The 71888-nt window shown below is 48.2% G+C and overlaps 2 protein-coding genes and 1 pseudogene across 5 annotated transcripts; 2 read left to right on the top strand and 1 right to left on the bottom strand.

Annotated features, from left to right (window-relative positions):
- Positions 1–23362: 23362 nt before the first annotated feature.
- On the top strand, positions 23363–27162 carry LOC147965121 (uncharacterized). Of its 4 annotated transcripts, none has more exons than XR_015608142.1 (3): positions 23594–24318; positions 24928–24995; positions 26703–26768. XR_015608142.1 is itself a non-coding variant. In XM_087527905.1 (3 exons), the coding sequence occupies exons 1-3, from the start codon at positions 24068–24070 to the stop codon at positions 26966–26968; spliced, it is 405 nt and encodes a 134-aa protein (XP_087384031.1). In that variant the 5' UTR covers positions 23598–24067; the 3' UTR covers positions 26969–27162. The 4 variants fall into 4 exon arrangements, 1 of the variants encoding a protein (XP_087384031.1); XM_087527905.1 differs by having other exon boundaries at positions 23598–24138; positions 26703–27162; XR_015608140.1 differs by having other exon boundaries at positions 23363–25463; positions 26703–26844.
- A 463-nt stretch (positions 27163–27625) lies between these two features.
- On the bottom strand, positions 27626–32374 carry LOC125513259 (glycine-rich protein). The gene is made up of 2 exons (XM_048678327.2): positions 31051–32374; positions 27626–27880 (listed from the first exon to the last, which is right to left on the bottom strand). The coding sequence occupies exons 1-2, from the start codon at positions 32271–32273 to the stop codon at positions 27847–27849; spliced, it is 1257 nt and encodes a 418-aa protein (XP_048534284.1). The 5' UTR covers positions 32274–32374; the 3' UTR covers positions 27626–27846.
- Positions 32375–33278: 904 nt separating this feature from the next.
- Positions 33279–34574, top strand: LOC147965120 (cyclin-B1-2 pseudogene; annotated as a pseudogene).
- Positions 34575–71888: the final 37314 nt, after the last annotated feature.

Raw genomic sequence — 71888 nt, 5'->3', positions numbered from 1 at the left:
GCTGTACTACTCGCTTCCGGGCACCAGTTCCATCAGCTCTTAATACCACCGCATCTACTGGCCGGCCATGGACGAACAAAGTCGCAGCAATACATGGAGCTCAAGAGCTAGGGGTCGTTGACACATGCACGGACAACCGAGTGGGTCGAGGAGGGTACCTTGGCATGGTTCCAGGTGTTGCCGACGGTGAGGGGCCCGTGGTCGGCGAGGATCTGGAGGAGGCGGCCGGAGATGGCCAAATTGGATGGAGAAGGATCTCCATCTCCTTAGTGGCGACCCGTCCCATGGAGGTTCGCCCCTCCTGCCATCGTCGTCGTCCCATCCACAACCATGTTGACCTGCCGAAAGGGAACACAAGACGAGGTGAGGTGAGGAGGAGATAGTGCTCGAATAAGGAGGGGAGGGGCTTACCGATGCCAGATCCGGCCACCTCTGGCCTCGCCGTCGCCGGATTTGGCAGATCCCGACGAAGTTAGGGGTGGCGGACGAAACCCTAGCCACGGGTGAGGGTTGCGGGCGAGTACTAGAGGGCATGGGTGGGGGCGTGGGCTCGATGGTGAGGGTCGTCGACGGCGGGGGTGGGCGGCGGAGGGGGTGGGCGACAGTGGGCGGCGGTGGGGGTGGGCGACGGTGGGCGGCGGTGGATTCAGATCAGATCGGAGTGAGGGAGAGGAGAGAGGGGCGTCAGTGCGAGGGAGAGAAGGGTGCGAGAGGAGGAGTGCGGGACGTGGGTGAGACGGGCGACATGCGGGCCGTTAGATCCAGGAGCATACGACGGTGATTATCCACGATCCGCGTGAGAGGCCTCTGGACCAATCAAAACGCATTATACATGTATGATATTTTGACCATTTAAATTGGTCGTAATCGACTAAAAGTAAGGTGCTAAATCATGTTAGCTATTTTATTATGACCTAAAAAATTAAAAAAAACTTCACATTGTGTCAGTAAATTTGAATTTAGTTTTCAGGAATAATCACAAATTGAAATAAGACAAATATTTTTATAAAGAGTTATGAGAAATGACTTCTTTTAATTCATTTTTTCATTTATCATGTGTCCAAAATGAGTTCTTTTGTGAAGGACCTATCATATATTTATTACAAATTTTTACCAAATTAATTTTCTAAAATACTAGAACGAATTTAATTCACAATTGACCAAATGGTTGGGTGTAAAAAGTTTTGATCTACCTCTCGTGAAAAAGACAATTTTTCGCCGATTCAGCTGGAAGCGGGTCAAATTTGAACTGTAGCTACCTCGTAGTTTGCTCTTTATTTTTTCCAAAAATTATTTCTAGGTACATAAGTATCTATTTAATCAGAGAAACGCCAAAAAAATTCCAAGATTCAACCACTAGCTAGGAACGGTCATTCCCGCTGTTTTGACCGCATTTTGAAACGGGCATAAAAAATTCAAAAAAATCAAAAAATTGGGAAACCTTCGCATTGTGTCATTATATGTGACCAAGTTCCCATGAAAAATAACAAACTTGTAATACGGCAATTATTTTAAAAAAAGTGTTCTCAGAAATGAGCTATCATCTCTGAAGATTCATGGCTTTCAAGCCAAATGATCAATCTTATGGCCACATTTGTGGCATAGTTTGTTCAAATGATCTCATATTATGCACAAGGGTGCATATTGGAATGGCAAACAATGTTGCCTAAGGAAGTTTTCATTTTCTTTGGACGAAAAAACCATTTTTCATTTTCCGAGTGCCCAAAAGGAGGTTTTTTTGAGAAGGACCTCCCAAATAATTGTTGCAAAATTGGACCAAATCATTTTTCTAAAATGCTATGACATATTTAATTCACAATTGACCAAATGGTTGGGTGCAAAAAGTTTTGATCCACCTCTCGTGAAAAAGACAAATTTCCGCTGATTCAGTTGGAAGCGGGTCAAATTTGAATTGCAGCTGCCTCATAGTTTGCTATTTATTTTTTCCAAAAATCATTTCTAGGTACATAAGTATCTATTTAATCAGATAAACACAAAAAAATCCAAGATTCAACCACTAGCTAGGAACGGCCATTCCCGCCGTTTTGTCCGCATTTTGAAACGGGCATAAAAATTCAAAAAAAATCAAAAAATTGGGAAACCTTCGCATTGTGTCATTATATGTGGCCAAGTTCCTAGGAAAAATAACAAACTTGTAATACGGCAATTATTTTAAAAAGCGTTCTCAGAAATGAGCTATGACGTATGGAGATCAATGGCTTTCAAGCCAAATGATCAATCTTATGGCCACATTCGTGGCATAGTTTGTTCAAATGATCTCATATTGTGCACAAGGGTGCATATTGGAATGGCAAACAATGTTGCCTAAGGAAGTTTTCATTTTCTTTGGACGAAAAAACCATTTTTCATTTTTCGAGTGCCCAAAAGGAGGTTTTTTTGTGAAGGACCTCCCAAATAATTGTTGCAAAATTGTACCAAATCATTTTTATAAAACACTAGGCCATATTTAATGCACAATTGACCAAATGGTTGGGTTCAAAAAGTTTTGATCCACCTCTCGTGAAAAAGACAAATTTCCGCCGATTCAGCTGGAAGCGGGTCAAATTTGAACTGCAGCTGCCTCATAGTTTGCTATTTATTTTTCCCAAAAATCATTTCTAGGTACATAAGTATCTATTTAATCATAAATACATGATTTGGTGGTGATACGTCGAGGTTTGGGCGGTGGCTGAGGCCCCCAACTCTAGAGCGTGTAAACTCGCATGCCCGCCGCGTGGTCACCGCGTGGCGGTGGCGTTGCCATGTGTTCTGGGCGGCCTAGGCATGTCTAGTGGGTTGGGCACTCCCTAGGTATGTGCTAGGAAGAAAATCACAACATAAGATTCTCACGAGGAGACCGATCGATGCTCAAACATGAATAAGAAGCCAAGTGTTTGATTAGCGGTACGGGAAATGCACATGGCCAATGGGCGTGAGTTTTGGACGAGGATGATAATCTACTAAGGAGAATGTATTCACAAATTTTCAGCTCAAAAGGAGGATCCTAGGTGGTACTTGCTTTGCAAAGTACCACACTGGACAAAAATATGAATGTTGAAGCTGGGCTCAAAATAATGAATGGATTGAGCTGAAATTTGGTGGAGGATGGTTATTTGGGCATAGGAAAGCATTGTAGAAAATTGATATCATTTTGACATGCCAAAGTAGTACTTCCTTCACAATGCTCTTCTATGGACAAAAACTTGGGAAAACTAGTGAGAGAGATTGGATGAATGAAATGAGCTAAAAATTGGTGTAGGTAAGTTACATAGGTATGGTCATGCGCTGGTAAATTTTCAGATCATTTGGGTAAGCCTAGCTGGTACTTACTTCACAAAGCTTCTCTCAAGGTAGAAACTTTGGAAATTTCCTGAGAAAGATTTACTAGGAAAATTGAGCTTAATATTATCATGTGGCAATGATTTGGGTATGGAAGAGTGCCCGAAAAGTTTGAGGGTAATAGGAGGGGTCTATATAACACTTGCTTTGCAATGTGCCAATTTGGCCATAAAATATAAATTGAACCTGGGCTCACATAGATGATTTGACTAAGCTTCAATTTGGAGGAGGGTGATAATTTGGGCATATGAAGGAACTGTATAAATTTCATGTCATTTAGAGATATAAAAAAGGTACTTCCTTCACAATGCTTCTAGGTGGACAAAAACTTTGGAAATTTGCCGAGGAAGATTTGCTAGGCAAATGGAGCTGAATTTTGTCATGCGGTAATGATTTGGATAGGAAAGAGTGCCCAAAAATTCCAAGGGCAATCAAGAATATATAAATAGCACTTCCTTCATAAAGTGTTATTGTGAACAGAATAGGAAAATGAATATTGTTGAATTAGTTTTGAACTAGGCAAGGAAGGATTTTTACATATTTGATGAAGATATGCCCCAAAGAATTTATGAGATTTTTTTGGGAATTTTGGGAATGATAGAAATATAGGTTGCTTCACAACCTAGGGCAAAAACTGCCACATGGACATGACACATAGGCAAAACTGATGAGATGGCGCCTAGTCATCACAACCCACCACAATCTACAAGGCTATGACCATCTATATTGGTCATTAACAACTAGAAATAAGGCAGCGGACTAGCACTGTTTGCTTTGTGACCATTTCGTGTAAGGAAATTACGACCTTTCTGACCAAAATGGTCGCAATGGTTTAGGGTTTGGAGCCCCCTGAACAGTTTTTGACCAATTGGTATAAAATGGTCATAAATTTATGACCAATTCTTTGAGGGTCACTGACAGAAGGTCATAAGTTGACATATTTCTTGTAGTGCTCACTCGGGCCCCTAGTCTATCTCCTTCGAGAAACAAGCGAATGCCATTGAGGTTTTCTCGGCGATAAACAACACCTGGTCACCTAGGTAAAACTGTAGTCTAGAATCTGTCGTGTTTTCGTCTAAGGAACAACGAGCCACGTCTCAGAAACATATTCTGAATGCTCCCGTAGCACTCAGACTCAATTGAAGGATCGACTTGTTTGTCCTACGAAACCCCAGCCGATTTGGGGGCTAATGATGAGGTCACCTATTACAGGTAGGGTCAAGGACCCATCATTCCGGACGCACATGGTTCCCATCACCACAATGGGTAGGTCCCTGGACCATGCCAGCATTTGGATGCATACATTAGGAAGTCCATTCGGACAGCTCGAAGGCACTCGGACGACCACACGCCACTAGGCTAATGAATTACCACTCGGAGCAAGGAGACAAGAAGGAGTCATGGGAGCTGCAATGGTCGAGGAATCCTAAGCCATCCTTTAACAAGAGTCAAGGCTGTCGTTACCTGTAACTTCTGTAGTAGAGGCTCATCACACCTATAACTAATGCATCCTATTAACTCCCCTGACGGCTCAGCCCCACCTGCCAACGAGGCGCGGGCTCGGCCCAGCCGCGCCCTGCGAAGCAACCCACGCTACTTCGGCCCAGAATGGCACAACCAACCCAGTCCAACTACTCCCACTACTTGAGCCACCGTTGCCTCGCTTTTCCCCTTATCTAGTGGATCAGGAACCCGGCGGCGGCACGAACCCTAGTTCGTCTTAGATCGATCCATTCTTGTAATCGAAGCTTGTACTAGACTATATTGCCAGTGAGAGATATTCGATCGACTTCTCCCTTTGCTTGATCCTAACATCTGGTATCAATCGCCAGAACACCACCACCCCTTCGCCCGATCTGGCTCACCTCATCGAAACTCGAGGGATCTGCCAAGGTCATTTCATTGTTGAAGCCATGGATCCAGCCGCAAAGGCCTACCTCGACAAGCTCACAGCGACGATGGAGGCCAACACCGCGGCCCTCACCGTGGTCACCGCCCGCCTCGACGATCTCGTAGCGTGGCGGCCGGATCTAGAGCGTCGTGTCTCTGATCTGGGCGGCGCAGTCACCGTCCTCCAACAGGCGCGCCCGCCTCCCACCACCGACACCAACGGGGGTGCGCCAACCCTTCACACTACGGCGCCACCGCCCGTGCTGCCCTCCGACAACTTGGGCCTGGCGGGAGGCGATGAGGACACCCCTCAATGGTCTAAGGACCACGACGACTTCAACCTGCATCGAGGGAGGCCGGAGGTGTCGTTCCAGACCCCGCCGCCCCTCCCGGCCAACGATCAGATCAAAATCTTATCTTCTCCTTTTGCGCATGCTAGTCAGATGCTTGCGGGCTTGGGACAAGCCCACCCTTCCGTTTCATTTCCCCAATTCATGGGTGAGAACCAGAACATGTGGAAAACGATGTGCGAGCAGTATTTTTCCATGTTTGGCATTTACATAACCTTTTGGGTTCCCATGGCCGCACTCAACTTCTCGGGGGCTGCGGCCATTTGGTTATAGTCAGTCCAAAAGAAGCTCAATAGCTTCGATTGGGAATCCTTCTCTGCCCTGTTAACTACACGATTTGGTCACGATCGACATCAGCTGCTCATTCGTCAATTTTACACCATTAAACAGACATCCCCCATAGCTAATTTTATTGAGCGCTTTGAATTGATCATTAATCATTTGAGCTCTTATTCAGACTCTATTCACCCATTTTATTTTCTCACACGTTTTTGTAACACCCTCGATGCGGCTATATCTCCCACGTGTCGAAGCACGACTTAGAGGCATAACCGCATTGAAAGCAATGTCGCAAGTGAGGTAATCTTCACACAACCTATGTAATACATAAGGGAAAGAGATACATAGTTGGCATACAATCGCCACTTCACACAATTACATGAATAAAGCATTACATCAACCAGATACAATCAAAGGTCCGACTACGGAACCAAAATAAAAGAAGAACCCCAACTGCGACAAGGTCCCCGATCAACCCCAACTGGGCTCCACTACTGATCAACTAGAATGAAGCAACACAAAGGACAAGATCTTCATCGAGCTCCTCCTTGAGCTTGGTTGCGTCATCTGCACGGACTCATCGACACCTGCAAGCTGGTTTTGGAAGTATCTGTGAGTCACAGCGACTCAGCAATCTCGCACCCTCGCGATCAAGATTATTTAAGCTTATGGGTAAGGTAAAGGTATGACGTGGAGCTGCAGCAAGCGACTAGCATATATGGTGGCTAACATACGCAAAAGAGAGCGAGAAGAGAAGGCAAAGCACGGTCGAGAAACTATGATCAAGAAGTGATCCTAGAACAACCTACGTCAAACATTACTCCAACACCGTGTTCACTTCCTGGACTCCGCCGGAAAGAGACCATCACGGTAACACACGCGGTTGATGCATTTTAATTAAGGTCAACTTTAGGTTTTCTACAACCCGACATTATCAAATTCCCATCTGCCCATAACCACGGGCACGGCTTTCGAAAGTTCAAATCCCTGCAGGGGTGTCCCAACTTAGCCCATCACAAGCTCTCACGGTCAACGAAGGATATTCCTTCTAGCGGGAAGACCCGATCAGACTCGGAATCCCGGTTACAAGACATTTCGACAAGGTAAAACTAAACCAGCAACACCGCTCGAATGTGCCGACAAATCCCGATAGGAGCTGCACATATCTCGTTCTCAGGGCACACTCAGATGAGCTCTCCATACAACTAAAACCAAACCTCAAGTTTCCCCGAGGGGGCGCTGCACAAGACTCTAGTTTGGGCCAACACTCAGAGGAGCACTGGCCCGGGGGGGGGGGGGGGTTAAAATAAAGATGACCCTTGAGTCTGCAGAACCCAAGGGAAGGTGGTAGGTTGTTAGTGCAAATGGTAAAACCAAGGTTGGGCATTGCTGGAGGAGTTTTATTCAAGGCGAACCGTCAAGGGGTTCTCATTATTACCCAACCGCGTAAGGAACGCAAAATCCGGGAACATAACACCGATATGACGGAAACTAGGGCGGCAAGAGTGGAACAAAACACCAGGCATAAGGCCGAGCCTTCCACCCTTTACCAAGTATATAGATGCATTAATTAAATAAGATATATTGTGATATCCCAACAAGTAACATGTTCCAACAAGGAACAAACTTCAATCTTCACCTGCAACTAACAACGCTATAAGAGGGGCTGAACAAAGCGGTAACATAGCCAAATAATGGTTTGCTAGGACAAGGTGGGTTAGAGGATTGGTTCAACAATATGGGAGGCACGATAAGAAAGTGGTAGGTATCGCAGCATAGGCATAGCCAAAGAGCGAGCAACTAGCAAGCAAAGATAGAAGTGATTTCGAGGGTATGGTCATCTTGCCTAAAATCCCGCAAGGAAGAAGAACGAGTCCATGAAGAAGACAAGCGGACGTAGACGAACGGTTCCTCACAAACGCGACGTTAACGGAACCAACCCGGAGAAGCAAACACCGGAAAGAAGCACACAACATAGTGAACAACCAACACATGGACACGGTATGATATGCGGGATGCGGTATGCGATGCATATGCATGATTTGCAAGGGAATGAATGAACCTGGCCTCAACTTGGAAATTCAAGAGTGCCACTGGAAAGGTGAGGTGATTCCGGTTGAAATCGATATAAAGATCATCGGAATTGGACGCACGGTTTGGAAATGGCAAGCAAAAACAAATATGGCACCGGTCTGCGATAAACAGCAAGTAGCCATCTAAATGCATCAAGATAATGATGCTACATCACTCAAACATGGCAACAAAATACATGGCAGGGATCCACTCATAATGCTTGACAAAATATGAACACTGAGCTACAGCCAATTCGTCCATTAACAGGTTTAAACAAGCATGGCAAAAGTGCAATTGGTAAACAGGTTTCAGACTTAGTGAAATTAACACAAGCCTGGAATTTCAGATCAGGTAGCACACTATGGAGCATGAAAACTATATGTTACAGGAACTTAACATGGCAAAGCAAGGCATGGCATGGAGCTACTCAAAGAGCTTAACAAAAGTTCCTTAGTGACCTTGAGCCAAAAGGGATCAGAAAATATCATTGCAAGCATGTGAACATGGCAAAAACATAAACAGATCTCAGACTTAGAGAAAAACTGGAACATGCAAATCAGATAGCGAGTAGGCATGTTTACGAGCTTGATGCACTCACTACAGAGCAATGCATGACAAACTAAGCATACACCCATCAAGAATACACATAATGCAAGCTAGACATGGCAAGAACAATAACATAGCATGCACGGATCAACTACAACATCCTCGGCAAAATCGCTAACAAGTAGATAATCTGCCCAGATTCACGAAATAGAAAAAGTAGAGCTTGATTGACTCAAGCTAGGGCGCTCCATAATTGCAAACAAAGACATGGATGGATAGAACACTACAAGATTAACAAATCATCCTTACTGATCATCCTCAGAAGAGGCACGGATCACTAGGAAACAACATGAACATATGGCATATTGATAAAAACAGATCAAGGTCTTATTGAAATTCTAAGTCCCTGAAATCAGCATTAACGAATGCACTACTTTGCACGCTTGTGCTAGTCACCACACACATCACAAAAATACATGGATGGCACTGCTGGAAAGATGGCAAAGCATATAATAAAACTCATGTAGAGCTCAGGAGTATATCATGCACACCTCAATCATGGCAAAAATGACAAATAGCTATTTGGAGCAGCAGATCTGACAATTAACTCAAATAGCACTCTTCCAACAGCATTTCGGGCATCAAGATGAACTCAAATGAAAATGACGCAATGAGATGAAATGATGTGCTCTCTGAGACAAACATTTTGATATGCTATACACGCAAATCGGAGTTACGGGTGATGAGTTATGGCATGATGAACAAGGGCATTTAAATCTGGAAAACTCGGGGATATCCAGGACGGAGCGGATTGGGACGAGGGGAGGCGTTTGGTTCGCGAACCGGTGGATCTGGTCCACCTCTCCCAGATCCGGCAAACGTGGAGCTCCGGCGAGGTGTGAGAAGTCCGGCGAGTGAACTCCGGCGACGTGGGACGAGGCGACGGGGCCGGAGGGAGACGAGGCGATGGCCGGACGGCGCTGCGGTGAAGGTCGGCGCCGGCGCGCGAGGAGAAGGGCGGCGGCCGAGCACAGATGGCGGCGGAGAAAAGCGAGGCGGCGCGTCGACTAGCGAAGCTCGCCAGGGAGCTTGGAGGCGGCGACGGGCGCTGCCGCGGCGCGGCGCGGACTCCCGAGGCGGCGGGGCAGGCCATGCGGCGGAGGCGGCGTCGAGCGGCGATGGGCGGCGCCGGCGACGAGCGCTGCCGCGGCGGGGGAAGCGGTGCGGCTCGGCGCGGCCGTGGTGGGGCTCGCCGGCGACGGGCGGCGGGCGGAGGCGCGGGGGCGCGCGGTCGGGCGACGACGACCGGATCCGGGCTCGGGCGGGCCTACCGTGGGCCCCGCGGGCCGGCGCGGTGGGGAGGAGAGAGAGGAGGCGGTTGGGATGAGGTGGCGCGCGCTGAGTGGCTGAAGGTGGCGGCGGCGGTGACGTGTCGCGATGCTATTGGGCGGAGTGAGGTGGCCGGTGGACGCGTCCGGCGCGGACGGACATGTCCGGCGGCGCGGAGGGAAGTTAGGGGGGGTTTGATTTGCGCGGAATTTTCGGAGAGAGCCACATATATATAGGTAGAGGGAGTTAGGAGTGTTCAAATGAGGTGCGGTTTTTGGCCACGCGATCATGATCGAACGACCGAGATGATGGAGGAGGTTTAGGTGGGTTTTGGGCCACTTTGGAGGGGTGTTGGGCTGCAACACACACGAGGCCTTCTCGGTCCCTCGGTTAACCGTTGGAGCATCAAACGAAGTCCAAATGGTACGAAACTTGACAGGCGGTCTACCAGTAGTAAACCAAGGCCACTTGGCAAGTCTCGGTCCAATCCGGAAATGTTTAACCCCCACACATGAAAAGAAGGTAGAAAGGACCACCGGAGGAGATAGGAACGCCGGAATGCAAAACGGACAACGGGGAAAATGCTCGGATGCATGAGAAGAACATGTATGCAAATGAAATGCACATGATGACATGATATGCAATGCATGACACGCAAGCAATGACAAGGCAACAACAGCGAATAACTGGAGACACCTGGCACATCGGTCTCGGGGCGTTACAGTTTTGTGGAAGGATTGCGGGCGGACATCCGAGCGGTGGTCATGGTCCAGCGACCACCCGACCTGGACACGGCCTGTGCCTTGGCGCTACTGAGGGAGTCCTGGATTAGGGGGTGTCCGGATAGCCGGACTATACCTTCGGCCGGACTCCTGGACTATGAAGATACAAGATTGAAGACTTTGTCCCGTGTCCGGAAGGGACTTTCCTTGGCGTGGAAGGCAAGCTTGGCGATACGAATATGTAGATCTCCTACCATTGTAACTGACTGTGTGTAACCTAGCCCTCTCCGGTGTCTATATAAACCAGAGGGTTTTAGTCCGTAGGAACAACAATCATACCATAGGCTAGCTTCTAGAGTTTAGCCTCCTTGATCTCGTGGTAGATCTACTCTTGTACTACCCATATCATCAATATTAATCAAGCAGGACGTAGGGTTTTACCTCCATCAAGAGGGCCCGAACCTGGGTAAAACATTGTGTCCCCTGCCTCCTGTTACCATCCGCCTAGACGCACAGTTCGGGACCCCCTACCCGAGATCCGCCGATTTTGACACCGACATTGGTGCTTTCATTGAGAGTTCCTCTGTGTCGTCACTTTTAGGCCCGATGGCTCCTCCGATCATCAACGACGATGCGATCCAGGGTGAGACTTTTCTCCCCGGACAGATCTTCGTATTTGGCGGCTTTGCACTGCGGGCCAATTCGCTTGGCCATCTGGAGCAGATCGAAAGCTACGCCCCTGGCCGTCAGGTCAGATTTGAAAGTTTAAACTACACAGCGGACCTCCGCGGAGACTTGATCTTCGACGGATTCGAGCCGCAGCCGACCGCGCCGCACTGTCACGATGGGCATGATCTAGCTCTGCCGCCGAACAGTGCCCTGGAGGCCGCACCCGCATCAGCTCCGACCCTTAATTCGGAGTCAATTGCGCTAATCGAGGATGGGTGGTTGGACACCGCCTCGGGGGCTGCAATCTCTACGGCAATCGAGCCAAACACTAGCCCTATTCTCTGCGAAGCCCGTGACTCCAAGGAGCCATACTCCTCTCCAGACTCCGAGCCCTCCGCGCCCCTACCGATCGAACCCGATTGGGCGCCGATCATGGAGTTCACCGCCGCGGACATCTTTCAGCACTCGCCCTTCAGCGATATTCTGAATTCACTAAAGTCTCTCTCTTTATCAGGAGAGCCCTGGCCGGACTATGGTCAACAAGGTTGGGATGCGGATGATGAAGAAATTCAAAGCCCACCCACCACCCACTTCGTAGCCACTGTCGATAATTTAAACGACGTGCTCGACTTCGACTCCGAAGACATCGACGGTATGGACGATGATGTAGGAGATGAACATGAACCGACACCTATAAGGCACTGGACAACCACCTCATCTCATGATGTATACATGGTGGACACACCCAAAGGAAGCGACGACGAGGAACACAGGGATGCAACGAGGGATCGTTCACTCGAAAAGCAATCAAAGCGGCGACGTAAGCGCTGCTCCAAGCCCCGCCTCAACAGAGACAGCAGCCATACAGACCCAGCCATAGAGCAGGACGAGCCGGCAGACGACGAACATGCCTTTGAGCAACCGTACAAACAGGGCAACTTGGATAAACAAACCGAACACCCTGTCCCCGGCAAAAACAACTGTCCGGACGACCTTACGCCGGATAGGCTCATGGAGCAGAAGAACCTCCACGAAGCGCTCGTCGCTACTGCGCGTAGCCTGAAAAAGCAGAAGCGGAAGCTCAAAACTGCGGAAGATGCACTCAGAATCAGATGGAGCAAAGTACGCAACACCGCAGACAAATATGGCGGCAGTCGCCGCACAAAAAGCTATCCAAAGCGAAAGTTACTGCCTGAATTTGACGAGGAGGCCTTAGAGCCCCCGCAGTCAAAAAATAGGAAAGCCACCCGGTCGGATAGACGAGCGCATGGCCAGCATGGAGCGGCAAGCGGCGACGCACACAAGCCGGCACGCGATCCACCAAAGGATCCGCATCAAAAAGATGGCCCAGCCAGATCTATCTACGGGCCAAGAAAGAAAGCTCTAGTAAGCAATGCAACACAACAAATATCCGAACATCATGGCACACCCAAATACAGGGGTGCCGCACACCCCCTATGTTTCACCGATGAGGTGCTGGACCATGAATTTCCAACGGGATTCAAGCCCGTAAACATAGAGGCATAGGACGGAACAACAGACCCTGGGGTCTGGATCGAGGATTATATCCTCCACATACACATGGCCAGAGGAGATGACCTCCACGCCATAAAATACTTACCCCTCAAGCTTAAAGGGCCAGCCCGGCATTGGCTCAAAAGCCTTCCCGAAAACACCATTGGAAGTTGGGAAGAGCTTGAGGATGCTTTTCGGGCAAATTTTCAAGGGACCTATGTCCGCCCTTTGGATGCAGACGATCTCAGTCACATAACTCAACACCCCGGAGAGTCAGCCCGGAAATTCTGGAACAAATTTCTTACTAAAAAGAATCAGATAGTCGACTGTCCGGACGCCGAAGCCCTAGCAGCTTTTAAGCATAACGTTCGAGACGAATGGTTCGCCAGACACCTCGGCCAAGAAAAGCCAAGAACAATGGCCGCATTAACAAGCCTCATGACCCACTTTTGCGCATGAGAGGATAGCTGGTTGGCAAGATGTAGCACCAGCGACCCAAGTACATCTGAAGTTAGGGATGGAAACGGAAAACCCCGACGCAACAAGGACCAGCGCCGGAATAAGAGAAACAACCCAAAGAGCACGACGGTCAACGTCGGATTCAAAAGCTCGCGGCAGAATCAGAGAAAGCCGCCCCTCAAGGATAACAGGGACGAGCTATCCAACTTAAACAAAATCTTGGACAAGATATGTCAAATACACAGTACTCCGGGGAAGCCTGCGAACCATACCCACAGAGATTGTTGGGTTTTCAAGCAATCCGGCAAACTCAACGCCGAACACAAGGGGATCGACACACCAAGTGAGGACGACGACGAACCCCACAAGCAGAGCACCAGGAAACAAAAGGATTTCCCACAAGAAGTCAAAACAGTAAACTTACTTCACGTGACGAACAGAATGGCACCAACAGAGATACGCGCCATACGGCCTATCCCAAAGGAGTCTCGCCAATGGTTGTTAAAACCGATCACCTTCGACCATCAGGATTACTCTAGAAGTATCCGGAATGCAGGCTGGACTGCCTTGGTATTAGATCCAATAATCGGCGGACTCCACTTTACAAATGTCCTGATGGACGGCGACAGTGGTCTAAACCTGTTATACCAGGACACAATCCGCAACATGGGGATAGACCCAACAAAAATTCGCCATAGCAAAACCTCCTTTCAAGGGGTAACGCCAGGCCCGGACGCCCGTTGCATGGGTTCTCTCCGACTAGAAGTTATGTTCGGCTCCCCCGATAACTTCCGTCGTGAACAGCTAACTTTCCACATCGCCCCATTCTCAAGTAGCTATCAAGCACTGCTGGGACGCGAAGCTTTCGCCCGCTTTAACGCAATACCGCATTATGCATCTCTTACGCTTAAGATGCCCGGTCCACGAGGCATCATCTCATTAAAGGGAAAACATTGAGTGTTCCTCCCGCGCGGAAGATAGTGCGGCTGCCTTGACAGCCCCACAATAAAGCGGCTTCACCAGCCAAAGCACCTAAACAGGTCGTCAAGACCACGGACACGGCTAGACGAGTCTGGCATAAACATACAATTGATAAAGGCTTAATAGCCGTATACCCCTGTACTAGGGGCTCCGCGCATATAAAACAAGAGATAATAAAGCTCAATTTTACCCATTTCGATTTATACTTCATTTATTTAGTATAACTCATGTTCGGCACGATCTTTCCTAAACTAAGTTCCTCTCTTTTACAGATGAACACCGTGCTACGCCCGTCTAGGATACGGCACAACGGAGACACAGGCGCAGACGTGCAGCAGGGACCCGTTCCAAGGATTCTTTTCAGATTAAGACCCTGCGTAAACCTTTTTTACTGTCTCTTGTTGATACATATCCCCTGGTTTCTTGGTATAACCAAGGAGGAGGCTGGCGTTTTGGCATGTGGCCACGTCAGAGTTTTGCGCGTACCTGGACACTAGGGGCTTATTACTAAGGGCGTTATCCCGCCCGCCCTCATAAAGACCGAATACCTTAGGGAGTGTTCGGCGTCGCGAGTTTGGCCTTATATGCATCAGCTCCGAATCATGTCTTTGGTCAAATGTTGGGTTTGCCAGCTCCTGTGTTTTGCCACCTTACGTTCCGCTCTATCGGCTAAGGCGGCACCAGGAGAACTACTGCGATTGTGCCTCGGTTCGGCCAGGCGAGCACCTGAGTAGAGAAAGCCGAAAACTGACTGTCATGATATAGCGTGAGACTGGTCAACCACTCGATGACTTACTGGAATCTTTAGGATTCCTCCGCATTAACGAAGGGCCGCTTCCCGGCCAGGCACATATGCGCCCCGAGTTCGGGCGAGCGCAGGCGCCACCAGGGGCTATATAAGTAGCCTCACTGTCAAACTCCTATGGCTAAGTGAAAGTGATAAAGCATCATAGTCCGATTGCCTAGTTCGTTGCGCTATCACCTCCTTTGTAGGACCAAGACGTTGGATCAAGTGTGAAAATGCGCCTTCTGCGAACACCCCCGCATTATGTGCGTGGGGGCTGAAGCCGACGACTGCCATCTTTCAGATTATATATACATATATGTTAAACGGCCGCACAGGAGGTATTATAATACTTGCAGGCACAAGTATAAAAAGCTTCTACAATTTATCAAAATATTGTTTTACAATAATATATGCTATTCGAATATAGTATCCTTCGAGCACTGCGTCTCTATTAAACGAGCGCCTTGCAGAACTTCCTGAAAATAGTGCTCGGCAGGTACTCGGCTTCCATCCGAGTCTGGGGATGCAACAGCGGTGGCCTCCATTTCCGCCCAGTATGTTTTCACACGGGCAAGAGCCATCCGCGCACCCTCTATGCATGCTGACCTCTTCATCGCATTGATATGCGGCGCCACACCAGGGAACTGCTGCACCAAGTTGAAATAACTTTTCGGCTCTGGCCTCTCTGGCCACAGATGACTCATGACATACTTCATGGCAAGTCCGGACAACCCATTTAGCTTGACCCATTCGGCCAAACGATCGGCTAATGACAGTGGATGCTCCGGATTGTGGAACTGCGACCAAAAGAGCTTTTCCACTTCGCGATCTTCTTGATCTCGGAAGTGTTCGGCCGCATCCACGGCACTTGCTGCCAAATCCAGATAGGTGTCCGCTGTACTCCACATCCGGTCTAACGGAGCATGTTTAGGATCACAGAACTTCCTCCGCAGCATAAAGGGCTTTCCAGCCATGATCTCTCCGGCCTGACGCAACTCCTCCTTCATAGCTCTCATTGCAGAGCGAGCATCCTTGGCATCGGAAACGGCCTTCTCCAGGTCCGTCTGTTCCACCCTATCTTCTTTTTCAAGAAGCTTGCAACGGTCAGCAACGTTCTTCAGCTACACGGCCATCTCGGCCATTTCCTTCTTGCTTCGGCAGTGAGCAGCCTGTTCGGCTTTCAGCTCTTCAATTGCCTTTCCGGCAGCCGCATCACTTTTCCTGGCTTGCTCCTTGGCTCGGGCAAGTTCCGCCCGAAGATTCTCCATGGCAGCAGCACCATCTGCATCAAGCGCACACATTGTAAGATACTGGCATAAAGCTCCTCTTACCAGGTGCCGCCGGAGGAATTACATACCTTGGGCTTCGTCAAGCCGCTTGTTGACAAGCGCGATGTCGGCACCTGCCACGTCAAGTTGCCGCTTTAGCTCGGCAAATTCATCAGTCCGGCTTGACACCGGACACTTCGCCACCTACGTATGAAGGCGGCATATTAGACCTGGGATTATGATCCTCTGCACGCCGTCACTTTTGACAACGCACAGAGTCTCAGGGGCTACTATCTACACAGGGCGCATCTTATTTATGCGCAACTGTCCAAAAAGGGTACACTATTTCACGTACCTCAAAACCTGTCAGTAAACTCCTGACAGCCTCGTGCAATCTGCTCTCCACGGATGAAATCCTCTCAATCACCGTACCCATCAATGCACGGTGCTCCTCTGAGATAGATGCTCGCCCTATCAGATCCTTCATCTCCTCCGACCGTGCACCAGACGGCACCGGACTCGTCTGATGGCCCTTTTCGAAGGCCGGACGCGGAGGGCTTTGGGGGGGGCACATGACTACCTTCCGGCCCTGCCGAATTCGGAGAAACCCTCTGCGACGATACCTCAGGGTCGCCCGCCTCGCAAGGCGGTACGGCAGGGGGAGGCGTTCCGCTCTCCATCATCTCTGGAAGAAGATCCCCCGAAGACGAGCTCTGCTAAGAAAGGCTAAGGTCCGAGCTACAAGGTAAATTTTCGATTACTTTTCTCAGATATAAAGAAAGGATTTCTCTCGTTTCTTAAAAAGAAAACTCCTCTCTACTTACGGCTCGGTGGAGGGCTGATCCCCTTGAGGGCATAATTCGGCCGAAGTATCCCCCAGCACAGGACCCTCTGGCGAAGATTTCTTCCCCCGCTTTGAGGCCATGGTCTCCGGGTCTTCAGAGGCGGTCCTCTTCTTCCCCTGAGGAGAGGAATTTTCGATTCCTCCCTTTCGGACAACCTCCTTCAAGGAGGCTGTAGCTTCCTTGTCCCCTCCCTCCCTTTCCTTTGAAGGCACAACCTCCAACATCCTGACTAGCACGGGACCCAACGCAGTCTCGGGGAGGGGGGCCGGACACCTGATTAGCTTTGCTTTCGCTATCCACTCCTGTTTAAAGGACAACTCTTTTAGGGGCAATTTTATGATAAATATACGGATAGCGAGTCCGGGCACAAGGCTACTTACTTGAGTATCCGGACGATTGCAGCTCAGACCTGCGTCCTCCGTAGAATCCGGACACACTACTTGTGGTCCGAAGAACAATTTGTACATCTCCATGGGCGTCATGCCAAGAAAATGTTGGAGAACTCGTGGTCCCTCCGGGTTGAACTCCCACAGGCGGAGAGGGCGACGTTTGCAGGGCAGAACTCGGCGAATTAACATAACATGCGTCACCACGACCAGACCGATGTCTCTTTCTAGGAGATATTGGATGCGGCCCTGCAACAGGGGCACGTCCTTTGCCGACCCCCAGTCCAGCCCCTTATTAACCCATGACGCCAGCCGTGGTGGGGGACCCGAGCGGAAAGCAGGCAGCGCCACCCACTTGGTGCTCCTGGGAGCCATGATATAAAACCACTCTCGTCGCCATAAGCTGGACTCCTCTTGAAAAGAGCCCTCGGGCCATGGAGCACCAACATTCTTGCTTATAAAAGCACCTCCGCACTCCGCGTGCCGTCCCTCGATCATCTTCGGCTCTACTTTGAAGGTCTTGAGCCATAGTCTGAAGTGAGGAGTAATACGGAGGAAGGCTTCACACACGACGATGAATGAGGAAATATGGAGGATGGACTCCGGAGCTAAGTCGTGAAATTCCAGCCCATAATAAAACATGAGCCCCCTCACGAAGGGATCCGTCGGGAAGCCTAGCCCCCGAAGGAAGTGAGACAGGAACACCACACTCTCACCAGGCTTGGGAGTGGGAATGACCTGCCCTTTAGCAGGCAGCCTATGCGAGATTTCGCCGGTCAAGAACCTGGCCTCTCTCAACTTCAGCACGTCCTCCTCCGTGACGGAGGAGGGAATCCATCGGCCTCGAAGGTCGGAACCGGACATTGTCGAAGGTCCGAAGCGCCTGAAATCTGGAGCCTTGGGTGTTGGAACTCGAGGCGAAGGGCGAACTCGTTTGAGATTGAAAGAAAGGAGTAAGGCCTTGGTCTCTTTATAAGAGGTTGAATACCAAGGGCCCTCCCCGTGACCATTTGGGACTCGCCTTTGATCGAGAAAACATACCAACGGGTACGGTTGGGTTACCCATGCCCGTATTGATGAGAATCTCGGAATAAGGGGACACGATCTCTGCTTTGACAAGACGTGCCAAGGAAACCGCCTCGCTAAACGCGCTGAGGTCGGACAGTAAAATGATTCGAATAAAGACTTGGCCGTGGTGTGATGTCACGCTACGGAATACGTCAGCAGATTAGATTTGTGTAAATATTATTCTCTCTATGGCAATATGTGGAAACTTATTTTGCAGAGCCGGACACTGCCTTTGTGTTCGAAATCTTCTATGAAGTACTTGGAGGAGGAACCCGCCTTGCAATGTCGAAGACAATCTGCGCACCGGACTCGTTGTCATTGAAGACTGGTTCAGGGGCTACTAAGGGAGTCCTGGATTAGGGGGTGTCCGGATAGCCGGACTATACCTTCGGCCGGACTCCTGGACTATGAAGATACAAGATTGAAGACTTCGTTCCGTGTCCGGAAGGGACTTTCCTTGGCGTGGAAGGCAAGCATGGCGATACGGATATGTAGATCTCCTACCATTGTAACCGACTCTGTGTAACCCTAGCCCTCTCCGGTGTCTATATAAACCGGAGGGTTTTAGTCCGTAGGAACAACAATCATACCATAGGCTAGCTTCTAGGGTTTAGCCTCCTTGATCTCGTGGTAGATCTACTCTTGTACTACCCATATCATCAATATTAATCAAGCAGGACGTAGGGTTTTACCTCCATCAAGAGGGCCCGAACCTGGGTAAAACATTGTGTCCCCTGCCTCTTGTTACCATCCGCCTAGACGCACAGTTCGGGACCCCCTACCCGAGATCCGCCGGTTTTGACACCAACAGCGCTGCTCCAGGAGGAGGTGGCCTACAACGCGCATGCGGAGGTGCAGCGCCCCACGCCTACGCGACCGCCTGACGCATCGCCGAGGCTCAACGTGCCGCTTCCTCTGCCTCCTCCACCGGCGCGCGCGACACCACCAGCTCCAGCCACGGATCGCTGCGCCACAGACGCCGCACGAGCCGACTCATCCAAGCTCAAGGCTCCGCGCGACCACCGCGGAGCGTGGGGCCTGTGCTTTAAGTGCGGCGAGCGATGGGGACCCGACCACACCTGCCCGACGTCGGTCCAACTCCATGTCGTCGAAGAACTTCTGGAACTCTTCGGCATCGACGCAACAGCAGCACCAACGCAACTAGAAAATGCTCAAGATGAAGTAGTCATGGCCATCTCCAAACCGGCCCTGACGGGGGGCGTATCGAGCAAGGCATTCCAGTTACGCGCGTGGATCCAAGGGCGTGAAGTGCTGATGCTAGTGGACTCCGGCAGCACCACGTCCTTCATCAACGAATTCCTAGCGGCGTCCATCCAGGGAGTCCAACCTCTCCCACGCACGTACCAGGTGCGCGTGGTCGATGGGGGACTGCTTGCCTGCTCTTCTAGTGTGCCACAGTGCCAATGGTGCACTCAGGGCCACCAGTTCACGACGAATATGAAGGTGCTGGTGCTCGGGACGTACGACGCAATCTTGGGCATGGACTGGCTCGAGGAGCACAGTCCCCCGTCGACCGCGGGGGCAATTCGTCTCCCAGGGCACAAAGCTACTTCCTCAACTTGCACCGTCATCAACGCTCTCCAACTTCAGCAACTGTGCAACACGGATGCCATCACGCATATGGCGTTGATCTACGCGACGACCAGCGAGGGTAGCAACAACACCACTTCGCTAGAGATTCAAGCTGTCCTGGAGGAATTCGCGGATGTGTTCAAAGAACCAGAAGGGTTGCCACCCTGCCGCGACTGCGATCACAAGATTCCGCTTATACCAGGAGCCCAGCCGGTGAACATTCGACCCTACCGACACAAGCCAGAGCACAAGAAGGAGATCGATGCACAAGTGGAAGAGCTTCTCCGCCAGGGCATTATCCATAAAAGCAGCAACCCCTTCTGTTCTCCAGCTATCCTCGTCAAGAAGAAGGACGGGACATGGAGGCTCTGTATCGACTACAGACACCTCAACGCCATCACTTACATCGCCAAGTACCCCGTGCCTATCATCGAAGAGTTGCTGGATGAGCTGCATGGTGCAGCCTGGTTCTTCAAGCTGGATCTACGCTCGGGCTATCACTAGATTCGCTTGGCAGAAGGCGAGGAGTACAAGACCGTGTTCTAGACGCATTTAGGCCACTACGAGTTCCTGGTGGTTTCTTTCGGGTTAGCGGGTGGACCGGCCACGTTCAACGGAGCTCTGACGACCACCCTCAAACTAGTCGACCGCAAGTGCGTGCTCCTCTTCTTCGATGACATCCTCGTGTTCAGCAAGACTCTACGAGACCACATCAATCACCTGCGACAAGTGCTGCAACTTTTGCGCCGAGACCAATGGCACGTGAAGATGTCCAAGTGCGAGTTCGGCCAGCACAGCCTATCATACCTGGGACACGTCATCAGCGATCAAGGGGTATCCACGGAACCAACCAAGATACAGGCAGTATCCAACTGGACGACTCCAACTGATGTCAAAGCAGTCCGCAACTTCTTGGGGCTCGCTGGGTACTATCGAAGATTCGTCAGGAATTTTGGGATCATAGCTCGTCCACTGTTCAACCTTCTGAAGAAAGGGACGCCGTTCGTCTGGACACCGGGCACAGATACATCATTCCAGCTACTCAAACAACATCTGATCGAAGCCCCAGTTCTGGCGCTGCCCAACTTCGCCAAGCCATTCGTGATCGAGACTGACGCATGTGACAAAGGGATCGGAGTGATACTGCAGCAGGATGGTCATCCAATTTCTTACATGAGCAAAGCCTTGAGCCCTCGATACCAAGGACTCTCGACCTATGAGAAGGAATACTTGGCAGTTATTGTGGCCGTAGACCAGTGGCGTCCCTACCTCCAACATGCTGAATTCACCATCCTTACTGATCAGCGCAGCTTGACGCACCTGACGGAGCAGCGGCTTTCGACACCATGGCAGCAACGGGCTTTCACTAAACTGCTGGGGCTCCGATACATCATCAAGTACAAAAAGGGATCCGAGAACACGGCAGCGGATGCCTTGTCCAGAGCAAAAACAACTGAAGTACTGCACACCATCAGTGTGTGCCAACCAGCATGGCTCGAAGATATTATCAACAGCTACAACACCAACCCTCGGGTGCAAAAACTCCTGGAGCAGCTGGCTGTTCGAGAGGATCCAAAAGGACGATTCCAACTACAGAACGGACTGCTCCGCTTTCGTGGCCGCATCTGGCTGGGGGGAACCACAGCTATGCAACAGCGCATCATCGCAGCTTTCCACGATAGCCCAATGGGTGGATACTCCGGCTTCCCAGTGATCTATCGCCGCATCCGCAGGTTGTTTTCCTGGCCCAAAATGAAGGCGGATGTGCAACAGTATGTGCGGTGTTGCCAGGTTTGTCAGCAGGCCAAACCAGACCGCACAGCTTCACCAGGGTTGTTAATGCCATTGCCAATCCCCAAGGAGTCGTGGGATCTCATCACCATGGACTTCGTGGATGGATTGCCGCAATCGGGGCAACACAATTGCTTGCTTGTGGTGGTCGACAAGAGAACTCGGTGTGCTCACTTCCTTCCTCTGGCTCACCCCTATAAAACATCGAAAGTGGCTATCCTCTACATGCAACAACTCTACAAGCTGCACGGTTTTCCCGGGGCTATCGTATCTGACAGCGACCCAGTTTTCACCAGCCACTTTTGGCAAGAACTATTCAAGTATGCAGGTACAGAATTGCGCATGAGCACGGCGAACCACCCGTAGACTGACGGCCAAACCGAAAGGGTGAACCAGTGCATCGAGACTTATCTGCGCTGCTTCGTACAAGCGTGTCCGAAGCGATGGAGTTTCTGGGTGCCTCTGGCGCAGTTCTGGTACAACTCATCGCATCACTCCGCCATCGGGATGACACCATTCAAGGCCATGTTTGGGAGAGAACCAAGGCACTGGGGGATCACTGCATCAACATCGTCGACGGTACCAGCGCTGCAAACCTGGCTCGAGGAACGGGCAGTTATGCAAGATCTCATCCAACAACAACTCCATCGCGCACGCCAGATCATGCAAGAACAAGCGAACAAGAAGCGCTCCTTCCGTCAGTTTCAGGTCGGCGATTAAGTCTTCCTCAAACTGCAGCCTTACATCCAAACCTCAGTGGCTCCTCGAGCAAACCACAAGCTCAGCTACAAGTACCACGGTCCGTTCAAGATCATCGACAAGGTCAATGAGGTCGCCTACAAACTGCAACTTCCCCCTCAAGCAACGATGCATCCAGTATTCCATGTTTTGCAACTTCGGCAAGCGCTACTCCCAGGCACAACAACATCCACAACTCTACCTTCAGAAGCAGGCGACACGGCGATCCCGATCAAGATTCTCCAAACAAGATGGCGCAAGAAGAATGAGATCATGATCGAGCAAGTCCAAGTCCAATGGTCAGTGGGCGCAGCACTTGACACAACCTGGGAAGACAAGCAGGCACTTCAAGCTCGCTTTCCTCATGCGGAGGCTTGGGGGCAAGCCTCGTCTCAAGGAGGAGGGGATGTTAACTTCCCTGACGGCTCGGCCCCACCTGCCAACGAGGCGCGGGCTCGGCCCAGTAGCGCCCGGCGAAGCAACCCATGCTACTTTGGCCCAGAATGGCACAACCAACCCGGTCCAACTACTCCCACTACTTAAGCCACCGCTGCCTCGCTTTTCCCCTTATCCAGTGGATCAGGAACCCGGCGACGGCACGAACCCTAATGCGTCTTAGATCGATCCATTCTTGTAATCGAAGCTTGTACTAGACTATATTGCCAGTGAGAGATATTCGATCGACTTCTCCCTTCGCTTGATCCTAACACATCCAGTGTCATTAAATGCCTCGGCGACATGGGAGACATGGGGCTGCGGCGCAGTCTATATAAGCCGCACGCCCCTCCATAGCCGGGCACGAGCAATCCTTGTAACCATATACATCAAATCAAGGCAAGTCTCAGGGCACGAGACATAGGGCTGTTACCTCCGCCGAGAGATGCCTGAAATAGTTGAACACACGGTGTTACACCTGCGCCGTAGCTAGGTTCTGCCCCTTATTCATACCCCTATTACTCATTGTCAGGATCCTAACCCCGAAAGCCACCCTTGGAGCATGGTAAGGTGGCCTCCCTTACCCGAGCACGCACAGACGATGTCCGCCTTCTCATCCTCCACCGCGGCTGTAGCCGTCTCCACCACTGACAGTTGTGCCACCCCTCACCTTCTCGTCCTCCGCCATGCTGCCCGACCACTCCTAACCCCACCCTAGATCGGAGCCTCATTCCTCGCCCAGCCTCCCACGGCTCCTCCCCTCGATGTCGGCCTCCATGGCCCCTGCCCCGCCTTGCTCCATCCACCTCCAGAACCACTACCTCTAGCTCCCCGCCGGCCACCGGAGCCCCGCTGAACCTCATTCCGGAGCTCCCTCGTGTCTCGCAGCTCTGGATCCAGTGAACCGATCTGATCAGCCACTCGTCATCCATCCAGGGCATGGCCATCAGGGTCCCCGGCCTCCCTGCCACCACTGGATATGCATACCCAGCACTTGCCCATCGATGGATCTAGCAGGATCCTCCTCTGCCGACGGCGAACTACCTCAACGACGGCTCCCGTCTGGATCAAGGAGGTGCTCTCAATGGCCGACATAGCTCACTCCCCCTCTCTGCTTGATCCCGTGACACCCCCCCCCCCCCCCCCCCCCCCCCCACCCACCGCGCGCCTCCCGCGCCACCCAGGCAATGGATCCAGCCCCACCGTGCAGCCCACGTGACGGATCCGGCCGCCGTAGGCCCACAGCACAGTCCCGGTGACTCCCTGGACCTTTCTGCCCTCGATCTCACCTGCTCCCCTCAGTGTTTCTCCATCGTCACCAAGCTGTTGCATCCACATCCCTCCCTCCTCTTTGGCCATGACGGCGACCTGTGATGGGCTCCCACGGCTACCTACATGGGTCCTCACGTGCAGTTTGCCGGCGCGCAGCAGCACCCGCGTTCATTTCGCTGAGGGGCAGAGGCCCCCGCATGTAGTTCTCCGGCAGGAAGTGCGGCAGCACCACCCGTGTAGTTAAGTAGCCCCCCACTATAGTTGGCCATGCTGCCATATGCAGTTTGCTGGAGGGACAGAGAAGGTTCTCTCATCAGGGGGAGTCGACGTCGCAACCTTGCAGTCCACAGCGAGCCGCACTGCATTCATGTAGTTTGCGTGTACCATGAAGTCCACTGTTAGCTCTCGTTTGTTACAAAAATTTGGTGGTTCACTTCTGTTTATGGAAAACACGAGGAGAATACTTTCTTTTTGGATGTGGTTCACTTGTACTATGCGTTGGTTGATTTTCATTTTTTAAAAGTTTTGCACTTCGCATGTTCAGTTTCCGAGAAGTTCTAAATTGTTGCTGATTTGGAATGGGCATATGCAGTTCGGCAGATGGTCAAGCAGTGCACCATGGTCCACGGGCATGGGAAGTGCGGCGTGTGGGTGCATGCAGTATGCAACGCTCCTGTTCTACTATTTTTTCTTGAACTGGCTACTGCTGATTTTGTGTGTATGTATGTGTGTGTGGCTGTGCAAAAGAAAAGATGGATGTATTGTGTCCATGAGCATCATAGTACTTTGTTTTATGTTTTGTGAGGTTCATTTGTTCTTTAAATTACTCAAAGAATGTTGGTGCAAGGTAAAAAAAAGTTGATGCAAAGAAATGTAATTTTAAATGCAGTCCACTCGCCTCATTCATGCAACTCGCTAACATTGATCATGTGGTCGAGATAAGTTTGAAAGTGCTCCTAAACCGTAGCGAATTAGAGAAAGTAATATGACTATTTTGTAGACTCCACGCATGGTAGGGCCTCTCTTCTATAGACTCAGTACTTGCAGTATCTCGGAGCATCTTGGAGTAGCTTCTTGGAGACTTGCGGTATCATCTTGGAGTAGTTAGAGTACTCCAAAAAGACAGTGGTTAGTGGAGGAAGAGAGTTTCTTCAACATACTCCATCTGAAGATTTAAGTGCAGTATTCCTTGCAGTAATTATTACAGCGTTGCTATAGTTTTGTTAAGTATAGTACTCCTTGCAATAAATATTCAGAGAAGGTGTTAATTTTGCACATGAAGCTACTGTTAATGGATTAGCTGATCTGGTGTACTAACAGAGAAGGTGTACGGTTAATTACAGTATTCAGAGCACTGTTAATTTTGGACTATCTTGTTTCTGCTAATGGAGTAGTTATTCAGAAAAGGTGATCTGGTGCAGTAGCTTGATCTGGTGCAGAAGTTTGATCTGATGTAGTGATTTTTCAGAGCAGTAGCTGATCTTGTGTAGTAGTTATTCAAAAATTGATGTAGTGCAGCTTCTCTTCTCTTTCTCTTCTCTTATCTTCTCTTCTCTTCTCTTCTCTTCTTAACAGTAGCAGTGCAGCTCTAGAGGAGTACTCCATTAACAGTAGCAGTATATCTTCTCTTCTTTTCTCTGCTTACAAGGGGAGTATTCCAGTAATTTATGTAGTTGAGCTAGCTCTTCTCTTCTCTGAATACAGTAGTCGAGGTACAAAAATTTTGGGAGTACAGTATGGTGGAGTAATATGTTGGGAGTACAAAGAATTTTGGCCTAATATATGGAGTACTCTCTTTCCTGGAGCTATGGAGTACTCTAGCAGTAGTTGTTGAGGAGTACAAAGAATTTCAGTAAAGTTTCTCTTCTCTTCTCCTCTAGAGCTTCTCTTATCTTCATTTCTTTGTTGGAGTAGCTGTTGAGCACTAGCAATAATTAAAATTTCTCTTCTCTTCTCATCCTGCTTCATTTAAACTCTCTCTCTCTCTCTCTGTGTGTGTGTGTGTGTGTGTGTGCTGTCTTTAGTACACACCCTCTTCCATACACATTTTCACTAAAATTAACTGCAACCTTTTCAGTTAACTCAAACATTCATTCTCTTCTCTGAACTGTTTGTTATGTAAAACTGTCGTTGATGAACTGTTGCTGCTATGTCAAACTGTTGTTGTTGTATGCTGCTACTACTGCATTACTGTTTCTGCTGATGTACTCAATTATTGTTTCTGCTAATGTACTCAATTACTGCTGATGGAGTATGTCAAATAGCTGCTGCTATGAAACAGTTTGAGTCAAATTGATGCTACTGCTGCTGCTACTCGATTACTGCTTCTGGTCTTCTCAATTACTCAAGTGATCAATTGATTTGCAGGAGAAGGAGCAACAGCCATGGAGTACTCCAGGAGCAGATCATGCCCAAAGGGACCACACCCAGGAGATGGTCGTGGATCAAACTGCTGCGCCCCGGGGCTGGTGCTTGTGATGAGCGACGAGGAGAAGCAGGGACCTGGGAGCGCATGGATGATGGATGCGCGAAGGATGAGCGCCTTGGACCTAGAAGATGGATTCGCCTGGGGCCTGGGAGCGACGGAGGATGGACGCCTGGGAGTGCCGAGGAGAAGCGATTTGAAATCCTAGGAGCAAAGGGGGAAGGCGACGATGGGGATAGCGATTCAAAACAGGGGTAGCGTTGTAAATTCCTTCATTTCAAAACAGGGCCTCGAAATGTTCTCTTCAACGCCATATATTTCAAAACGGTGGGAGCAGTTTCATGCCGATATTGAGCACCATTGTGTCTCGCTCCCATCACAATTGAATATTTCTCCATTGTATTGTTATCGTATATGAATACGCATGATAAACCTGGATTACTATCGATGCTTCAAAACATTTGGACCGACACCCATCATACAAGTACTGCACATGTTTCTACTGCTTTTGTACGCACAGATCTATTTAGCTAAGAAAAAAAAGGGCCCGCCAAAAAATTGAAGTTCAGGACAGTCACATAGTGCACTAGAGGCAAAATGGTCTATTTACCTCACACTGAACACCGTAAGTGATAAAAATAGACTGAAATGTCACCGAGGGAACAAAATAAAGTTTTGAGTGTCAAAATAGGAAGAACAAATTGTTTTGGGCCAAAAAGGGAAGGGAATTTTAAGAATGGGACAAAAAGGGAAGGGGATTTTAAGAAAGGCCAAATAAAGAATTCTCTCTCAAATATGCTACCACCCAAAATGCACAGTAACAAAATTGTGAGGCCCCTCAAGCGCTGTCATGAACAACGTCCCACAAACACAATGTCCATACCAAAAATCTACACCATGTGACGATTATCATGTGCCCAAACAGTGATGAGAAAATAAACAGATAACTCTTGTTACAACTCTTGCCGCACATGACTAACAAAAATAATAAGGCTAGTTTTTTTTTGCGTGTAAAATAATAAGGCTAGTTAATATATTAAGTAGACTCGAATTGTGAAGCGTCTCCATAACATGTGAGGCCATACATTAATTTGCAGGTGCAGCTCCTGTAACCTCTGATCTGCATTTGCAAAACCAATCTTTCATCCATTAGAGACAAAATACTGGCACAAAAATAGAAGACCGTCATAAGATGCTAACGATGCTTGCTATTCGAATGAAGCTGTAACAAGATCTCAAACGGAAGAAAATAACATCACCGTCACCTTATAACATACTCCCTCCGTTCAGAAATAACATATTACAGGAGATTAGTAAGCTATGAAGGCCATCTCCAATGGACGTACGCTAATTTAGATGCACTCGCATTTACAATGCTAAGCACGTTAGCATAGGCAAACTGCTGGTGTGGCAGCCACAACGTTGGGATGAAAAAAAATCCTTATAACTAATTAAATACATTACTTATATAGAACCCAATGCATAAAATACACAAGAAACAGACAGGCGCCAGGCACAAAATTGAACGCCAGGTTTAGGGTGGAAATAAATTCTACACTAGCAAAACTACGGGGATTATTTCCCCTAGCAACAACCTTAAGCATCCCATTGGAGATGGCCGAAGTGATCAGAAGAGACGTGAGCACATTTGTCCATTCACAGCCTAGGACGTTCATACAAAGATTTAAATCGCGGGCGAAATCTGCCCGCGATTTGCATGGCTCGGTAAATCGCCGGAGATCGCGGCGCTATCGCGGGCGATTGTGCCATTCCTTCGTTAACCGTCTCAGCAAAAATCTCAGCTGCGATTCACCTTCGCCCGCGATTTTAATCTATGCGTTCATACATCCCAATCCCATAAAACAAGAAAATTATACTGATAAAGCTTAACATAACCAAGAAACCAGGCTCAACATAACCAACAAACTAACAAGGTATTGCAATGTAAACAACTTTACACTATACAATAGCATATCAAAGATTAATCTTCTCTTTTTTCTCAAAAAAATAAATAAATAATCATAACCCATGCCAACAGGACTGTTGTTGAATTATAGTTCAGACAAGATTGGTATATACTATATCTGAGGTGACAAGCTTAACATCGCTTGAAAATTCTTTCTAGTGAGTTATCATAGTATAGCCATAAGCCAAGCATGCTGAACTGGCCAGATCTTGTCATAAGTTATCTTTACCATCACATCCCCTAATATACACAGTTGTCATAAATGTTAATTACAATGATCAAAACAGTGGATGCGATCATTTAACCAATGACCACTGCATTGACAGGTGTTCAAATTGACCATGTCATCTCTATTTATACGTACTAAATAAAAGCACACGAAATAGCAGTCACCTCCAACAAGCGACCAAAGGAGGGCTAGGTGGATTGTGTAATTGGTTGACTGGAACAGCAAGGAAGTCTCCTGGAGAGGCAAACAAACACATCGCTCGAATAATTCTGAAGATACCAAGCCAGACAATGACATAGCTAGCATAAATCCGTTTAGAACAAGGATACAGGATACATGCCCAGTAGTGACAGCTAGTTGCGAGAACTGTGTCAGTGCACTGCAAGAACATGTTGGGGAAAATAACTGTACACATTGATTTTGTACAGTTTCGTAACCATGATTTTCTTAGCAACAGAACTCAAAAGTGTTATTCTGGTCCACAATGATGCCATGCATGCCGCCCGAGCATTGGAGTGCTAGTATATTTTGAACTGCAAAAACGTCTTATACATTGGGACAGAGGTAGTACTATCTAGACACTTCCAAGTCCTGAGAAATGCAAGTTTGGCCTAAATTGGGTACATTTGTTTTCCCTCTTTTTTGCAGATTGGGTGTATTTGTTCTAACAAAACACAGCCAGCATATGCTGCTAGAATTAAGGATACCAATCATTATTCCGTTTAAACTATACAGGGTATATGCCCTGTAGTGACAGCTAGTTGCAAGAACCATGCCAGTGCACTGTACTCCAGGAGAAGAGTACATGTTGGAGAAATAACTGTAGACAATTATCTTGAAAAAGTTCCATCAGCAAGATTGTCTCAGCAACAAAAACCACAAGCATTATTCTGACCCGCTATTCGTGCCATGCATGCTGTCCGAGAATTAGAATGGTCGTATATAGCACCTTTAATGATACTACCTAGACATTTCCTTGAGATATGAAGTTTAGTTGAAAATGGGTAACTTTATTATGGCATATTTATACTGAAGGGCCAGTATATAATTGAAGAATTTCCACAGCTTTTCACAGTTGGTTTGATTCCATGATACTATAACTGAATTGGCAGATGCCAACACCTACAACTCTTAAGCTCAAACAACACAGGGTTGCTAAAAAATAGAATGCTAAATATTATTAGATAGCCTTCTGTCTTGTTATCAAATTGGCGATGCCAAATGATACTTATTTGTCTTTGGCAAGAGGCTGAATTTCAAAGGCCCATGCGTTAATCATGATTCAATGATTTGGACTTACTGTTAAAAATATCTGCCGATTAATCCCTGCTCGGTTGGTCACCAAGATTAACAGATTTATCAGCCGAAGAATTGGCCGATTCGCCTACTAATCCCCTACTCTCCAGCTTACCAAGAAGTTACCAGTTAATGATTTCCTGAACATTATTTTTTTTCAGTAGTTTATATATGGAGGGATCAATCAATGACAAAAGGTGTGTATGTTAGTGCAGCAAAAGCAAATGAAAACAGGGACACTTCTAGTTCAACCAATGCTACCATAGAAGCATATTTTAACTACAAAATAAATTTGCATCACATGATCACAACATAGATTTCAGACTGATTATACACAATTGTGTCACAACATGTGTCAAGCTAAAGACATGCAGAAGAAAAAACATCTGCAATTTTGTGATTTAGGCCAAGGGAAGAAAAAACATCTGCAATTTTGTGATTTAGGCCAAGGAACTATTTCTGGGCAGGGATATAGGAAGGTACTGATACTCTGTACCACAGCATTACTCTAAACATTTCTCATTTAAGGAAAAAAATCAACCTATCATGATGTTCAAATGAACCACGCACATCATGTTGCTATCATGGGCACCTTACAAGCTGATGAATAGGCAGCAAATAGCAGCATTTGTTTTTTTAGCGTACACCTCTAGAAAATAAAGTGCAATAACAGGACCAATCAATTCAGGAATAGAACATAAAATTCCCATAACAAAAAACTAAACACTAGAACATGACATGATCAACCATGGAAAGGCAATTTAATCAATGTTTAGAGGGATGAAATCAGTTATCAGACCCTTGTTCAGATAGTACTTCAGCCTCAACTGCAGTAGGTTTCTTCCACACTCTGTCAGTACTCCTCTCCAGCACTTCGCCGTTCTCGTTCTCCTCGCCTTGGACTGGGGAACCCCTCCTCCCAGAGGACCTAACCTCAGGTGGTGCTTCACGCACCTTCAGGGCCTCAAGCTTCTCATCAATCTTCCTCCAATCTTCCCCCTTCCCAGCAAGCACTTCCTCCCGTGGGCGGGCTGCCCCAAACGGATTCCAAGATCTGACTTTTGGTTGAATCACTAGCTTCTCCTCCCGTTCATACACCTCCTTCGTCAAGTTCTCCACCTTTGCAGCAAGCACTTCCTCACGTGGGCGTGCAGCCCCAAATGGGTTGCAAGACCAGCTTTTGGGCTGAAACTCTCCTTTATCTTCCTCTACACCCTCATCCTTCTCCCCGTCAGTTACAACGGCAACCGGTAAAGTTCGCTTCTGCAAAACAAGACGCGGACGGGCACTGCTACTACCACCACCACTGCTTACCTCCTCTCTCTTCCTTGCCCAAGAATCAGCATCTGGACAACCATCCCTATTGAAACCCCAAACTGACCCACCCCTTCGGCCATCCGAAGGTGCGAGCGGGGGAGCAGAGTAGCTCTTGTTGGAGACCCAGCTCGTGGAATCGTCAGCGCGTCCCTGCGACTCGCTACCAAACGCGCTGCTACGCTCCCTCCGCTCCATGGGCAGAGAGGGCGCCGTCTTCTTGGTGGACACCCAGTCGTTCACGTCATCAGCACGCGACGAAATCGAATCACCACCAAACCCTCCCATCCGCTCCCTCCTCTCCATCGGCTTCTTCACACCCCAATCATCCGCTTCGTCGGCGCGGGACGGGCCGTAGTCCTCCGTGCCAGATCCGCCACGTCGCGGCTCGTCAGAGCCGCGAGACACGTTGCCCCAGCGTGCCCCGCCGAGCTCCTCCTCAGTGCGCTCGCGGGGGCCGGTGGGGAGGCTTAGCAGCATGTCCGGGGTGGGCCCACGGGAGGAGGAGGGGACGAACTTGGCGCTGTTGAACGAGGCGAGGGAGACTGGCTGGACCTTCTTCTTCTTGGGGACCTTGGTGGTGGCGGCGGTGGCGAGGTCGGGGAAGTCGGAGGCTGGGACGGGGGGCGGCGGCGGGGGGAGGTCGTCCTGCTCCTCGGCGGCGAGGGCCCATGAGCCGGGCTTGGCCCAGGCGGAGGCGACGGCCATGTCGTCGGGTGTTCTGCGGCGCGCTCTGGCTGTTGGTGTGCGTGCGGTGCGGTGCGTTATAGGATGACGATGAGAGGCCAGTGAAGGCAGAGGAGGCTAGGGTTTTATCGGACGGACGCGGGTCTCGTGGGCTGATGAGGCCTGCCGAAAATAACGCATCGGCGGCTCCAGCAGTCCAGCGTAAGGCCTAGTTTGACGCAAGGGGATTAGGGATATCAATGGGTACAATTTTTTTTGAAAGAACGCGGGTAAAAACCCTATTAGGTCAAGGGTATGGGTCTAAAAAACCCTATGGGTATATAAATAGAAAATTTTGGAACCCATCGGATTTGGTGGGTACGGGTATGGTTTAGTATAACCCATACATGTGTATCCATGTACCCGTGTATCTCTTCCTATCTATCCCTAATAATAAAGTACGGATTGACTCCGTGGATTCACCGTCATAATACGCTTTTTTCTCATGTTATAATACGCTTTTATAATTTGTATGGACAAAATCGTAATATAAACAAGGTGGTACTAATTTGGCTCGGGTGCTGCGTAGGCAGAGGAGATATGCGAGGAGGTTGGCGATCTAGGCAGCAAGCGGCGGTAGCGGCGGGCTGAGACGGCATGCGGACGACCGCCAGGGGCGGCAGCTTGCGGTGGTCGGAGCACGAGAGGAGCAGAGAGCAGCAGCGCGTCTGCGAGGGAAGATGACGGCGCATCCATTGGAGGCGACCTCGGGGCAGAGGGCGTCCAGTGGATCCTGGTCCTAGAGGCGGTCTTGGAGTGCCGCCGGCTGAAGCACGTCAGGAGTGACGACGACTCCATGGGAGGCGACCTCGGGGCAGAAGGGGCGAGGGACCGGTAGGCGGCGGTTTGGTGGTGGTTCGCCAGGCGGCAGGGTCGGTCGGGCACGCAGGGATCGAGCGCCTCCCCCCTGATGGCGTTGAGCATAGCGGCACACGACCCCAAGACAACAGAGAGAACAGAGAGAGGAAAAAAGGCTTAGTAGCGGCGATGGCGAGCGGCGGCGGTTTGATGACGAAGAAGGAGCTCGGCGAGACCCACGACGTCCTCCGCTTTGGCGTCAACGACAGCGTCCATGGCGACCTCGCGCTGGCGCACCCCGTCCAAGCCACCATCAAGGTAAACCCTCCTCGATCCGCCCCCGTTCATTCCCCCAAACCCTAGCGCGTGCTGAATCGGAGTTTTTTTTTCTTTTTTTTGGTGCGCGCGCGTGTAGGAGGCCAAGTTTTGGGATAAGAAGAAGAAGTTTGGGACCGAGGCCATCTACGGATCGACCTTCAACATCCGCAGGGATCTCGACACCCAGATCCTCTCCAGGTTGGTTCTCTCACTGCCCCCCTCCTGGAAATAGGTTTTGTCTAACTAAAGAGCCACTGGTATTAGATTTTTTTAGCGGTATGATCTGGGAGCTGCAGTTGTTGGGGTTGTCAATTCGACCTTACTTCTTTTGTTTTGTTGAGCAAATCAGGGCCCCTACCTTTAGATTATTACATCTAAAAGCGCACACGCTTAACGCTTGTGAATGAGAGTTTTACAAACCAGAGCACAGCGAGTGCATCCGGAGTGGTTGATGCAATAGGGAGAGAGGGGGAGTTCAGTTTTGCCAAATTAATAGAGAGCCTTTCATCTTTTCCTGCTCTGTGCGCCCATATTTTGACCAAATTCACACATTGTTTCATGACTGGAGGTATATTAATGTCATCAGAGACCTTTCGATTCCTTGCAAGCCAAATGGACCAGAGAGTATATGGTTCGCTGTTTTTGTCTCACAGAGAAGCTTGTCACCCGTGTTAAAAATGCCAGCCGATTCTTTCACATCATCTAGCCTTATGCCTATAGGCCCCATATATGTTTCATCCTGATGCACTTCAGAGCTAAATGTGCAAACGTTTCTTGGTCGTTGCATCCAAAGGGGCAGGAATCACTATCGTTGAGTCCTTGCTTTTTAAGGAGCTCTCTGACTTTGATATGGTTTCTGATGAGCATCCAGGCAATTTTTTTTCTTTTTTTTGGTGACGAGCAGTCCCAAATACACCGATAAATGAGCTCAGTACATCCTCCAAAATTCATAAGCTGATGGGATTTCCTGACTGAAAATTCCATTGAGTGGTTCATTCTAAGAGCTCGTTTATCCAAGGATCCAACCTTGAGATAGACAGAACTGAGGAATTGAGCTAGAACCTTGAGTTCGCTGTTGGCCTGATCAGATGTAATATGCTGTGCGTGCACAGTCCATTCCCCACCTCTCCTGCAGTCAGCCACAGAGATGTTTGGTCTAAATCCTGAAAGAAGCTAGAAGAAAAATCATCTGGGCCTGGCTTTTATCTTGTGGAATATCTTTAGTCACTTCCCAAATCTCTAAGTAAAATGTGTAGGTAGGCTGGATAAATCAAATGAATTTGGATACAGCAGGTTCAGATCGATAAAAGTGAAGTGGACATGACTGCAAGGTTTAAATTCAAATGGGTAACTAGGACTAGGTTCTAGAAAGTGCCCAAAAATGTTGAGATTTTTTGTGTGGAGCTTTGATAAATGCAGAAAGATTTGTGGGCAAGGATTTGGGGAATTTGAGATGGCTTTAATTTAAACAAGTCATCTTTAGTGCTGCTGGACTGTAACAGTCAGACATACCATCGACCCTAAGGCTTTTTTTTAACAGAGTATGAGACGCTAATGCTTTTTTCGTGATTAATGATTGGCATACATTTCTTTTAGACTTTATTATCATGCTGGATTCTACATTGTTGTGTATTTTGTTTGACGGGACAACTAGCGTGTTCTTCGTAGTGAATTCACTATGGGACATTATGCTTATGTATAACAACAACAAAATTGGAAAAAGAAATACATTAATTTTGTTTCTTCCGTTGCAACGCACGGGCATATGTGCTAGTCTCTCCCTAATAATAAAGTACAGATTGACTTTGTCGGATTCATCGTCACAATACGCTTCTTCCCATGATTTTACGTTTTCAGTTTCAATTTAAAAATATACAGGAGGTGATACTAATTTGAGGAACCACAAAAAAAGTCTCTGCTCGATCGCCCCAATGTCGCACATCTTCGTACTTGATATGCCCTGGGCCGACGCGCTCCCGTGGGCCAAGCTGGGCCTGCTACACATCCTTTCTTTTGTGTCCATTATAAAAGGGCAGTGACCAATAAAAATTAATAGAGCTTGTGTGGGATTCGAACTCCAAGGGAAGGGGCACAACCAACGAGCAAAGCATACAAGTTTTGTTGAAAGTAGGATTTGTTGTCAAATAGTTTCACCTCGATTCTTTTTATCAAACTACTGATTTATATACATTCACACGTTGCCTATCAACAAGCCTCGAGAACCAAGAAATAAGGGAACGAAGAAATCAACTCTACAAATCAAGTGATTTTAAGGAATTAAGTCAGCGTTGCATGCAAGATCAACGGAAAAAAAAACAAATCAACCGGCCGTGTATGCATGCGTGCGAGTGCAATTTCGCTCACCAAATTATATTGCTCCCTTGAGATTTTTCCTTCTAAAATCCTGGACGGATTTGTGGGCGCTATTTTTAAATTTTGCGCTGGAATTTCTAAAAAGCTTCAGCGAGGGGTGAGCATGTATGCGCTGTTTTTTTTGCGGGTTTTTTTAACACAGTACATATGCAAGCGTTCATATACATGCGCATACACTCATCCCTATGAACGCACGCACGCACACCCTACCTCTATGAGCATCTCCTCAAGACTGAGCCGGCATATCGTCTTGAAATTTATGAAGTCATCGTAGGTACCTCGTCGTTGACAGGAACGTTCCCTCTAACCATCCTGAAAGTGCCAGTGATCGACTAGAGGGGGGAGGGTGAATAGGCGATTTTTATAAAAGTCTTCGAAATATGGAAGTTTCGAAAACAAACGATAGAAATAAACCTATTACCATGCAGTGGAAGGTAGACTACACTAAGCAAGCCATAGTCAAGTATTCAATGAAATGAAAGCATAAAGACTAATAGCAGCTGGGCAGTATAGATCAGGATAGAAGATAGTATGAAGCCAATCAGAACAAGCAGTCACACAGTGAAGACAAATAGATAATGCAAACAGACAATGACTTCACAAGGACCAATTTGCAAATAAAGAGATGTGAATGATAGAACTAGTGGCTCGTTGAAGACAATGATTTGTTGGACCAGTTCCAGTTGCTGTGACAACTATACGTCTGGTTAGGGAGGCTGAGATTCAACTCAGAAGACCGCGTCTTCACCTTATTCCCCTTGAGCTAAGGACACCCAATCCTCGCCCAATCACTCTAGTAAGTCTTCAAGGTAGACTTCCAAACCTTCACAAACTTCGTTCACCGGCGATCCACAATGACTCTTGGATGCTCAGAATGCGACGCCTAACCGGCTGGAGGATTCACAGTCCTCAAGTGTAATAAGTCTTCAGATCACACAAACAGGAAGACTTCAGTGATGCCTAACACTCTTTGGCTCTGGGTGTTTAGGGCTTTGTCCTCATAAGGAATTCTCTCTCAAAGGCTTCGAGATGGGTTGCTCTCAAACGACAAAAGCCGTACACTAACTCTGAGCATCCAACCAATTTATGGTGTAGGGGGTGGGCTATTTATAGCCACTAGGCAACCCGACCTGATTTGTCTGAAATGACCCTGTGTCACTAAGGAACTGACACGTGTTCCAACGGTCAGATTTCAAACACACACGACAACTTTACTTGGGCTACAAGCAAAGCTGACTTATCCAGCTCTGGATAAGATTTGCTCTCATTGTCTTCGCTTGAAGACATAGGATTTTGGTTAAGCATCACATCAGTCATTCTGACTGGTTCACTTGGACCCCACCTAACAGTACGGTGGTTCCTATGACTCAACAAAGAAGAAAAGGAAACAACGAAACAACTAAGTCTTCGTGCTCCATAGTCTTCACAACATGTCTTCTCTTGTCATAGTCTTCAATGTGAATACCTTCACATACCACATTTGTCTTCAATGTCTTCATACATTTTTAGGGGTCATCTCCGGTAGGTAAACCGAATCAACAAGGGACTTCTACCTGTGTTATCCTGCAATTCTCACAAACACATTATGTAACACCCCGGATGTAATTTACCTTATAGGTACTCCAACTCTTGCCGTTTCCGGCGCTAAGTTATTTTATTTCCTCGGGTTCGGGTTTTTGTCTTCGTGTGTTGTTGTTGTTGTTGTTATGCATCTCATATCATATCATCATGTGCATTGCATTTGCATACGTGTTCGTCTCATGCATCCGAGCATTTTCCCCGTTGTCCGTTTTGCATTCCGGCGCTCCTATGTCACCCGGTGTCCCTTTCTACCTCTTTTCGTGTGTGTGTGTGTGTGTTAAACGTTTTCGGATTGGACCGAGACTTGCCATGCGGCCTTGGTTTACTACCGGTAGACCGCCTGTCAAGTTTCGTGCCATTTGGACTTCGTTTGATGCTCCAACGGTTAACCGAGAGACTGAGAAGGCCTCGTGTGTGTTACAGCCCAACACCCCTCCAATTTGGCCCAAAACCCACCAAAACCCTCTCCATCATCTAGAGCGTTCGATCACGTTCGCGTGGCTGAAAACCGCATCTCATTTGGACTCTCCTAACTCCCTCTATGCCTATATATAGATCCCTCCACGAAAATCTCGGGTCTTTCCTACCCTAACCCTAGCCCCGCTCCTCTCCGCGCGGGCGGACACGTCCGCCGCCGCCGGACGCTTCACCGCCGTCCAGTCCCGTCGCGACACGTGTCGCCGCCGCCTCCACCAACCGCGCCGGCCCGGAGAGCCCGCGTGCGGCCCTCCCGGCCCGGCTTCCCCGTGCCCCGGTCCACTCCGCCCCGCCGCCAAGGCCTCCGCGCCCTCGAGTGTCGCCACACGCCGCCTCGAGCGCCGGCCGCCTCCGCCGCCCGCCAGCTCATCGCCGGCGCCGACCCTGCCGCCTTGTCCGGTCGTGCCAAGGCCGCCGGAGCAGCTCCGCCTCGCCGCACCTCCGTCCCGACGTCCTTCTCCGGCGCCCCTCAAGTCCGGCGACGACCCCCCTCACTCCGACGACCCTCTCTCCGGCGAGAACGACGAACTCTGGCGCCGTCGATCCTCGGCGTCCGTGCCAGCTACAGTGTTCCCAGATCTGGATCTGAGGAGATCCACTCAGTTGACTTTCCCCGAAACCCTAATTAAATTGCATTTTTCATCATGCTATAACTCCGCATCCGTAGCTCCGTTTTGGGCGTGTAGCATATCAAAATGTTCGTCTCAGAGAGTACATCACTTCATCTCATTGAATCATTATCATTTGAGCTCATCTTGATGCCAGAAATGCTGTTGGAAGAGAGCTATTTGAGATAATTGTCAGATGTGCTGCACCAAATAGCTATTTGTCATTTTTGCCATGATTAATGTGTGCATTATATGCTCCTGAGCTCTACATGAGTTTTGTTATATGCCATGCCATCTTTACAGAGGTGCTTACCATGTATTTTTGTGATATATGTGGTGACTAGCACAAGCTTGCAAAGTAGTGCATTCGTTAATGCTGATTTCAGGGACTTAGAATTTCACCAAGTCCTTGATCTTTTTTTATCAATATGCCATATGTTCATGTTGTTTTCTAGTGATCCATGCCTCTTTTGAGGATGATCAGTAAGGATGATTTGTTAATATTTTGGTTCTCTATCCATCCATGTCTTTGTTTGCATTTATGGAGCACACTAGCTTGAGTCAATCGAGCTCTACTTTTGCTATTTCGTGAATCCTGGCAGATTGTTGACTCGTTAGCGATTTTGCCGAGGATGTTGTTATTGATCCGTGCATGCTATGTTGTTGTTCTTGCCATGTCTAGCTTATATGATATGTATTCTTGACGAGTGTATGCTTAGTTTGTCATGCCTTGCTCTGTAGTGAGTGCATCGAGCTTGTAAACATGCCTACTCGCTAAACATATTTGCATGTTCCAGTTTTTCTCCAAGTCTGTAACCTGGTTATGTTTTGCCATGTTCACATGCTTGCAATTGTATTTTCTGATCCCTTTTGGCTCAAGGTCACTAAGGGACTTTTGTTAAGTGCTTTGAGTAGCTTCATGTCATGCCTTGCATTGCCATGTTAAGTTCCTTTAGCATATAGTTTTCATGCTCCAAAGTGTGCTACCTGATGTGAAATTCCAGACTTGTGTTAATTTCACTAAGTCTGAAACCTGTTATCGTTTGCATTTTTGCCACGCTTGTTTGAACCTGTTAATGGATGATTTGGCCGTAGCTCAGTGTTCATCTTTTGTCAAGCATCATGAGTGGATCCCTGCCATGTATTTTGTTGCCATGTTTGAGTGCTGTAGCATAATTATCTTGATGCATTTAAGTGGCTACTTGCTGTTTATCGCATACCGGTACCATATTTGTTTTGCTTGCCATTTCCAAACCGTGCATTCGATTCCGGTGTTCTTTATATCGATTTCAACCGAAATCACCTCACTTTACAGTGGCACTCTTGGATTTCCAAGTTGAGGCCAGGTTCAACCATTCCTTGTCAAATCTTGCATATGCATCACATATCGCATCCCGCATAGCATACCATGTTCGCATCATGTTGTTTGAGCTTTGCACGTGGTTGATTGTGTTCCTTTTGCTTGTTTGTATTGTTTGGGTAGAGCCGGGAGACGAGTTCGCTAACAAGGAGCCCGTTGAGTTTGCTTACCCTCGAAATCACTTCTATCTTTGCTTGCTAGATGCTCGCTCTTTTGCTATGCCTATGCTACTGTCGTGGTTTTGTCACGGCAGATGTCCTAGAGAAAGGACTTAGTCGTGGAGCCATCGCTACGAGTTAGCTTGAAGGGGTTAAAGTGGACACAAGGACGCAAGAGAGTTTTATACTAGTTCGACCCCTTCGAGGAAGGTAAAAGCCTACGTCTAGTTGTGATGGAATTGATGGGGTTTCGATGACTAGGGAGCAATCAAGCTTCGCCTATGTCTCGAGTTGTTGTCTGTCCCTAAACCGCCGCCGGGTTGTCCCCTTATATACACGGGTGACGCCCGTCGGTCCACAGAGTCCCAACTCCGGTTCATACTCATATCCGGGTTGGTCTCTCCTTATTCCTAACTTACAATACAAGTTTACATACCAAGCCGGTTTACGGCTACAGGTCTTAAACCGACTACAGGCCTTGGGCCCTTATCTTCCTCCTTGGGCTTTAACACCCTTGAACTACTGATGACGTTAACCCGGCCCAGATAGGCCGATTTACGCCTAGTAGTAATATCCCCAACATTAGGCCCCAGATTGATTTGAACTGGTTCATGTCAATCCTTAGCAAAAAAATATTCGTCTTCAACATCTTCTGGTATTTGTTGAACCGCTGTGATGTCATCTTCTCTGGTTGCTGTAAACCGGTGTGACATCATCTGTCATAAAGAAAAAACATCCATGATATCTTCTTATTTAATAGATTCGCAATGACCGAGGCGACAATTCTGCTTCCAAGATTTGTGGTTCCTTGATTCCCGCGCCTGACACATGCCTCTTGCCTTATAAATAGGACCGAAGGGTCATTTCCTTTCTCCCCTTCCTCCCCTTCTTCTTCGTCTTCTTCGCATCGCTAGCCTCGGAGCTCCGCCGTCGCCGTTCATCTCTGCACCATCTTGGGCCGCTGCATCAACCTGAACGCACCAGAGCACTGCGGTAGCTTTCCGCATCCTCCTTGATTCTAGTAAGCCTTCTGTTCTTCTTACCATGGATCTGTTCTAGGGTTTCGTGTTCTTGGCGTGTTCATCACTTGTTCATGCTCGTACCCAGACTCCTGGATAGATCTGTGAAACCCTGCTCTGAATAACAGTAGCTTTTAGCATCCGCCGGTAGTTTCCTGCTCAAGTCCATAGATCTCATCCATATATCTACCCATGGATTCACTTCCGCTCTGCTTTAAGTCTTCGACTATTTTTCTTATTTTCTGAACTTGCTTCAGATCCAACACCGTACCAAGATCTTGTGAAACTTGTTTCTGCATACTTAACCATCCGCAATCTCAATTGCTTCAATGTTTAGGTCAGGCGGTTTAACCTTATAGAATTTTTTTCAAACCGGTATATGCCATTAGTCCCCTTGTTGAACCGCCAGATGTAGGTTGCTTCATGAAACTCCGGTTTAGATAGGGCTGTTTCCGGTTTAACATTGTACATACCAGTGCATTTTAATCAATGCATTTTTGAACCGGGATATTTTACCTTGTAGATTCCATCATGGCCAAGCAAGTGTATGAGTGCAATTGGGTTCCTTCTCGCGTCACCGAGGCTGAACTGGACGATTTAGTCCTGATTGGTGCTTTAGGCAGCAAGGATACAATCCATTGGAGGGCTCCTGGCAAAGAATGCCCTCCCACACCTCGAGAAGGAGAAGTTGTTGTTTTCGTAGATCATTTAGCCCAGGGCTTTAAGCCGCACGGTTCTAAATTTTATCGGGATGTCTTAGCCGATTTCCAGCTCCATCCACAAGATACTGGCCCCAATTCTGTTACCAATATGTGTCACTTCCAAGTGCTCTGTGAAGCGTTCTTCCAAGAGGAGCCCACAGTGGAACTGTTCAGAGATCTATTCCATCTAAACCGTCGTACTGAATTTACTGACGGCTCCAATACGGAGTTGGGTGGTGTGGCAATTCAGAAAAGGAAAGAGGTCACATACCCTCATGCCAAACTGCATAGCCACCCCAAAGAATGGAATCAGACCTGGTTCTACTGCAAAGATACCTCCCCCGCGGATGAGAATCCCTTGCCTGGCTTTCGACCAGAGCAGCTCAGCAACACACACCCTTCTCCACAAAGATTGACTGCACAGGAGAGAAGTAAATATGCTCCTCAGCTATCAAATCTCAGAGCTTTTATGGCCAATGGTTTAACAGGGGTTGACCTTGCTCGCTGTTGGATATCATGGAGCATACTGCCTCTTAGCCTGCGCTCCGGTTTGATGTGCCAGTATACTGACCGTGTTGATGACCCACTGCGACACTCAAGACTCCAGCTCTCCGGTGAGGAAATCACAGAGGCTGTGCGTAAGATACTGAATGAACCGGAACACATCTACGCCAGAACCGGCCTGCTTCCCTTCTGTGCCACCAACAAACCGCCAGCTGTAAGACTTTGATTTTTCTCTTTGCTGAATCTGTTATTGATATGTCTGGTCATTGTCTTAATATCAGTGTCTGCATAATTAGGGCGATGATCCGTTTTGGAGCAAAAAACTGCCACAGGAGAAGCCAGAAAAACCAGACAAACCGGAAAGGGCAACCCGGCAAAAAACTAAAGCTGTGAAGAAGACTGCCCATAGGAAAAGAACCACTGCCTCTTCTAATCCGGCTCCTAACGATGAGGTGGATAATCCAGACTTTGAGGTAGAGCTTGACTCACTTGGTTTATTTTTCGTGCGTCTTATTGATGATGATATTTGTCAGGATGATGTCGAAGCCAGCCACGCGAATGTTGCTGAGGTAATTATTCTCTCTTCTGGTTCAGAAACTTTGCCTTCACAAAAAGTCCGTCAGGCAAACCGGAAAGTTAAATTTTCTCATCCTCTTGCTTATCCGGATCCTAAACTTCTTATGAAGACCCAACAACACGAAGCTCGCCGCACCACCCGGCACAGCGGCCAGGTAGTTACCTCCGCCGGTTTACCGAACAGTCCGGTTCGGAAACGCCATTCCGAGGTCTCTAATTTGCTTGTCAGTACTTGTCCTAAAGCAGGCTGCTTTCGTCAACCTCTTACTCCGTCTGACTCCGATTATCAGATTACTTCCCACTCATCTTCTGGCGAGTCATCGGCTACTCAGCTCCCACCGCTCAAAATGGTGCTTGGGTAAGCTATACTTATTGTGATGTTTGCAGTACATGGCCTTAGAACATATTCTGTATTTGATTTTGTTATTCTCCTCAGGGCCAAACCTAGGCCAAGCAAGAAGGCCCGCCTGGACAAAGCGGCCGAAGAAGATGTCATTCTTGAAGCGGGCAAGACACCCAATGCTGAAGCGGCTATTCTTGAGGATATTCCCAATGATCCACCACAGCAAGATGACTATCTTATTGCAGAAGAGAGACCTACTGACACCTCAGGTCCTACCCATCAGCCTACAGGTTCCATTCGGATTGAAAGCTCCACCGGTCCACCAAAGCCTACTGACAAGCCAACAGCTCCAGTGCAAACCGGCAGTACCAAAGATGACGAGGTTGTCATTACTGGTACTGGCCATACTGAGCCAAACAATCCTGTCGCTTTATCCAAGCATTCTGCCAAGGAAGAACTTGCTACCTTTGGTAAAGGCAAGTGGAACGCTGATCTGACGACTTACGCTGCTCCGAACGCCCAAGATATCCATTCCGGCTATCTGAACCGGCTGTATACCAGTCGTGACTATGAAGCCGGTCTGGTTAATATGATGAAAGACAAATATGAGGTAATTTCCATACGCTCCTTCCTGCTTGTATGCTTCCATTCCTGACTCTCCTAGCCCCCAAGGGCCGGTTTGGAATATTCTTTCAAATCAGGACTTAAATAATATCAATCTTGTTGTTTTGAAATTTGCTGATGTAGCCCCCAAGGGCCGGTTCAACTTTAGCGTAGTTAAACCGGTAATTTAAGTAACTGAAACTGCCTCATCAGAATATATATGATCAAATAGCCATTAGCCCCCAAGTGCCAAGCTGAATACTTGTATTGATCTTGGGACTTTGTAAACAATTGAAAGATGAAGGAGTAAATCGGAGGCCGCTTTAGATCAAATATGCATTAGCCCCCAAGTACTAAGCGCATAACTTGTTATGTGGTTGGTACTTGAATCCTTCTACCAGTTTGTTGAAGCATATATCTGTATGCATGCAGGCGGAGTTGAAGACGAAAGAGAACCAAGTCATTGATCTTCAAGAAGCCCTGAAAACCCAACAAGCTGAAACCTCCAAAGCAAAAGAGGAATTGGCCAGTGCTTTAAGCGCCATGGAACAACCTAAGGAGAACTTCAAGAAGAAACGGGCAGACTGGGCCGCTGAGAAATCCGCTTTGATCAAACGAGCCGAGGATGCTGAGGCTACGCTAAAACCAGTGGCAGATGAACTAACCAGCATAAAGCGGCACGTGCATGCCATGACTGCTGCTATCTTTGGTAAGCCGATTTGTCTTCTGAATTGGCTCTGCCTTCTGACAAAGTCGCCGGTTTATTAACCCTTTATGGTATTTCAGGGACACGCATTGGTCACTTGGGGTCAGATGTACGGAAGAAGCTAAAAGCCTCCTATACATTGGTTGAACAATTGTATACTGGTGCCCAGCGGATCATCTGTACCGCCTCTCATAACAAACCGGCGCCTACTTTGATTCAAGATACCTTGATGAAACTGTCTGTGCTTCCTGCCCGGATTGAAGAGCTAAAGAAATCTGCTGCGTGAACCGGCGCAATCAATGCTTTAATTCGGGCAAAAGCCTGGGTGCCGGATTTTGATCCTGTTGAAGCGGCTCAGGGCTATCCCAGCTTGAAGGAAGACGAATCAGAATTCGGTGAAGCGGATCTGCGAGCGATAAACCGGGAGGTGCGTCCACTAGCTTGTCAGTTGGCTGAGGAAGCAGACTTGTCTCGTTATCAAGCACAATATGACAGCCAGAACAAGTGAATAGCTGCGCCAATCCATGAATCAGAAAATCTGATTCCTCCAATCCGTAAGCATACTTACGCTCCCGATATTGACCCGTCCTTGCTGATCGACGATGAAGCTGTTTTTCAAGCATTAATGGGAATCGACTGGACAACTGTGGATTTCCAGCCACTGGGTAGGGACACGGAGGCTGAGGCGGCGCAGGATGATCCGCAACCATCAGGCCGGGCTGGTGACCAAGCTTGAACCGGAAGCCGGTTTAAAAACCGCCTCTTCTTCGCGAAAAACAATTACATTATTTATGGGCACCATGTTGCCTTGTAATAGGCTACCTGATACCTTTGATGTTTATATGCCTTCGTGCATAATTTGCTCTTTCTGTGGTCATGAACTTTCCAAATACTTTCTGAAATGAAAAATTCGTCAAGTGCCACCGCGGTTGTACCATCAGGTGGAATATGATGTCTGCATATATGAAATCAAACAAAATTTTAAGTATATGACCAAAATTTTGAGATACATAATACCTGCCGTCATTGATCGTGAAGTTGGCTTAGCCAATCTTGAAGCGGAGTTTTGTAAACCCACCCTGTTGGAGGAGATGACAGCTCCTGTATATATATATGATGCCGGTTTACCATTGTAAACCGTGCTGGGTTATAATAAACACCGTGTTACTCCACAAGAGGATGTTAACAACATGGATCAAACCGGTCAAATAGCCTCCGGATTGACGTGAACTGTGTTCCGTCAATTGAATTTTTTTTGTCGGTGTAAGAAACACAATGAAAAGCAAAAAAAACCCCTTCAAAGAAAAGTGTAAAGTAAAAGAAAAGTTTTATTTAAGCTGATCAAATGGCGTAACCATGGCTAAACACGACCAAGTTCCCGTTAGGTGTAACTATGGTTCTAGTCAGCCAGGTCCCCAGATGAAATCGTGGCATTTATGCCGACCAAATGGCGTGGTCATGGTTTGGGTTCGACCAAGCCCCCAAGTGATTCTGTGGCCTTAGGTCGACCAAGAGGCACGACTGGTTCAGACATGACCAAGTCCCCAAGTGATCTGGTGGCTTTCGCCTATCAAGAGGCATGGTATTGGTTCGGACACGACCAATCCTCCAAGTGATATAACACGATGCTTTTAGCAAAGCGAACTCAAGGGGTAAACCGGAGGCCGCTTTAGAGCAACTCCGTGTAACCTCACATGATGTAAAAGAACAGATACCCCGCTTTAGCTGAGGTTCCGGTTTATTATACTTAATCATAATATATACATTGTCGTAATATGTACATAAGTATAGCCAATGGCTCAGGTGTAGTAAGGCCGAAGATGAGCTATATTCCACGGCCTGTTAGTCTCCTCCTCTGATGTACGTGAGTCCTTATGCTCTCGAATATCGATCAGATAATACGACCCGTTGTGCAGATTCTTGCTGACCACGAAAGGCCCCTCCCAAGGTGGGGATAGCTTATGCATGTTAGTCTGATCTTGGACGAGCCAAAGTACCAAATCTCCTTCCTGAAAGGTTCTGGTTCTGACCCGGCGACTATGATAACGACGAAGATCCTATTGGTAAATCGCCGATTGGGCGGCTGCGATGTCACGCTCTTCATCTAACCGGTCCAAAGCATCTTGCCGTGCTGTCTCGTTGTCCGCTTCAATATAAGCTGTGACACGAGGTGAATCATGCCGGATATCACTGGGAAGAACCGCCTCCGCTCCATAAACCATGAAGAACGGTGTGTATCCTGTTGATCTGTTGGGTGTTGTATTGATACTCCATAGCACAGATGGTAATTCTTCTACCCAACAACCCGTCGTTCTCTGCAAAGGAACCATGAGCCGGGGCTTGAGGCCTCTCAAGATCTCTTGATTAGCTCTTTCTGCTTGACCATTATACTGTGGATGTGCTACTGATGAAACGTTGAGCCGGATGTGCTCTCGTCCGTAGAACTCCTTCATGGCACCTTTGGATAAATTGGTACCATTATCTGTTATAATACTGTGCGGAAAGCTAAACCGGAAAATCACCTTTTTGATGAACTGAACCGCCGTGGCTGCATCACACTTGCTAACAAGTTCTGCCTCCACCCACTTCGTAAACTTGTCAACCGCCACCAGGAGGTGGGTCTTCTTATCTTTGGACCTTTTGAAAGGCCCAACCATATCCAGCCCCCAAGTCGCAAACAGCCAAGTAATCGGAATCATTCTCAATTCTTGAGCTGGTACATGAGCACGCCTTGAAAACCTTTGGCAACCATCACACCGTCTGACCAGATCCTCCGCATCAGCATGAGCAGTTAACCAATAAAACCATGGCGAAACGCTTTAGCCACCAGAGACTTTGAACCAGCGTGATGACCACAATCTCCTTCGTGGATCTCACGCAAGATTTCACGGCCTTCTTCAAGAGACACACAGCGTTGGAAAGCACCTGATATACTGCAATGATGCAACTCGCCATTGATGACAGCCATAGACTTGGATCGCCGGATTATCTGTCTTGCTAGAATTTCATCCTCTGGCAACTCACCCCGGTTCTTGTACGCCAGGTAGGGAAGCGTCCAATCCGGAATAACATGAAGAGCCGCCACCAATCGAGCCTCCGAATCAGGAATAGCCAAATCCTCTTCACCAGGGATCTTGATCGACGGGTTGTGCAGCACATCCAGAAAAACATTGGGTGGGACCGGTTTGCGCTGAGAGCCCAGCCGGCTTAAAGCGTCTGCCGCTTCATTTTCCCGCCGGTCCACGTGATCCACCTGATAACCTTTGAAATAACCTGCGACAGTATCCACCTCACGACGATATGCTGCCATGAGTGGGTCCTTGGAGTCCCAAGTGCCAGACACTTGCTGGGCCACAAGGTCCGAGTCACCGAAGCACTTAACTCGACTTAGATTCATCTCCTTAGCCATCCGGAGACCATGGAGCAAGGCTTCATACTCAGCTGCATTGTTAGTACAAGGGAACATTAAACGGAGAACATAACAAAACTTATCACCTCGTGGGGAAGTTAATACGACTCCAGCCCCCGAGCCTTCCAACTGCCTGGATCCGTCAAAATGGATGGTCCAATATGTATGATCCGGCTTTTCCTCAGGCGCTTGCATTTCTGTCCAATCATTGATGAGGTCAACAAGTGCTTGAGACTTAATCGCTGTCCGAGGCACATACTTCAAACTGTACGGCCCCAGCTCTATGGCCCACTTTGCAATCCGTCCAGTTGCTTCCCGGTTCTGGATGATATCTCCCAAAGGAGCAGAACTGACCATCGTAATTGAGTGCCCTTGGAAATATTGTTTAAGCTTCCGGCTTGCCATAAAGACTCCATACACCAGCTTCTGCCAATGCGGATACCTTTGCTTGGACTCAATGAGCACCTCGCTGATGTAATAAACCGGACGTTGAACCGGATGCTCCTTACCTGCCTCCTTTCGCTCCACCACAATAGCTACACTGACCGCCCGAACATTAGCAGCAACGTATAGCAGTAACGGCTCCTTGTCAACGAGAGCGGCGAGCACAGGCGGATTGGCCAATTGCTGCTTTAAGTCCTCAAATGCTTCATCAGCAGCAGAACTCCAGACAAATTGATCCGTCTTCTTCAACATCTGATACAAAGGGATTGCCTTCTCACCTAGGCGACTGATAAACCGGCTTAGCGCTGCAATCCTGCCTGCCAGGCGTTGAACACCGTTGATACACTTCGGTTTAGCCAGGGAGGTGATAGCTGTGATCTTCTCCAGATTAGCTTCAATTCCCCTGTTGGACACTAGAAAACCCAATAGCTTGCCTGCCGGTACACCAAAAACACACTTGTCCGGATTAAGCATCATCTTGTATGTTCTCAGATTATCAAAGGTTTCTTTCAAATCATCAATCAGAGTCTCCTTCTCCCTGGATTTAACCACGATGTAATCCACGTAAGCATGTACATTACGGCCAATCTTCTTGTGAAGACAATTTTGTACACACCGTTGGTAAGTTGCCTGGGCACTCTTGAGCCCGAAGGGCATAGACACATAGCAGAAGGCTCTAAAGGGAGTTATAAATGCTGTCTTCTCCTGGTCCTTAATTGCCATTTTGATCTGATGATAGCCAGAATATGCATCCAAAAAACTTAGACGCTCACAACCCGCCATAGCATCAATAATTTGATCAATACGGGGGAGGGCAAAGGGATCTGCTGGACAAGCCTTATTAAGATCTGTGTAATCCACACACATGCGCCAGGTGCCGTTTTTCTTGAGGACCAGCACCGGATTGGCAAGCCACTCAGGGTGAAACACTTCAATAATAAAGCCAGCTGCTAAGAGCCTGGCTACCTCTTCTCCAATCGCCTTGCACCTTTCTTCGTTAAACCGGCGGAGGAACTGTTTCACCGGTTTGTATTTAGGATCTACATTAAGTGTGTGCTCAGCGAGTTCCCTCGGTACACCTGGCATGTCAGAAGGTTTCCATGCAAAAATGTCCCGATTCTCACGGATGAACTCGATGAGCGCGCCTTCCTATTTTGGATCCAAGTTGGTACTGATGCTGAACTGCTTAGACGAATCGCCAGGCACGAAATCAACAAGTTTAGTCTCTGCTGCCGATTTGAACTTCAGGGCCGGATCATGCTCCGTAGTTGGCTTCTTCAACGGAGTCATGTCTGCCGGATTAACATTGTCTTTATAGTACTTCAACTCCTCGGTGGCACAAACCGACTCTACATAAGCCGCATCTCCTTCCTCGCATTCTAAAGCAATTTTGCGGCTTCCATGAACCGTTATTGTCCCCTTGTGACCCGGCATCTTGAGCTGCAAATACACATAACAGGGCCGTGCCATAAACTTGGCGTACGCCGGTCGCCCAAACAGGGCATGATATGGACTTTGGATTTTCACCACTTCAAACGTCAATGTCTCCGATCTGGAATCATGATCATCCGCAAAGGCCACTTCCAGAGCTATCTTACCAACGGGATATGCTGATCTTCCAGGCACTACACCATGGAATACTGTATTAGACGGTTTGAGACTCTTATCTGTCAGTCCCATACGACGGAAGGTTTCATAGTACAGGATGTTAATGCTGCTCCCTCCATCCATGAGCACCTTGGTGAACTTATAACCTCCCACCTGAGGCGCCACCACCAGCGCCAGCTGACCCGGGTTATCGACCTGGGGCGGGTGATCCTCTCTGCTCCATATGATTGGCTGTTCAGACCAACGTAGATAATGGGGTATGGCCGGTTCAACAGAGTTGACCGCCCGCCTCTGAACCTTCCGGTCTCGCTTGTCCAAGCTAGTGGTAAAGACATGGTACTGTCCACCACTCAACTGTTTTGGGTTGCTCTGGTAACCCGACTGCTGCTGCTGCTGTTGGTTGTAACCACCCTGGTTGTTCCGATTATTTTGACTATTATTTCTGCCCGGATTACTATTAAACCCTGAACCGGAACTTCCTCCATCGTAACCTGGCCCGGACCCTGAGCCATCACCAGATTCATGATCATACCGGAAATTGTTAGAATTCTTGAACTCCTGCATAATAAAGCAATCCTTCCAAAGGTGGTTTGCTGGTTCCTCCTTCGTCCCATGTTTCGGACAGGGCTGGTTTAGCAGAAAGTTTAGGCGGTTTGGGTTAGGGTTGGGCGTCCCACTACGATTTCTTGGCCTACCCTTGCGTCGCTAGGCGGTTTGGGTTAGGGTTGCGTAAAGCGGGGATGAGGCAAGGCACCCCCAAAGAACTGGAGGTAACACCAGGTTCAGTCAAGGTGGTTGGATGAACCGGCGTGAGCTGCCGAGCCTGATGCTGTGCGGCTAACTCGGCCTTCCTGCGCACGCGGGCCCGGTCCACCACTCCCTGAGTGTTATCAGCACCACCCGCCGGGTTGTTGTCCCGGGGTGCCCCACGTCGTTCATTACTCGACACTGTCGATTCATCCATATGTTTGCTATAGCTCCGGCTTGGACGAGGGGTCGAGTGGATCCGGTCACGGCTGTACGAGTATGCTTCCTGTTGGGCCAAAGCGGTCCTCAGAAGTTCCTTGACCCGCCGTGTCTCTACTGCCTGCGGCGAGTCACCTTCAATTGGAATGGCCTCCAGCCGTGCAGCAGCGGCAACAAGATTATCCATTGGGTTGGAGTAGTGACTCGGGGGTGTTAAAGCAGCCTGAGGTACAATGGTGTTTTGACGAGGCGGGTCGATCTGACGAGGCTGAACCGGTGCACCGGTCCCAGGGGCTTCTGCCCGGTTCCCCTCCAGCGGATTGCCGGCTCTTGACCCTGGAGTGTTGAAAAGGTCTCTGGCCTCGAAAACCGGAGGTAAGCGGGATCGGTGCTTCCTCCTCATGACTTCATGTGATGCGCTCTGGTCTAACATAAGCCTGTAGGCCTGTGCGTCTAAAGCAGCCCGCTCTGCGGTCATCCTGGTGTCCTCAGCCGCCAGATCCGCCTTGGCCTGGGTGATTTGTTCCTTTACCTTTGCAATCTCCGTATTGTGAACGTCCTGATCTGGCGGATTAACTTCCGTCATAAGCACAACCAACGCATCAAATAGCTCTAATAGAACCTGAGCCGGCGGGCGCACAGGGCCTCCTGCCCCGGCGGCCGCCGCTGCTGCTGAACCGGAAATCGTTGCCGCAACTGTCGAAGAATGAAGCGCTGCTTGAGTTCCGGCCATGAATATTCCAACCCGGTTGGGCAGATCAGAGGGGTCTGGAATACTGTCTCCATCGGAACAACTCCCAATCCGGCCATCTTGTAGCTGATAAAGAGATTCAGTTTCTCCGGTCGAAGATTCGTCACCGGAACAAATGACAGTCGCCCCGCGAAATCCCGATCTGTCCTCATGACTTCCTCCATGGATGACCCCTACGAAGGCACGCTTCATGGCCGGTTTAACCCGGGCGGATTGCGCATGCTGAGCCGTCTCGACGAGGTCGGTGCAGATGTCCGGCTCAGGGCCCGGTTCACCGATCTTACCAATGAAAACGTGAATGCTACCAAAGGGGACCCGGTACCCATACTCAACTGAGCCGGCCTCGGGGCCCCAGCCTGCGTCGTTGATGTAGAGCCTGCCGCGACGACTCGTAGTCATCCGGCCTACAGCATAGCCCTTGAGTCCTTCAAAGCGGCCCTCCAAGAACCGGAAACCATCGTGCGATAGCCCCACGGTGGGTGCCAACTGTCGTGGTTTTGTCACGGAAGATGTCCTTGAGAAAGGACTTAGTCGTGGAGCCATCGCTACGGGTTAGCTTGAAGGGGTTAAAGTGGACACAAGGACGCAAGAGAGTTTTATACTAGTTCGACCCCTTCGAGGAAGGTAAAAGCCTACGTCTAGTTGTGATGGAATTGATGGGGTTTCGATGACTAGGGAGCAATCAAGCTTTGCCTATGTCTCGAGTTGTTGTCTGTCCCTGGACCGCCGCCGGGTTGTCCCCTTATATACACGGGTGACGCCCGTCGGTCCACAAAGTCCCAACTCCGGTTCATACTCATATCCGGGTTGGTCTCTCCTTATTCCTAACTTACAATACAAGTTTACATACCAAGCCGGTTTACGGCTACAGGTCTTAAACCGACTACAGGCCTTGGGCCCTTATCTTCCTCCTTGGGCTTTAACACCCTTGAACTACTGATGACGTTAATCCGGCCCAGATAGGCCGGTTTACGCCTAGTAGTAATATCCCCAACAACTATGATGCCTACCCCTTGCTTATCATGCCTCCCAAATTGCCATGTCAAACCTCTAACCCACCATGTCCTAGCAAACCGTTGATTGGCTATGTTACCACTTTGCTCAGCCCCTCTTATAGCGTTGCTAGTTGCAGGTGAAGATTGGAGATCGTTCCTTGTTGGAACATTGTTTATTTGTTGGGATATCACTATATTATCTTGTTATCTTAATGCATCTATATACTTGATAAAGGGTGGAAGGCTCGGCCTTTTTCCTAGTGTTTTGTTCCACTCTTGCCGCCCTAGTTTCCGTCATGTCGGTCTTATGTTCCCGGATTTTGCGTTCCTTACGCGGTTGGGTGATAATGGGAACCCCTTGACAGTTCGCCTTGAATAAAACTCCTCCAGCAATGCCCAACCTTGGTTTTACCATTTGCCACCTAGCCTCTTTTTCCCTTGGGTTTCCGGAGCCCGAGGGTCATCTTATTTAACCCCCCCCCCCAGGCCAGTGCTCCTCTGAGTGTTGGTCCAAATTAGAGCCCCTTGCAACGCCACCTCGGGGAAACTCGAGGGCTGGTTTTAGTTGTACGGATTGCTTATCCGAGTGTGCCCTAAGAACGAGATATGTGCAGCTCCTATCGGGATTTGTCGGCACATTCGGGCGGTGTTGCTGGATTTGTTTTACCATTGTCGAAGTGGTCTTGTAGAACCGGGATGCCGAGTCCGATCGGAATGTCTCGGGATAAGGTTTATCCTTTGTTGACCCTGAGAGCTTGTTATGGGCTAAGTTGGGACTCCCCTGCAGGGATTTGAACTTTCGAAAGCCGTGCCCGTGGTTATGGGCAGATGGGAATTTGTTAATGTCCGATTGTAGATAACTTGAACCTTAACTTAATTAAAATGAATCAACTGCGTGTGTTACCGTGATGGTCTCTTCTCGGCGGAGTCCGGGAAGTGAACATGGTGTTGGAGTAATGTTTGCCGTAGGTTGTTCTTTAGTTCTTCGTTCGTGCTTTGCCTTCTCTTCTCGCTCTCTTTTGCGAACAGGTTAGCCACCATATATGCTAGTCGCTTGCTGCAGCTCCACATATTACCTTGCCTTACCTATAAGCTTAAATAGTCTTGATCGCGAGGGTGCGAGATTGCTGAGTCCCCGTGGCTCACAGATTACTCCAAACCAGATGCAGGGCCCGATGATTCCGTTCCAGATGATGCGCTTGAGCTCAAGTGGGAGTTTGACGAAGACTCACGCCGTTACTATGTGTCTTTCCCTGATGATCAGTAGTGGTGCCCAGTTGGGGTGATCGGGACCGTGTCGCGTGTTGGGATTGATCTTTTATTTTGGTACCGTAGTCGGACCATGAGTGTATTGGATGATTGTAATGCTATTTACGTACTTTGTGCGACGTGGCGAGTGTAAGCCAACTATGTACCTTTCCCCTTATTATCTATTTACATGGGTTGTTGTGAAGATTACCTTACTTGCGACATTGCTTTCAATGCGGTTATGCCTCTAAGTCGTGCTTCGACACGTAGGAGATATAGCCGCATCGAGGGCGTTACAAGTTGGTAATCAGAGCCTTCCCCGACCTTAGGAGCCCCACTGCTTGATCAAATTAGCTGACGAGTTGAGTCTAGAAAAATGTTTTGAGTCATTTAGGAATTATATATCGGAGAGTTTAGGAATTCTTTTTACTCCCCAGTCCCTTCATCGCTCTGGTAAGGCTTCCTGACGTAGAGTTTTGACTCTTCTCTTCTCAAATTTCACTAATTTTTTTTAGGATCACGCGGGTATCTTGGAATCGTTCCGATCGATTTGTGATGAGAACATTGTTCTTGGTGCCTCCTGTCATTTAGGGGTTGTGGCAGTGTCCCGGGGAGTTGAGCTCCGAGGTGTTGTCGTCACAATTTTATCGTTGCAGTTCTGGAATACCTGAGTTTAGTTTCGCCGACATCGAAAATCTCTTTTATGCAGTTGTTGGTGAGATAACCTCGACGCCACCCAGTACTGGGGCGGGAGTTCGGGAGTATTGCCATAACTTGTATAACGGATGCTTTTCGAAGGTTGAGGTAGACGATTTCCGAAGTTTTCTCGGTTATGTGTTGAAGGATGGATACAGCTGGATGTAGGATTTGCTAGATTTGGGTGAGATATTATGCTTCCCCTGTATCCCCAACACCTGATTGCATAACCGGAAAGGTTCGGGAGTTTCATAGGTGGGAATTCTTGTAGCTCTAGTTCTTCTTCCACGGATATTTGGTTTGAGATTGGGTGATCCTTACCAAGTATTCGTTCTTGCTCCGTACCTTGTTGATTTTATTCCTCTACCTAAATTCTAAGTGGCTTCTCAGTTTATGGATATGTGACCATTTCAATTGGAATGCATTCGTTCATTTTGTTCGGATGTGAAGACTATATGTTGCAATTTCAACCCGTTTGGTTCAGCTTCAATTTTTGTCTATAAGTATGCTAATGGATGTCAACCTGTTCAGGATGGCTCCTCCAACGCGCACGACTCCGAATCCTGATCCGCCACCACCACCTCCACCTTCGGAGGCATGGCAAGCTGTGATGGCCGCGACCAATGCAAACACACAGCTGATCATGCAAATTCTTCAAAAGCGCAACCAAGCGAACCAAGGCAACCAGGGCAACAATCAGAATCACTTTGCTACACTCAACCAGTTCCTTGCTAACCAGCCAAAGACTTTCAGCAATTGTGTTGAGGCTACTGACGCTGATGATTGGCTCGTGGACTTGTGCAAGCATTTCGAGTGTAGTAACGTCAGGCCTGAGGACTTTGTCAAGTTTGCTTCCTTCCAATTCAAAGACCAAGCTGCAGAATGGTTTCAGCAGTACAAAGATTCCAGAGGAGGCCGGTTGATTACCTAGGATGAATTCTGTCAAGACTTCAAAGCTCATCATATTCCTCAGAGCGTGGTTGAAAGCAAGCGTGAGGAATTCCGCAACCTGAAGCAAGGCTCTATGTCTATCTATGATTACAACAAGATGTTTCAGAAGCTCGCCTGCTTTGCTAAGCAGGACGTCCCTGACGAGAAGAGCATGATATACTAGTTCAGGGGTGGTCTCAGAGAAGAAATCCAGCTAGCTCTCGTTCTCTTTGAGCCCAGGAGGTACGATGAGTTTTACAACATGGCATTGAAGCAAGAGGCTGCTCAACTGAAGTGTGAGGCTTCCAAGAAGCGAGTCAGAGATGCTACTCCTTCTTCCTCAACTCAAGTGGCTAAGCAGCAGAAGTATTGGATTCCTCCTCCTCCGTTTCGTTAGCCGTATCAACAGAAGAGCAAAGGTGGCAGTGGATCTTCCCACCCACCCAACCCTGGCTTTCAGAACAAGACTTCGTCTCAAGCTCCAAGTTCGAGTGCTCCGTATTACCGTCCGCTTTCAGAGGTCACGTGCAACAAGTGCCAACAGAAGGGTTACTATGCCAACAAATGCTTCAATCAGAGGCGTCTCCCTCCTCCTCCTCCTGTGATATCGGCAAGTACAGCTGTAGTCAAGCATAAACCCAAGTACGCCAAGGTCAACATGGTGAATGCAGATCAGGCAGAGGACTCGTCAGATGTCATCATGGGTAACCTTCCTGTTAACGATATTCCAGCTAAAGTTCTTTTTGACACTGGTGCATCGCATTGTTTCATCTCGAGACCTTTTGCATCTAAGCATGATTTTGTTACTCAAGTGTTGCCGAAACCGTTGGCTATTGTCTCTTCGGCCCATCAAATGACATCTCGAGTATGCGTTCCGGATGTTTCAATCACTTTGGGTGACTATAAGTTCTTGTCCTCGCCAAATGTTCTTGGTGACTCAGATATTGATCTTATTCTCGGAATGGATTGGCTTTCTAAGCACAAGGCGCAGCTTGATTGTGCAGCCAGGCAGATTCAATTGACTCATTCGTCTGAGGATGTAATTGTCTTTGCCGCTCGGGATGATACCATCCGCCTGTTTTCTCTCAATGAGAAGGGTGAACTGGATGCCATCTCTCAAATTCTAGTCGTTTGCGAATATCAAGACGTCTTTCCAGAAGAGCTTCCAGGAATGCCTCTGCACCGGCCAGTTGAATTCGTCATCGATCTTGAGCCTGGCACGGAACCCGTTTGCAAACACCCTTACAAGCTCGGACCTGAAGAGTTGAAGGAGTTGAAGAAGCAACTCGATATTCAAGAGCGAATGGGTCTCATCCGACCTAGTTCTTCTCCGTGGGGTTGTGGAGTTCTTTTTGTGAAGAAGAAGGATGGAACGGACCGACTTTGTGTTGACTACCGTCCATTGAACAAGAAGACTATCAAGAACAAGTACCCACTTCCCAACATCAATGAGCTGTTCGAACAACTCAGAGGTGCCCAAGTATTCTCCAAGCTTGATCTCTGTATGGGCTATCACCAGACTCGGATCCGTGAGCAAGATATTCCCAAGACGGCTTTCAGAACAAGCTATGGTTCATATGAATACACGGTCATGTCTTTTGGCCTCGTCAACGCTCCTCCGACTTTCTCTCGCATGATGAACTTCATCTTCGATGCCTACACAAATGACTTTGTCTTGGTCTATCTCGATGACATTCTGGTCTTTTCGAAGAACAAGGAAGATCATGCCAAGCACTTGCGTTTGGTGCTCGATAAGCTCAGGGAACATCAGTTCTATGCCAAGTTCTCAAAGTGCGAGTTTTGGCTCGATGAGGTTCTATATATTGGGCATATCATCTCTGCCAAGGGCATTGCGGTGAATCCTGAGAAGGTGTCTGCAATTGTGAATTGGGAACCACCTCAGAACGTGAAGCAACTCCGCAACTTCCTTGGTCTCGCAAGCTACTGTCGAAGGTTCGTTGAGAACTTTTCAAAGATCGCGAAGCCTCTTTCAAACCTTCTCCATAAGCACGTCAAGTACATTTGGTCTCCGGAATGTGACATCGCTTTCAACACTTTGAAAGAGAAATTGGTCACTGCTCCAGTTCTGACTCCTCCTGATGAATCCAAACCGTTCGAGGTCTTCTGCGATGCCTCTCTTCAAGGTCTTGACGCAGTGTTGATGCAAGAGAAGAAAGTTGTGGCTTATACCTCTCGCCAGTTGAAGCCCAACGAGAAGAACTACCCCACTCATGACCTCGAGTTGGCGGCAGTTGTGCATGCTCTTTTGACTTGGAGACATCTCTTATTGGGAAGAAAAGTGGACATCTTCACTGACCACAAGAGTCTCAAGTACATCTTCACTCAGCCTAATCTCAACCTCAGGCAGACTCGTTGGGTCGAAATGATTCAAGAGTATAATCTGAGTATCGAGTATACTCCAGGCAAGGCCAATGTGATTGCTGACGCTTTGAGTAGGAAGGCTTACTGCAACAATCTGATTCTCAAGCCTTACCAACCCGAGCTTTGTGAAGCTTTCCGCAAACTCAATCTGCAAGTTGTTCCTCAAGGTTTCCTCGCCAACCTTCAAGTCTCTCCTACTTTGGAAGACCAGATTCGCGAGGCTCAACTTCTTGATGCTATGGTGAAGAAGGTGAAGATTGGGATTGCCAAGAGTCAAACCAAGTACAAGTGCTACCGCCTTGATGATAAGGATACTCTCTTCTTCGAGGATCGTATTGTTGTGCCCAAAGGTGACCTTTGTAAAGTTATCATGAATGAGGCGCACAATTCACTCCTCTCCATCCACCCTGGGAGTACGAAGATGTATCAGGACCTCAAGCAGGGTCATTGGTGGACTCGAATGAAGCGCGAGATTGCTCAGTTCGTGAATGAATGTGGTGTCTGCAGAAGAGTGAAGGCAGAACACCAAAGGCCAGCTGGTCTCCTCCAACCTCTTGCCATTCCAGAATGGAAGTTTGACCACATTGAGATGGACTTCGTGACTGGGTTTCCAAAGTCCAAGCGTGGCAATGATGCTATATTCGTTGTCATCGACAAACTCACTAAAGTGGCTCACTTTCTGCCTATCAAAGAGTCTATCACTGCAGCTCAATTGGCGGAGCTGTATACCTCTCAGATTGTCTCTCTGCATGGCATTCCACAGGTGATCTCTTCAGACCGTGGCAACATCTTTACCTCCAAGTTTTGGGATTCTTTTCAGAAGGCCATGGGCACCAACATCCGCTTCAGCACAGCTTTCCATCCTCAAACTAGCGGTCAAGTCGAGCGTGTCAATCAGATTCTTGAAGATATGCTCAGCGCTTGCGTTATCTCCTTCGGTATGAAGTGGGAAGATTGTCTTCCATATGTCGAATTCTCCTACAACAACAGTTTTCAAGCAAGTTCGGGCAAGGCCCCATTCGAAATTCTGTATGGCAGGAAGTGCCGTACTCCTCTTAACTGGTCAGAAACTGGTGAACGTCAACTTTTGGGAAATGACTTGATCACAAAGGCAGAGGAAATGTGCAAGGTCATTCGTGATAACCTCAAAGCAGCGCAATCGCGCCAGAAGTGCTACTATGATAGTAAGCACCGTGATTTGGCTTTCGAGATCGGAGACCATGTTTACCTCCGCATCTCTCCAATGAAAGGTACTCGTCGTTTCGGTATCAAAGGGAAGCTTGCCCCTAGATACGTGGGTCCTTTCAAGATCGTCAGCAAGAGAGGCGATCTCGCCTATCAACTCGAGCTTCCTTCAAACTTTGCAAATGTGCATGACGTGTTCCATGTCTCTCAGCTACGCAAGTGCTTCAAGACTCCTGACCGCACCGTCAACTTCGAAGACATTAATCTCCAAGAAGACCTTTCTTATCGTGAGCACCCCGTTGCTATTCTTGGAGAGACAGAACGCAAGACTCGCAGTAAGTCAATCAAATTCCTCAAAGTCAAGTGGTCACACCATTCCGACCGTGAAGCCACCTGGGAACGCGAGGACCACCTCCGTTCTGAATATTCGGCGTTTTTCCAGTCCTAGATCTCGGGACGAGATCCTTTCGTAGTGGTGGAGTGTTGTAACACCCCGGATGTAATTTACCTTATATGTACTCCAACTCTTGCCGTTTCCGGTGCTAAGTTATTTTATTTCCTCGGGTTCGGGTTTTTGTCTTCATGTGTTGTTGTCGTTGTCATGCATCTCATATCATGTCATCGTGTGCATTGCATTTGCATACGTGTTCGTCTCATGCATCCGAGCATTTTTCCCGTTGTCCGTTTTGCATTCCGGATCCTATGTCACCCGATGTCCCTTTCTACCTCTTTTCGTGTGTGTGTGTTAAACGTTTTCGTATTGGACTGAGACTTGCCATGTGGCCTTGGTTTACTACCGATAGACCGCCTGTCAAGTTTCGTGCCATTTGAACTTCGTTTGATGCTCCAACGGTTAACCGAGGGACCGAGAAGGCCTTGTGTGTGTTGCAGCCCAACACCCCTCCAATTTGGCCCATAACCCTCTCCATCATCTAGAGCGTTTGATCACGATCGCGTGGCCGAAAACCGCACCTCATTTGGACTCTCCTAGCTCCCTCTATGCCTATATATAGATCCCTCCACGAAAATCTCGGGTCTTTCCTACCCTAACCCTAGCCCCGCTCCTCTCCGCGCGGGCGGACACGTCCGCCGCCGCCGGACGCTTCACCGCCGTCCACTCCCGTCGCGACACGCGTTGCCGCCGCCTCCACCAACCGCGCCGGCCCGGAGAGCCCGCGCGCGGCCCTCCCGGCTCGGCTTCCCCGCGCCCCGGTCCACTCCGCCCCGCCGCCAGGGCCTCCGCGCCCTCGAGTGTCGCCGCACGCCGCCTCGAGCGCCGGCCGCCTCCGCCGCCCGCCAGCTCGTCGCCGGCGCCGACCCCGCCTCCTTGTCCGGCCATGCCAAGGCCGCCGGAGCAGCTCCGCCTCGCCGCACCTCCGTCCCGACGTCCTTCTCCGGCGCCCCTCAAGTCCGGCGACGACCCCCCTCACTCCGGCGACCCTCTCTCCGGCGAGAACGACGAACTCTGGCGCCGTCGATCCTCAGCGTCCGTGCCAGCTACAGTGTTCCCAGATCTGGATCTGAGGAGATCCACTCGGTTGACTTTCCCTGAAACCCTAATTAAATTGCATTTTTCATCATGCTATAACTCCGCATCCGTAGCTCCGTTTTGGGCGTGTAGCATATCAAAATGTTCGTCCCAGAGAGTACATCACTTCATCTCATTGAATCATTATCATTTGAGCTCATCTTGATGCCAGAAATGCTGTTGGAAGAGAGCTATTTGAGATAATTGTCAGATCTGCTGCACCAAATAGCTATTTGTCATTTTTGCCATGATTAATGTGTGCATTATATGCTCCTGAGCTCTACATGAGTTTTGTTATATGCCATGCCATCTTTACAGAGGTGCTTACCATGTATTTTTGTGATATATGTGGTGACTAGCACAAGCTTGCAAAGTAGTGCATTCGTTAATGCTGATTTCAGGGACTTAGAATTTCACTAAGTCCTTGATCTGTTTTTATCAATATGCCATATGTTCATCTTGTTTCCTAGTGACCCGTGCCTCTTTTGAGGATGATCAGTAAGGATGATTTGTTAATATTGTGGTGCTCTGTCCATCCATGTCTTTGTTTGCATTTATGGACTACCCTAGATTGAGTCAATCGAGCTCTACTTTTACTATTCCATGAATCCTGGCAGATTGTTGACTCGTTAGCGATTTTGCCGAGGATGTTGTTGTTGATCCGTGCATGCTATGTTGTTGTTCTTGCCATGTCTATCTTATATCATATGTATTCTTGATGTGTGTATTCTTAGTTTGTCATGCCTTGCTCTGTAGTGAGTGCATCGAGCTCGTAAACATGCCTACTCGCTAAACAGATTTGCATGTTCCAGTTTTTCTCAAAGTCTATAACCTGATTATGTTTTGCCATGTTCACATGCTTGCAATTGTATTTTCTGATCCCTTTTGGCTCAAGGTCACTAAGGGACTTCTGTTAAGTGCTTTGAGTAGCTTCATGTCATGCCTTGCATTGCCATGTTAAGTTCCTATAGCATATAGTTTTCATGCTCCAAAGTGTGCTACCTGATGTGAAATTCCAGACTTGTGTTAATTTCACTAAGTCTGAAACCTGTTATCGTTTGCATTTTTGCCATGCTTGTTTGAATCTGTTAATGGATGATTTGGCCGTAGCTCAGTGTTCATCTTTTGTCAAGCATCATGAGTGTATCCCTGCCATGTATTTTGTTGCCATGTTTGAGTGCTGTAGCATAATTATCTTGATGCATTTAGATGGCTACTTGCTGTTTATCGCAGACCGGTACCATATTTGTTTTGCTTGCCATTTCCAAACCGTGCATCCGATTCCGGTGTTCTTTATATCGATTTCAACCGAAATCACCTCACCTTTCCAGTGGCACTCTTGGATTTACAAGCTGAGTCCAGGTTCAAGCATTCCTTGTCAAATTTTGCATATGCATCACATATCGCATCCCGCATAGCATACCATGTTGGCATCATGTTGTTTGAGCTTTGCACATGGTTGATTGTGTTCCTTTTTCTTGTTTGTCTTGTTTGTCTTGTTTGGGTAGAGCCGGGAGACGAGTTCGCTAACGAGGAGCCCGTTGAGTTTGCTTACGAGGATCAAGTCAACTCTGACCACTTTGCAGGCAAGATGATCATACCCTCTGTAGGATCGAAAGTATGTCTAGAGGGGGGGTGATTAGACTACTTGACCAAATAAAAACTTAACCTTTTCCCAATTTTAGTTCTTGGCAGATTTTAGCTATTGTAGGACAAGTCAAGCAATCATCACACAATTCAAGCAAGAATGCAAAGAGTATATTGGCAGCGGAAAGAAAAGCATGCAACTTGCAAGAATGTAAAGGGAAGGATTTGGAGAAATCAAACGCAATTGGAGACACGGATGTTTTTCCCGTGGTTCGGATAGGTGGTGCTATCCTACATCCACGTTGATGGAGACTTCAACCCACAAAGGGTAACGGTTGCGCGAGTCCACAAAGGGCTCCACCCACAAAGGATGACGGTTGCGCGAGTCCACAAAGGGCTCCACCCACAAAGGGTCCACGAAGAAGCAACCACCCACAAAGGGTCCACGAAGAAGCAACCTTGTCTATCCCACCATGGCCATCGCCCACACAGGACTTGCCTCACTAGCGGTAGATCTTCACGAAGTAGGCGATCTCCTTGCCCTTACAAACTCCTTGGTTCAACTCCACAATCTTGTCGGAGGCTCCCAAGTGACACCTAGCCAATCTAGGAGACACCACTCTCCAAGAAGTAACAAATGGTGTGTAGGTAATGAACTCCTTGCTCTTGTGCTTCAAATGATAGTCTCCCCAACACTCAACTCTCTCTCATAGGATTTGGATTTTGTGGAAAGAAGATTTGAGTGGAAAACAACTTGGGAAGGCTAGAGATCAAGATTCGTATGGTAGGAATGGAATATCTTGGTCTCAACACATGAGTAGGTGGTTCTCTCTTAGAACATATGAGTAGGAATTGTGTATGTGTTCTGATAGCTCTCTCCACCAATGAAGAGGAGGTGGAGGGGTATATATAGCCTCCACACAAAATCCAACCGTTACACACAGTATTCCAATCTCGGTGGGACCGAATCAACAAACTCAGTCAGACCGAAAATGTAAACCTAGTGACCATTAGAGATTTTCGGTGGGACTGACATGCAACTCGGTGGGACCGATATGGTTAGGGTTTGGGCATAACGTAATCTCGGTGAGACCGATTACACAAACTCGGTGAGACCGAATTTGGTAATTAGCTAACCAGAGAGTTGGTCAAGCAAACTCGGTGGGACTGATTTGCTCTTTCGGTGAGACCGAAAAGTTACAAAAAGGAAACACTGAATTTACATTGCAATCTCGGTGGGACCGATTCGCTCTTTCGGTGAGACCGAAAAGTTACGAAAGGGAAACAGAGATTTTGCAATCCCATCTCGGTGAGACCGAGATCCCTATCGATAGAACCGAATTGCTAGGGTTTGGCAGTGGCTTATGACAAGTGAAACTCGGTGGCGCCGGATAGGAAGAATCGGCAGGACCGAGTTTGGCTTAGGGTTTAGGTCATATGTGGATATGGGAAAGTAGTTGAGGGTTTTGGAGCATATCACTAAGCACATGAAGCAAGAGGCTCATTAAGCAACACCTCATCCCTCCTTAATAGTATTGGCTTTTCCTAAAGACTCAATGTGATCTTCGATCACTAAAATATGAAAAGAAGAGTCTTGAGCTTTTGAGCTTGAGCCAATCCTTTGTCCTTAGCATTTTGAGGGTTCCACTTTCACATCCATGCCATGCCAATCATTGAGCTTTCCTGAAATAGTCATCTTGGAATAGCATTAGCTCAATGAGCTATATGTTGTTATGAATTACCAAAACCACCTAGGGATAGTTGCACTTTCACCCTCGAAATCACTTCTATCTTTGATTGCTGGATGCTTGCTCTTTTGCTATGCCTATGCTACGATGCCTACCACTTGCTTATCATGCCTCCCAAATTGCCATGTCAAACCTCTAACCCACCATGTCCTAGCAAACCGTTGATTGGCTATGTTACCGCTTTGCTCAGCCCCTCTTATAGCGTTGCTATTTGCAAGTGAAGATTGGAGATCGTTCCTTGTTGGAACATTGTTTATTTGTTGGGATATCACTATATTATCTTGTTATCTTAATGCATCTATATACTTGGTAAAGGGTGGAAGGCTCGGCCTTTTTCCTAGTGTTTTGTTCCACTCTTGCCGCCCTAGTTTCCGTCATGTCGGTGTTATGTTCCCGGATTTTGCGTTCCTTACGCGGTTGGGTGATAATGGGAACCCCTTGATAGTTTGCCTTGAATAAAACTCCTCTAGCAATGCCCAACCTTGGTTTTACCATTTGCCACCTAGCCTCTTTTTCCCTTGGGTTTCCGGAGCCCGAGGGTCATCTTATTTAAACCCCCCCGAGCCAGTGCTCCTCTGAGTGTTGGTCCAAATTAGAGCCCCTTGCAGCGCCACCTCGGGGAAAGTCGAGGGCTGGTTTTAGTTGTACGGATTGCTTATCCGAGTGTGCCCTGAGAACGAGATATGTGCAGCTCCTATCAGGATTTGTCGGCACATTCGGGCGGTGTTGCTGGATTTGTTTTACCATTGTCGAAGTTGTCTTGTAGAACCGGGATGCCGAGTCCGATCGGAATGTCTCGGGAGAAGGTTTATCCTTCATTGACCGTGAGAGCTTGTGATGGGCTAAGTTGGGACTCCCCTGCAGGGATTTGAACTTTCGAAAGCCGTGCCCGCGGTTATGGGCAGATGGGAATTTGTTAATGTCCGATCGTAGATAACATGAACCTTAACTTAATTAAAATGAATCAACTGCGTGTGTTACCGTGATGGTCTCTTCTCGGCGGAGTCCGGGAAGTGAACATGGTGTTGGAGTAATGTTTGCCGTAGGTTGTTCTTTAGTTCTTCGTTCGTGCTTTGCCTTCTCTTCTCGCTCTCTTTTGCGAACAGGTTAGCCACCATATATGCTAGTCGCTTGCTGCAGCTCCACATATTACCTTGCCTTACCTATAAGCTTAAATAGTCTTGATCGCGAGGGTGCGAGATTGCTGAGTCCCCGTGGCTCACAGATTACTTCCAAACAAGATGCAGGGCCCGATGATTCCGTTCCAGATAATGCGCTTGAGCTCAAGTGGGAGTTCGACGAAGACTCACGTCGTTACTATGTGTCTTTCCCTGATGATCAGTAGTGGTGCCTAGTTGGGGCGATCAGGACCGTGTCGCATGTTGGGGTTGATCTTTTATTTTGGTACCATAGTCGGACCATGAGTGTATTGGATGATTGTAATGCTATTTATGTACTTTGTGTGACGTGGCGAGTGTAAGCCAACTATGTACCTTTCCCCTTATTATCTATTTACATGGGTTGTTGTGAAGATTACCTTACTTGCGACATTGCTTTCAATGCGGTTATGCCTCTAAGTCGTGCTTCGACACGTAGGAGATATAGCCGCATCGAGGGCGTTACACATTAGTCCCTCAACCAGGTTTGTCATCAATACTCCAAAACCAACTAGGGGTGGCACTAGATGCACTTACAATCTCCCCCTTTTTGGTGATTGATGACAAACTGGTTGAAGTTTTCAACGGGGAATAAAATATGTGAAATTGTAAAGGATAGGGTATTGTCTTCATAATTGGCAAAGGCTCCCCCTGAAGATGTGCATATAAGTAATTTGCTTTTGGTATGCAAATGCACATGGCAGGTTGTACTTGTGGAGATCTCTTCAACTTATGATGACAATTCATCATGCATGATTTGATATAACGAAGATAATGACATGCATAATGAAAAATGGACGTCTGCAAAATGACTTCACGCGGAATTTATCGTCGCACATGCGGAATTTATCATCGCATCACATAGTGTCGGAAAAGGTAGCAGACGACCATCAAGTTTAAGTGTTACAACTCAAAAACGAACCAAATGAATCAAAAGCGAGAGTTGTAAGCACTTGGCAAAAGTAGCAAAAAGTAAAGCAACCACCCATATGGACCCGCTTGAAGACTATCAAATCATATGCTTCTCCCCCTTTTGTCAGTAATGACCAAAAAGGTTTGAAGACATAGAGCTTCTACTCGTTCCCATGAGGTGCAGGCGAAGCAACAGGGTCGTCGTTGAGGTCCGGTGGTGCAGAAGAACTCGGTGCAGTGTCAACACGCGCTGAAGTTGGAGGAGGTGAAGTGGCATCATCTTGGTCATCGATGACTCTGGCATTCACCGTCGCAGCTGAGGACGAATAGTCAGTCTTCAAGTGAGGGAGTCCGACGCAAGTGAGCATTCCATGGAGGAGTTGAGTCAAACTTCAATCTTTCTGTGAAGCCATTGTCTTGCAGATCAGCTTCAGCACTAAGTAATGTCAAACTCTTCCAAGACCTCCGACAGGTTTCATGTGTAACAAAGGCATTCTTGGTGGCAAGATTGCGAATGCGATTGACGTCCACCAAGAGGCTTTGCATCTGACGCTTAAGCCAGTTATGATGCTTATCCTGTTTCTGATGTAGCGCGATGAGAAGCTCTCGGTCATTAAGAACACGAGATCGCTTCTGAGGCCTTTGGGCAATGGTGCTTCCAGTGGCGTCAGTTTGAGCGCGAGGGGCACGTGTGTTACCAGCCAAGGGATAAACACGAGAGACTGCCTGAACTCCTTCAATGAGCTGGGTGAAGCTTTGACGATCAACATTGTGAAGATAAATCGGATCCTTAGCAGGCTCTGTGTAAATAGCTTCAACAGACAGATCAACCTTTGGCAAGAATACAAGATGATTGCGCGCAGACGGCTGATAGTTGAAGGCATAGTGCAGCTTGATAAGACGCATTACCCATGGAGCATAGAACTTCAAACCAAAAATGTCGGAGCTAGATAAAGCCAATTGTCTAATAAAAAAGTCTTGAGCATTGAAGCTGATGCCATTGAAGATATAGAAAACCAAAGCCTTCATTGCTCCTTCAAGCTTCGCTGCAGATGAATGTCCTTTGACAAGCCATAGAGTTTTTCTGATGATATGGTAAATGGTGCGAGGCAGATACTCTAGGTCTTCAACAAAGAATTCAAATGGGTAGTCAGCGTCGTGAGGCAAAGGCTTCATCATGCTCAACATTTGGCTCATGTTGGGTTCTGGCTTCTGAAAAATGCTCTCCAAAGCATTCTGGTGTTGTTGACAACCTGGTTCATAGTATTCACCAGGAGTGGGCAGGGCTGTGAGCTCAATGATATCAAGAGCTTTGGCTTCATGATGGACATTGCCTGTCATCCACTCAAGGACCCAAGTCTTTGGATCCCTATTGTAGCCTCGAATGTGAAGAGTTGCATAAAACTGTAATAGAAGCTCTTCATTCCAGTGTTCCTTGTCTGTGACAAATTGCAGGAGTCCAGCGTCTCTGAAGCAATCCAACGCTTCTTCTAGGCAGGACAGGCCAGCTATAGCTTTAGTGTCGAGACTCATATGTGGAAATATGCGCCCTTGATTGTATAAGACGCATGAATAGTAGCTGCGCTGCTGATAGCTCCAGAACCAATCCGATGAAATGCGAGGTTTGGAGTAAGGGTTCTTGGCGCTGTTGAAGAAGGTGTTATGTGCCACGAAGCCATTCACATTGAAGACCCCAGGAGAGGTGGCAGTGCCCGGGAATCTTGGAAGTCTTGGCTTGGGCTTCTGGACTTGAGGCCTATGCTCGACATGATAGTCAAATTATGGACCCGCAGCAGGTGGAGGAACCAGAATGGGCCATCGGACCATAACATGCTGACCACGATCAAATGCCAGGTCAACAGTATGAGGTCTTGGAGGGGGTACAAGAGCATTGGCATTTTCGTTGACATGGGCTGCAAGTGGCACAATAGCTTCATGAGGAATGATTACGTTTGGAGCAGCATTGGCTTCAGGAGCCACACTGGCTTCAGGTGCTTCATTATTGGCTTCGGGCATGACGACATCAGTGTCATCAGCAGTGTTGTTGGTGGTGGTGACGTTAGCTTCAGGCGCCACATTAGCTTCAGCCATGACAACGTCATTGGCTTCAGTGTTGATGTTGGTGGCCGCCTCAGTATTGGTAACCTCCACTTCAGGAGCTGGAGGGTCGGACACGTTCTCCTCAAGAACAGCTTCAGGAATGGTTGGTGGTGTAGCAACTCTTTCTTCATCACGTGGTGCTTCTTCTTCATCGGCTGATGCAGCCGGTATATCTTCACCCGTTTTGGCTTCAGACTCAGAGGCGTTCATAGTTGGAGTGGCTTCTAGAAACACTTGATGTGCAACAGATTGGCGGGGCACTTCTCCTTTTGGAACACTCGAAAGAGTGACTTGGCGCCTTGGTCCTTTGTGAAGCATGCGTAACGCTGGCGACGCCTGTGGAGATGGAGTTGGCTGGGCCTCAAATTCATCATCATCTTGCACTGGTGAGGTGACTTGTGGTTGGGGAGTACTTGGGGTGTCTTGTTGTTGTGGGTGATCAGCCCACGATGCATCCTAAGCAGTTGGCGTCAGAGGACGACCAATGCTGATGAGCTCGCTGTGCGTGAGCACAGGCGATGATACCAAATTGTGCTCGATTTGAGGAAGGACTTCATCATCTTAAACATTGTCGTGAGGACCAATGTCTTCAGCTGTGATGGGGTCAACAGCTGGATTGTCTTCAGCTTCAGGAGCCTCTGTGGAAGCAGGCTCATGAACTATCAACTGGCGCTCTCGATGTTCAGACACAGGACGAGCAACAGAAATTGGCTCGACAAGAAGGGGCTCTGTGGGATCAGCCCGGTCTCTCTTCTTTGTTTTCCTTTTCTTGGTTGGGGGATCATCATCAGTGGTGGCTTTGGTCTTGCGCTTTCTGGCTTCGGCTTCAGCTTCCCTAGTTTTCTTGAATTCTGAAGCCACTGTGGGGACCTTAGGCTTCGAGCCTGTCATACTGGCTGGGAAGACAATGCGAGGTTCTTCCTGCCTTGATGCTTCTGGTTCTGCCACAGCTGGCTTCTTCTTCTTCTTGGCAGCCATTCTGGGGTCGATGCCTGGTCGCCCCAAGGCCTTGCGCTTTTCAGCTTCATTGTAGCCTTGAACACATTTGGTAGCAAGATTCTTCATGCGCTCACGAGAACCTTTTGCTTCTTCTCGTTTCTTATGGAATGCCTCCTTGAGCTCATGCATCATGACCTTGAAGTTTTGAATGTCTTCAACATTGAGCTTGGCCATGTGCTTCTTGAACCGAGCCTTTTCATAATCGATCTTATGCTTCAGCTCAACAATTTTCCGAGCTAGAGCCAGCTCAGGAACAATGGATCCGTGGAAGGCGACGCTGAGGCCAATGGGAAGCTGAAGATCATCAAAGCTGACATTTGGGCTGTCAAACCACTCATCGATGAACTTGTTTAAGATTTCCACATCAAAGAGAGGAAGATCATTGAAGATTTCCGCCTCTTGCTTGCTCTTGATCAACTGCTCAAGAGCGTCATCGCCAAGATCGTCGTCGCTGGACAGATCAATGGCGTCATATTCGTTTCTCAAAACAGCAGCAGGGGTCAGTGCTTGACCAGTTGGTTGCATGGGCTTTTTCAACTTGGCAGGCTTGGAGATGCGAGAGAGATCTTCAGACTGCACACTGGCTTCAGGAGGTGCAGTAGCTAGAGGCTTCGCCCATGAGATCTTTGGTGCAGATGAGGGCTTTGAAGCCTTGGGTTTGATTTGCTTCACAGGCTTCGGTGGTGCAGGCGCTTCATCAGAATCAGCGTCGTCTGCAGGTTGATCCACGTATGCCCCTTGAACCATTATGTGAGTGATGAGACCTTCTAAGTTGTAGAAGGGCCCAACAAGATTGGGTTCAGCTTCTCGTGTGCCGTCGGCATGTGGTGCAGAGGGGCCTGGGTTGAAGTCTAATCCCAAAGACTTCTTGTTTTCCTTGGCCGAGTTCTTTGCAAACTGATAGTTGCGCTTGAAGAGATTATCTTCTCGACACCATAACAGAGAGGATGGGTCGGCATTAGCATGCTGAGGTCCACGAATCATGCAGGGGTAGAAGCCTTGAGCAATAGCTTCGGACTTCGACTTGGGCTGAAGACCTTTGTATATAATATCTCCCCAGGGGCCCTTGATGGCACTCTTCCCAGCATATTCGTCGGTGACGAATCTGTACTTGAACCATTCCTTTGCCCAGTGTCTTCGAATCCATTGGATTTGGTTCTTGCGTTCTCCATAGGTCTCTTCCGGATCTGACTTGTATAGCTCATAGAGATCCGGTTGTAGGTCCTTAGCAGTGTTTCCATGGCGCTGTCTGCCGCCCTTCCTGACTAATTTTTCTGTTGCCATGAAGTTTAGACTGAAAGGCTTCAACACTGTCAAAGTCTTCCGTCTACTGGTCAAACAAGAACTGGCTTCAGGAGAATTTATATGATGCTGTAAGAATTCTGCAAATGAATGCAGACTATGAGAACCAAGGGATTCTCCCACGGACATGTACCTGTGACAACATTAAAGGTGCGAGGGAAGGGGAAGAGGTCATATGCATTCTCAGAAGATTTTGAAGATAAATCAATTTAGAAGACATTGACCTCATAGTGCGAAGACATTCACTCATATGCAGAGAGTTGGTTCCAGATTTGTACGAATCCACGAATAAGTACAAGTGAGGAATCTAACTACTTTGTGAAGCATAAGTGAACATACTGGGCATGCTATGAGATGCAGAATGAGATAGATCCAACTTGTGGGAACAGAAACCACTTGTGGTTGAAAAGGATGACTCTATCGGATCAAAAAGACTGTAAAAAGAGGTTTTATTTACCACACGAGGAACTGCTAGACGGAGTGGGAGAGGAGGTCGAGCAGTTCGATCTTCCGAGCCCTAACTTGGCGACGGAGGACACCTACGGCGATGGCGGAGAAGACGATGTCCGCGGCCGGCATGAGGACGGCGTCGGTGAGGTCACGGCAGCTAAGCGCTTCGTCGCCGGCATCGTCGAGGGCTAGCGGTGGCACTAGGGTTTGTGCGAGAGTGGAAGAAGAGATAATGACTGGGGTGAGGCGTGTAATTATAGAGACAGGGACGACACAACATTATTACGCAGGTGCCCCTGGCGGTTCACATCTGAAGGACATGTGGCGATCATGCAACACATTGGAGGTTGTTCCACGTTCCCATGCACGCCTGGATTGTCGGGTGGTCATTCCCGCTTCTCCGGGTTTCAGGTCAAAATGATTGAGCATTGAAAACAGATTAATGTTTTTCTCTGTGTCTCCAGCTGACAAGGACTCAGCGAAGACATTCGACAGTTTCAATAGAATGCATATGATTTGGATAGATAGACTTGAGACGGGAGCATAGAAAGGTTAGGGTCCGATCACATTCACTTAGTTCAAAAGATTCAACGTGAAGACATAGCTATAAGTGAATGATGTAGAGGACAGAAACCAAATCAGTACATTGAAGATAAACATGAGGCCATGTTAACATTGAAGACAAACAAAATGCGAAGACTTTGCAAATGTAACGCCATGAGAAAAACATTTCTAAGGGAGGAGTTTGGTGGTGGCGTTACCCACCGTATAGGAAGTATTAGACCCAGACACGGCGCACAATTATCGTGGCGCTCCGAAGTCAAATTCCACGTTAATGTATTCACACTCAGAATGTAAGTCTTCATTGATTGAAGATATACTTTACTTCATGTGTTGCACATCTAAGTCATCAACATGCATAAGTGTTAGGATGTGGGCCTGATCACAGGACATTTGAGGATTCCAAGATATTTAGCTCACACCGTAACTTGCAAAACCTTTTCTCATCCAAGGGCTTTGTGAAGATATCTGCAAGTTGCTCTTCAGTGTTGACATGTATGATATCAATATCTTC

Source organism: Triticum urartu, chromosome 6A (assembly GCF_056163025.1).
Source record: "Triticum urartu cultivar PI428250 chromosome 6A, HENAU_Tu73, whole genome shotgun sequence".
Taxonomy (NCBI): Eukaryota; Viridiplantae; Streptophyta; class Magnoliopsida; order Poales; family Poaceae; genus Triticum; species Triticum urartu.
This window is presented reverse-complemented; position numbering and strand designations above follow the sequence as displayed.

What these genes read in the sequence shown, in the direction of transcription:
- LOC125513259 (XM_048678327.2), bottom strand. Translation starts at nt 32,273, where the DNA reads ATGGCCGTCGCCTCCGCCTGGGCCAAGCCCGGCTCATGGGCCCTCGCC. An exon ending in GAAGTACTATCTGAACAAGG is followed by an intron (nt 27,881 to 31,050) that starts GTCTGATAACTG and finishes TTGCAAATGCAG; the next exon opens with ATCAGAGGTTACAGGAGCTG.
- LOC147965121 (XM_087527905.1), top strand. Translation starts at nt 24,068, where the DNA reads ATGGATCTAGCAGGATCCTCCTCTGCCGACGGCGAACTACCTCAACGA. An exon ending in CTCCCGTCTGGATCAAGGAG is followed by an intron (nt 24,139 to 24,927) that starts GTGCTCTCAATG and finishes GGGCATATGCAG; the next exon opens with TTCGGCAGATGGTCAAGCAG. An exon ending in GCGGCGTGTGGGTGCATGCA is followed by an intron (nt 24,996 to 26,702) that starts GTATGCAACGCT and finishes ATTGATTTGCAG; the next exon opens with GAGAAGGAGCAACAGCCATG.